The sequence below is a fragment of the Homarus americanus genome, unplaced genomic scaffold (genome assembly GCF_018991925.1).
Source record: "Homarus americanus isolate GMGI-L3 unplaced genomic scaffold, GMGI_Hamer_2.0 scaffold5823, whole genome shotgun sequence".
Lineage (NCBI taxonomy): Eukaryota > Metazoa > Arthropoda > Malacostraca > Decapoda > Nephropidae > Homarus > Homarus americanus.
In genome coordinates this window covers 49432-121520 of record NW_024740035.1, presented here as the reverse complement: position 1 = coordinate 121520, position 72089 = coordinate 49432, and the positions used below count along the sequence as shown (strand labels likewise).

The following is a 72089-nucleotide window of genomic DNA, read 5'->3' as shown; positions in this document are numbered from 1 at the left end:
GGCCAACTGTGATTTTTTCAAAGCTTGGATTTATTTCTAACTCAGTGGCAGAGTCCAGCATCTTGCCAAGAGGACCAGACCATCTGTTGTTTGAAAGAGTCTTGCCATCCAGCTCCTGGATCAGATGTCTGAGTGGCAACTCGTTGGTGTGGAGGTCACAAACAATCCAGACCAGCTTCCTCCCAATCTTCCGCTCTATCCACTGTATGACCCCCCTTGCCACCCTGTGTTCGTGTTGGTGCTGTCCCTTCCAATGGCCTGCAGGGTCTGGTCTACGTTCCTCTCTCTGAGCCAGTTCACAATGTTATCTGCCACTATCTCAGCTGGTTTCCTGATGCCATCTTTCTCTGGAGTGAAATGCCACAAATACTTCCCTCCTGGTTCACTACAGCAGGAGTAGTGTTCCTCCTTCACCATGGCAGGGAACAACTTGTCAGAATCTCCAACTTTCATGAACACTTTAGTGTCATCCCTTCTCCCATCAAAGAACAAACAATTGATTCCATTTTCTCTTATCCCCTTATCAAACTCCTCTTCTAGGTTACTGACAAGTTTCTCCTGAGCTCTCCTTACTTTGTTATGATCTATCACCAGGTGAGACATCATCAGGTGTTATCAAACCACCGTCAATCCAGGCAGCTGTTGCTATACTCTGCAGTTTCTCTGAGACCAGTGTGGTGTCGCATGCTGGCCAGAGCTATACTCAGGATATCTTTCTATTTCGAATCTTATGCCTGGAAGGTTTGGGATCATTATTTTCTGGGTTGGGGACAAAGTCACCATTCTCCTGGTCAGCACTCGGATCAGCCATGGGGAAGTCATTAAACTCTGAATCAGCTTGACTCCAATCATCGGCCTTTTTTACCTCACCCTGGGCCTTCTCAGTCTCTTTTCCTCGGCAACTCTTCTCCTCTTCTGTCTCTCTGTGGCAGCCTCCTGTCTCTTGGACTCCGGAATATCATGAGAGCCCCTATACTGCCAGTCTTCTCTCTCTGTGCTTTGACAAATGCCAGTTCGATCCTAGGAATCTTCAGTTCCGGCTTGCAAATACAGAATGTGGGCTTTACCGGTTGATCCGCGATCGCATCAAACTCAGGACAAGAGAACAATTGGGCACTTGCAAATATTATGTCAAATACTTCCAGGTCAGATTCTTGGCAAAGCTGTCATAACTGCAAGTTTTTCCTCTCCCAAGAGATATCTCTTACCTTTTAACTGGCTAGCAGTCTCTCACTAATCTTCTTCTGACTTGTTGTTATGACTGGAGGCTTGAACTGAGCGTTAGCCGGGGGTGTGCTATTAGCAAGACAGCTTTGGTCATATCACTGGCAATGTCTTTGTTTTGTGTAAGTTCTTTGGTTCTTTTCACTGATTTGCCTGATTAAAACACCGTATCTCCATTTATCTCAATGTAAACGCTCCGACTAGGAGCTCTCTCCCAGACCCAAAGATAGTAGCTGAGATGGCTGGATTTTGGTTCTCGTCTGGCATAAGCAGCCATCATAAATATTATCAACTTATAAATGCATCAGAATCTGAAACAGAAAAAAATATTGTTAGTTGGGTTGTTAAAAAATGAAGTCAGAAAGCAATGTTCACTATTTAATTGTAATGCACTAATGCAGCTGTACGTTAGATTTTCGATAAATTTCACGCTAAAATTTACCTAGCAAAAGGTTGCAAAATATTGAAACTGAAATTATTTTCTGTTTATATACACTAAAATCTACCAAAAAAGTGATGGGCCATGAGTTTTAGCTGATCTTCCCTCCTATGACACACCCTAGTGTACAGTGAAGTGTTTAAAATTGGAAAGTTCAGTGTTGAAAAATGTCTGAGAATCAGAGTTTAGCTACCTAACTATTTCTTGTTGCATTCTTTTGTGAATCTCAGAGAAGTCTTGTGGTATACTAAGGTACTATTTTTTTTTGGGTGCCTGTTACACTGGTAGTATAGAAAGTGTGTGATCACTCGAATTAACACTTTGATATTTACAGACAATGAGTAGTGGACATCTGCCGTGTTAAGAGTGTGGTGGACAGTGGTTGGGAGTGTCACCGGAAGGCCATAATTGTACTAAGGTTATGTAACGGGGTGTGAGTACAACAGAGTACATTGTGAAGTGATAAGTATTAAAATCATGGCAATTGAAAAGTCAGTCAATACTTGTTGAGTACCGAAGGGACAGTCTCGTAAAGTATTACCATATTACCACTGATTCTTTTTTGTGAGCGTGACTCAGTAATGGAACTGTCTATGTTTTTTTTTGGGGTTGTTGACTTCGTCAGTCGTACTGAAGTCACCCCAACATTATAAATCCCAGTTCTTACGAACTGAAGTCCGGAAATCCAGTTGCTGCCTATGTTGTCGAAAAGAAAAATCTCAGTTATGTGTGTCAGAATTTTTTTGGGGGTTGCTGACTTCGTCAGTCGTACTGAAGTCACCCCAACATTATAAATCCCAGTTCTTATGAACTGAAGTCCGGAAATCCAGTTGCTGCCTATGTTGTCGAAAGGAAAAATCTCAGTTATGTGTGTCAGAATTTTTTTTGGGTTGTTGTCTCACTCCGAGTGAGGGAGTCACCCCGACTTTCAAATACCAGTTCTTCTGAACTGTGAGATAGAAAATACGTGTTTGTGTTATGAGCCCCCAATGTGTATGTCTAGAACCAGGGTTTTGTGTTGAAAAGGTGAATTATTATTGAAATGAAGTAGTAATCTGAGGAAGTGTCTGATGTAACTAATTTCCCATTCATAGACAAGAATTTAAATTCCTGAGTATATGTAATTTCATGCAGAGTACTTTGTTGTATCTGTAATGTCAGAGTCACTGTTTATGTGCTGGTGCCAAAAGTATGTTGAGGTATTATGCTGATGAACTGTTAGGGGAATGTTCCCTATACTATATTGTACGGAAATAAGAATTGACAAGTTGTTGCAGGTATAGGTAGCGGAGACTCGAGTATGAAACGTTTAAGTCTCCTTAGGTTTTGTTTTATGTATTAAGGTACTGTAATCACGAACTGTTAAGATATGTCGAATGTATGTGCACTACCGCGTTAGTGCTTTTGCCTATTATTCCGCATAATATGAATCTTTGGAAGGGGAAGGCTATGTACTGCGCACCTCATTGTCATTCCTAAAAACCCGTTTTAATTCATATTACGCTACCTAATATTCAAATCCACCGCGCTTGTAGAATCTCAGGAGAGACGTGTATTCCCCATCTGTTTTACCCTCAGGATCACTCTCAGTAAGTCCCGCCTTCAAACACAGTTGTCACTACGTTTATTGCACTCTCTACTGGCAAACGCAACCTTGAATTAGTTTGTTTAAATCAACTTTAGTAATTCGCCAGACCTTTGTCAACTGAGGGTCATCTTTGAATGAGTAACAGTTAGTTTGTTTGTGATTATTGTCATTGCGTGAGTAGCGATCACTGGCAACTCAGGGGTATATAAACTCAAGATGGCCAGGGAGCGCGTCCCCTGACGCTGCCCCGTTTGTCTCCAGGTCGAGGGTGGGCTTAATTGAAACCCACCTGTCGCTCGGAGCCGGTGGATACCCAGCAGTGGTCAATATAGGAGTGATGGCGCTGATTCGGCATGATTAATCGGCTCTACTCTACTTCGTGGGCCGAGGACCCCAAACCCACCTCGGGTCGGAGTGTAACCGACCACAACAGCAGTTGTTAGAGGCGCCAGTGCTATACCCGGGGACAGGCCTTGGAATTATGGTCCACAGTGTGGTTGTATGTGTTTTTTACCAGTATGTTTTATAAGGAATAAATCAAGTAAGACATGTTATGGTTTCACCCTTCTTTACCCTTATCGATCTGGTCAATGGAAAACCTAACCCAATGCCTAGTCCACTCTGCACGCTACCTAACGAGCTACATGCTGTCCAGAGGGGGTCTGGTGGCAGCGACCCTTAGAAATTAAGATTAGAGTTAAGTTATCCCCTTAGACTTAGTGACCCCAGAATCTGGCAGTATACAATAAGTGATAATCCTACAGTGCTCCGATAGTGCACCCCAAGGAAAAGTCAGACAGTGGGCACTTTATCGGTCACCTTTAAAGTGCCAGTGACAAGGACCACCTCGGTGTTTACATATATCGTGAAAACTATGTCGGCGACCCCAAGCACCAGGGACAAAGACCCACGGTCTTTACGACTGACAAATATCAACAGATGTCTACCAGTGTCAGTGGCCCTCAAAGTGCCGTCAGTGACAAACACTTCCGTCCGCCCACAACAGATATCAACAGATGGCCACCAATCACTTACTCCCGACGCACTCTGTACCATCTAAAGCGTGGGAACGGTTATCCTGATGGCAGTGTTATCGCGCGACTCAAGTCACTGAACATATTCCACGCGCGTAGCCGTAGACAAGGCCGTCATACACATAAGCCCATTAGAACCGTAACCTCCACTAGGGCTGGAGAAACCCACCCCTGACAGACCATACCACCACACTGAAGTTCCACGTATATGGTATGATCTCCCGTCTCTACTGCTATCCAACGTCACTTCACTAGCTAACAAGTTTGACGAGCTGGCAACTACAGTCAGGTCAACCGCCGTGAGCATCGTTGCCATATGTGAGGCTTGGCAAATTGTGCCCGAAACGTGTCATATTGAGGGATATCAACTCTTTCATCACCTTCGTTCACATAGACGCGGAGGGGGCGTTGCCCTCTTCTGTCAAGATGACCTACGCCCGTCACGCCTGGATGTTCAAGTCCCAGCAGATGTGGAAGCATTATGGGTACGTGTTGTGCCACCAGCCCACCCGCGCCACACTGCTTCCATCATAATCTGTGTGGCATACCATCCGCCTCGCTCGCCCACCAGAGACACTCTTATCAATCATCTCATTACCACCTCAGACCACCTCAGAGTTAGGTACCCATGTGCCAAGTTAGTACTATGTGGGGATTTTAATGAAATTGACACCACTGACATCCAGGACCAGCTATCACTATCACAAGCTTTGAACTTCCCCACACACGGTCAAAATACCCTTGACCTTATCTTAACTGACTTAGCGGACCAGTACCAACCACCTCAACCAATGGCTCCTATCGGGTGTAGCACACACTTATCAGTGCTTTGGTCCCCAGCTGCCACTCCCACTCAAGTACAGAGACCCTACATCAAGACCTACAGGCCGATTACTGACTCTGCAGTGCGCCTCTTCAGGCAGTGGATAGTTCACCATCCCTGGACTGAAGTTCTTAGCGTGGATGACGTGGAAACCAAATGGATAAATTATACCAACACCACCACGGAAGCTCACCACCACTTCTTCCCCGAGAAGTCCGTCAGATCTCATCCAGCTGACTTGCCCTGGATCACACCTCGGATCAAAAGACTTATGCAACAGAGAGACAGAGCCTTTCATCTCAATGACCACATCTGCTACAGGTCCCTTCGCAACCGAGTCATCCGCGAAATACGCACTGCAAAGAAGTCCCACTACCCAACCAAATTACAACACCTGAAGCAGACCAACATCAGTCAATGGTATGGTAAGCTTAAAGAACTCTGTGGACTAAACAATAAGACACACCCCCTCCCCTTCCTTAGCCATCTCACTAATGTTGACGCAGCTGAGCAAACAAATAACCATTTCGCTACTATATGCCAGACGCTCCCCCGGCTTGACACAACCACTCTCCCTGCTTACCTACCAGCCCCCCTTCCCACTGACGTAGTAGAAGAATTTGAAGTAGCAAAACGCCTGGACAAACTAAAATTAAAACGCTCTACCACCCCCATTGACTTGCCAATGAAACTCTTCAAGGAGTTCTCCCCGGAGCTTGCTAAACCCCTATGCCCCATCATCAATGCTTCTCTCAGTCAAGCCAGATGCCCAGCTGACTGGAAGACCTCTTATGTATCACCAGTGCCCAAGTCAACCAGCCCACAATCCTTAAACCAGCTACGACCTATTGCAATCACCCCTTTACCCAGCCTAATCTGTGAAAGTTTTGTATTCGACTGGGCTTATGCTGATATTGCAGGAGTCGTAGACCCTCAGCAATTTGGCAACATGAAAACTTCCTCCACCACTCACCGTCTTGTCAGCTTTCTCGATTACATATTCCGCCATCTCGAGAAACGAAAAACGTCTGTAGCTGTCGCCTTCATTGATTTCACTAAAGCATTCGATCTAGTCGACCACAATATAATCATCAACAAAGCTATTGACCTCGGGCATCGGAGAAGTCTTATATCATGGCTTACAGACTTCCTCAGTGACCGACGCCAAGCCGTACGCTTCCGAGGGGCTGTCTCCACCTTTCAGTCACTCACCTATGGCGTCCCCCAAGGCACCAAGATGGGACCACTCTGCTTCCTTATGCTCATCAATGATGCCCTAAGAGAAACCTCTGCTCGCTGGAAATATGTCGACGACTTCACCATTGGGATCAGCGTCAACAATTCTGCTCCCAACTATACCGCCCTTCACGATTTATTGAACAGTCTCCAAAACTGGGCCACCAACAACCATGTCACCATCAACCATACCAAGACCATGGTTATGCACATCAACCTCTCCTCCGACATTATCCCACCTCCTTCCATTACTCTAGGTCCGAACACACTCCAGGTTGTAGATTCCACGAAGCTCCTCGGCGTCACCATAGACAACAAACTAAATTGGAAACCACACGTCAGTGAAGTTGTCAAATCCTCCAGTTTCCGTCTCCACCTCCTCCGCCGACTCAAGTCCCTCGGAGTTCCTGCACCCGAGCTCCTCAGTGTTTACACAACATTCATACTTCCCAAGCTCACCTATGCCTCCCATACCTGGTCTTCCTCCCTAAATGCCACACAACGTAAACACCTAGAAAAAGTGCAAAAGAGGGCATGCATGATTATTCTCTCCCCTTCCTACTCCACATATCAAGAAGCGCTCAACACACTGACCCTTTCGACTCTCAATGACCATCACCACGACCTCATCTGCAAATTTGGTAAGAAGCTTCTACACCATCCTCGACACCAGCTCCTACCACCTGAGATCCCTAGCCCGAGAATTGCTGTTCGACACCACAACCGCATCCAGCCCATACGTGCACGAACTGATCGCTATAAGAACAGCCCAGTCCCAACCATTGTAAAAATTATCAATAACTTGTAATAAACCAGTGTATTCACTCCCAGTAAACACTACTCCTTGCACTGTCACTATGTTGAAATGCACTGTAGTTTGAGCTTTTCCCCATCTAGTTATTATATGTCTTATTTGTGTCACTTATGTTACTTGTATATTATTTGTAATTCGAAACCCATTCCCCAAATATGTAACTGTATATTTTCAGCCTTCTGGCTGCCAAGCTCTTTCAATAAACCGTTAATTATTATTATTATTATTATTATTATTATTATTATTATTATTATTATTATTATTATTATCATTATTATTATTATTATTATTATTATTACACAGGTACAGACATAGGTACAGATACAGGTACAGGTACAGATACAGACACAGACACAGGTACATAAACAGATACAGGTACAGGCACAGGTACAGACACAGACACAGGTACAGACACAGGTACAGACACGGGTACAGACACAGGTACAGATACAGACACAGACACAGATACAGATACAGGTACAGGTACAGATACAGACACAGACACAGGTACATAAACAGACACAGGTACAGGTACAGATACAGACACAGACACAGATACAGATACAGGTACAGACACAGACACAGGTACAGACATAGGTACAGATACAGGTACAGACACAGGTACAGATACAGGTACAGGTACAGACACAGGTACAGATACAGGTACAGATACAGGTATAGGTACAGACACAGGTACAGATACAGGTACAGACATAGGTACAGACACAGGTACAGATACAGGTACAAATAATGGTACAGATACAATGACAGGTAGAAATGTAGTACAGCTACAAGTACAGGTAGAGAAATTACAGTCACTGATGGTCTGTCTGACAGACATCAACACAGTCAGTGCAATATTAGTTGGACGAGACCTTAGCGCGCGCGTGTGTGTGTGTGTGTGTGTGTTCATCATCATTATGACCATTATTATTAGCAGTAGTAGTAGTAGTAGTCGTACTCCTCCATACAAATGTTTGCCGAAGACGCCAAGTTATTTCGGGAAATCAAGAACCAAGCAGACTGTGAAACGCTGCAGAAGGATCTCTGTGAGCGCCAAGAATGGTCGAAGAAATGGCTGCTCAATGTCACGAAGTGTAAGAGGATGCACCTGGGGTTTTACCAACGGTAAGGAGTCGTATCATATTTCCCAACGGGATGAAGAAGCTGCACTATTTGAGACTGAATGTAAGAAGGACCTAGGTGTGTATGTTGACAATGAGCTGAAGTTCTCGGGCCTTTGCGAGAAAAAGGAAAATCAGGTAAATAAATTATTGGGTCTTATAAGAAGGTCGTTTAGATCTAGACGGTCCGTCCCTTTTAACGATCTTCAAGAGTGAGGTGCTTCCCCATCTTGAGTACTGTCACCCCGTCTGGTCCCCGAGATATGCTAGGGACTGCCAATTGATTGATAATGTCCAAAGGAGGACCACCAGACTGGTGCCTGCACTTCGGCACCTCAGCTACCCTGAGAGATTGGAGCGCCTGAACTTGTCTAGCTTATTCTACAGACGGGCAAGGGGTGACCTAATAGAGGTGTATAAGCATCTCAAGGGGCACTACTCAGTCGAGTGTCCTTACTTGGAGCTGGCAGACGCTCGCCTCACAAGGGGTCACAGGTCAAGATTGAAGAAGCTGCAGGTCCAGAAAACTGTGAGGGCAAACTTTTTCGGAGTGAGAGTTGTGAACTCTTGGAACAATCTACCAGAAAGTGTTGTGTCGGCACCGAGTGTGAACTGTTTCAAGACAAGACTTGACCAACACTGGAGCAGGTTCAGGTACATTCAGGAGCCGGTGCATGCCCAGTACTTGCCAACAGTGTGTAACAGAGACGTGACCGATCGCTTGGGCGGCTAGCGAGCCGATCTTTTGGTGAAGAGGATAAAAGTAAAAAAAGTCAAAGTACATGCCCACAGTTGCCAACAGTACGTAACAGAGATCCAGTACATGCCCACAGTTGCCAACAGTATGTAACAGAGAGCCAGTACATGCCCACAGTGCCAACAGTGCCTAACAGAGAGCCAGTACATGCCCACAGTGCCAACAGTATGTAACAGAGAGCCAGTACATGCCCACAGTGCCAACAGTACATAACAGAGAGCCAGTACATGCCCACAGTACGTAACAGAGAGCCAGTACATGCCCACAGTTGCCAACAGTGCCTAACAGAGAGCCAGCACATGCCCACAGTGCCAACAGTACATAACAGAGAGCCAGTACATGCCCACTGTGCCAACAATACGTAACAAAGAGTCAATACAGACGGGGGACCTAATACAGGTGTATAAGCATCTCAAGGGGCACTACTCAGTCGAGTGTCCTTACTTGGAGCTGGTGGACACTTGGGCCGAGTTGGAGTGCTACCCTTTTCTCTGTCAATTCAAATTGAAAACATTTATTGACAATTACATCAAAAGGAGCTAACTAGCCCTCCCAAAACAGCTCTTTAACATTCTACTAATCATAAATCATATATGTATACAACAAATAGATATGCATAATTCTCTGTTAATTTAGTGACTGGAAATATCTTGCTCTGAGGGAGATCTTATATAAAATTATTAAGTCATTATTATTAAACAACAGTGACAAAGTTTAAGATAGTTATTAATATTATAGAGTAATTATATTATTGTTAGATAGTTTAAATAATAAATATAAGTTAAAACTATTGCCTGGTGTAAACCCTGACAGGGAGCGTTGGTCCGCCATGATGTAAACAACAGCTGCTGTCAGGTGTGTGAGGGAAATTGTTTTGTTATATTGTGACGACATTTGTGGGAGATGTGTGCAGGGAGAGACAGAGGCCTTATAATTGTTGTTGGTGACTTGGGCCCAGTGAACTCGGCCCAGTGATTTCGGCCCAGCTACTGTCGTGATCTCGGCCTCACATTAGATGGGACGATGTCAGGCTTTTTGAGGATTTTTTATTGTAACTATTTTAAGCACATGGATTTAAAATCATATACATATACAGTTTAATTGGCCAGACAGTCTGGTTATTGCAGAGAGAAGTTGCATGTTGGAAAACCTAATTTAATCTGAGTTAATAGATCGCGTGCTTGTACCGAGGGAGCGAGTAATTACCCAAATGAACCCAAATGTAGCCACAATGAAGTCAAATAATGGTCCTACATGAATAAATCAGACTGCCAATGACTTCTCGACTGGTATTTGGTGTCACGAAGTCACAAAAAATTGGTAAACTTAATTTAATCTGAGTTAATAGATCGAGTGCATGTACATAACCTAACCTAACCTAACTTAACCTAACCTCAACTAGTATTTGGTGTCACGAAGTCACAAAAAATTGGTAAACTTAATTTGATCCGAGTTAATAGATAGAGTGCATGTACCTAACCTAACCTAACCTAACACAACTCAGATTAAATTAAGTTTACTGTACAAAAAGGTCTGTCAGCTTAAAGTTGGGTTTGAGATATTTCGTTTACTTCCACTAACATATGGAACGTTAACTAATGTGGTAGATAGTCGGTTTCCAGTTCTTGTATGGTGTAATATCGACTACCCAGTTTTACTGTTAGGTTGTAGGAAACCTATTTTTAGTTTGGAGACAGGTTTGATTCCTATTCAATGTATGCAGTACAAGTAAATACAGACAAATAGAAAACAGTATGAAAGCAAATCGTAATCTATTCCAGAGAGTAACTGGTCCTTGAAGTTGGTCGAGAATTATGTTGATAAGCTACCTGAGCAGGAACTCTTTCCCGTGCCTCTATCATTGCTGAATATTGGCGGGAATTTGCTTACATCAACAAACAAGGCAGATTTGACCTAAAACTTTGTTCAAGACCTGGCTCAAAGTAACACACGTGTCAACCCTCATTCTACATGCACCATAATCGATGGTATGACATAAGTTGTCTTCTGACCTCACTAGAGGAAAGGTCAAAGTGGCTTAGCTCCCAGGGATCAATTGTCAGTAATGGCTAGTACTACTTGCGAACAGGGCTGTGCCCTTTTGAGGGCCAAGTTAAAGAGGGCCAAGGAAGAAATCTTGAAATTAAAGGAAGAGATAGCGAGGATGAAGGAAGAAACGAGGCAAGGAAAGCCGGTGTCTGGCAAAAACTCAGGCGAATGGAAGGTTGTGAGGAGAGGGACGACCAAACTGGTGGTAAAAAAACCCACCAAGGATATGACAACAATGACAACAACAGCTAAGTGTACCAACTCTTTCAGTCCCTTGATAGATGAATTGGACATTAGTATAGTCAGGGACAAGGCTGACAAGGAAGGTACGAAAACCTTAATTGTTGGCGACTCCCAGGTACTGTACTTGGGCAGAGCTTTTTGTGGTAAAGATAAAAATAGGATGAGGGTGTGTTTGCCAGGGGCTGGGGTGGGGGATATAGTTGACAAGATGGACGATATCTTGTCTGGTAATGGGAACAAACCCATTATCTGCCTCAGTGCAGGAGGCAATGATATTGGCCGGTGTAGGAGTGAGGAGTTTCTTGATAAGTTCAAGACAGCTATAGAATGTATTAGGTCTAAGGGAGGGATCCCTATCATATGTGCTGGTCTTGCCTAAAAGGAGAGTTGGCAATGAATGGTTGTCAAGGGCAGTTGGTGTCAACGGCCATCTTGACAGATATTGCAAGTCAATATCAGTCCCATTCATTGACAACTAGGGCAACTTCTATGGCAGAAGGGACCTTTATGCTAGGGATGGGGTGCATCTGTCTAGGGATGGGGTGGCAACCCTGGCTGGGTCTCTCGAGAGGGCAGTTCAAAAGATGTCGAAGTCTTTAAACTGCTAGGGGAACATATAAGCACGTGGGGTGGAGGAGACTGCAGTGGGAGTGGGTAAAAAAAGTGAAAGGTTACAGGGTGCTAGGAATTATGACAAAACTAAATTAGGCAGGGAGTTAAAACCTAAACGCGACAAAGAAAGGACTCGGAACACGACTTACTTAAATGTCTATTACGCAAACAGTAGAATTATGAGAAATAAAATGGATGATATTAGGGCCTTGGTATATATTGAAAAAATCGATATAATATCATTCACCGAAACATGGATAAACCTAGACTCACGTGAGTTACCTGTTGAATACCAAATTTCAGGTTACAAATTATTCCATACCGATAGGAAGATTAGGAAAGGAGGCGGAGTAGCAATCTATGTCGGGGATAATCTGAAGTGTGAAATAAATGAAATCAAAACTGAGCTGATTACAGAAACAATTTGGATAGAGTTAATCGATGGTAGGGAAAAATTAATCACAGGATTAATATATAGACCTCCTAATCTTGATAGAGTTAATGAGCAACTTATTTGGGACAAAATGTGCAGGGCTTCCATACATAGCAAAGTCTGTATAATAGGCGACTTTAACTTTAGCCAAATAGATTGGATTGACCTTACAGGTAACTCAGGATTTTCTTGAAATGATCCAGGACTGTTTCCTAAGTCAACATATAACCGAACCCACCCAGGGTAATAATATACTCGATTTAGTTCTGTTGAACAGAGAAAACTTCATTAGTAATGTCGAGGTAGGGAATGAACTCGCAAACAGCGATCACAAAGAAATTAGATTCCAGTTAGAATTTCAGGACAGCTGTAAGGAAAATTCCACTAAAGTCCCAGATTTCAGAAGGGCAAACTTTGATAAATTGAAGAGGCAGCTGAGAGAGGGGGTGTCATGCTTGGGGGTGAACGACATGACTGCACATGAGGTGACCTTGTGGGGATTATGAGATATGGGTTCACACTCAGGATGGGATGGAGAAAGGAAACTCACAATGTGCTCTCTGTATACATGTTGTATTGGATGTACAATGCAGCTTGGTGCTGGGAAGGCAGCATGGTTACAAGCGTGATGTAGAGAGAGCTGGTTGGTGAGGATGCTCAGAGGAGGACAGCTTGTGGGTCGCCATGCTCGCCGGCGGGAGCGAGGGCCGCCAGGCAGCGGCGGAGGAGGAGGTGTTGCTTGCTGTGGCTGTAGCTAGAAGAAGAGAGAGGTCACCACGAGGTCAGGTCTTAAATAGCGGGGGTAGGCGTGGCTTAGTAGTTGACCTCCGTGATGTATGGCGGCGGGAGCGAGGGCTGGGAGGTGGTGTTGCTTGTTGGTTGGTGTAAGTAGAAAAGAGGGTGGTCGGTACGGTACGGAGTCTTTAGTCATGAGGTGAAAGAAGATTATTAGGGGCTCAACCAGAACGCTTCATCTTTCCTATTGGTGTTTTATCTTTGTTCTGCTCCCTTGGGTCGTCAGACCTTTGTATTAATATTGGTTTATTTATATAATGCTGCTTATTATTATTATTTTTTATTAATGCTTGGAGTTAGTGAGCCCGCCCAGGTCCTTGTGTAACTGGGAGGGTAGTCACATTTTTTTTCTAAGGTGTTAGTTAAGTGTTAGTTGTGTTAGTCTAAAGGTACACTGTATGGAGAGGCCTGCCAGGTTCTTAGTGGAGCTGGTAGGTCACTCTCATCTTTTATTTTCTCTATTAATGTTTTATGTGTATATGTGTATATTGGGGCAGGAGGTGGTTCAATTACTTCTTCCTGGCTGATGTAACTGGGAGGGTAATCACATTATTAGGGTGGTCACAACGAGGTCAGGTTTTTTATAGCGGAGGTAGGCGTGGGTAGATAGTTGACCCCAGCTCCGTGGGCAGCGCTGGTTGACCCAGACCACGAGGCATACACTGGGGAATTCGCGGGGTCGGCTACTCAGCGACAAACAGCGTTTGTCGGGGAGAAATCCACTACAACACCTTTGGAGAATGGTGTGGTAACTTTCAAAAAGCTGTGAATGGCCTACCACAAATTAAGAACATAAGAAAATAAGGAGTCTGCAATAGGCCGGTTGGCCTGTGCATGGCAGCTCCTGTCGAGAGTTTCTACCACTCTCTATCATCCATGAATCTATCTAGCCTCCTTTTGAAACTTTCCAGAGTTCCCGCACTAACTACAAAGTTGCTAAGCTTGTTCCACTCGTCCACCACCCTATTTGTGAAACAGTTTCTTCCTATCTCCCTCCTAAACCTAAACTTATCCAACTTGAATCCGTTGCTCGAGTCCTATCCTGCTCAGATATTATAAGAACTTTATCTATATCCCCTTTATTGATTCCTTTCACCCACTTAAATACTTCTATCATATCTCCCCTCACTCTTCGTCTTTCTAGGGAATGCAAGTTAAGTTTCTTTTAACCTATCCTGATATGGAAGGCTTCTAAGTCCCGGAATCATTTTTGTCATTCTTCGCTGCACCGACTCTAGTGAATTTATATCCATTCTATAATAGGGGCACCAGAACTGAACCGCATAATCGAGGTGCGGCCTAACTAGCGCAAGATATAGTTGCAATAAGACCTCTGCACTCTTGTTACTTACACTTCTAGATATAAAACCCAATACTCTGTTTGCCTTATTTCGAACATTAACGCATTGTTTTCTAGGCCGTAGGTCCGGGCTTACAAGTACCCCTAGGTCTCTTTCACAAGTCGACTTCTCTAGGTTGATGTTGTTAAGGCTGTATACATTATAAGTATTTGTTCTTCCAATATTAAGTACGCTGCACTTGCTGGTGTTGAATTTCATTTGCCATTTTTCAGACCACCCCTGCAGTTTATTTAGATCCTCCTGTAATGCATATGCATCCCGCCCTGAATTAATTTGCCGCCCTATTTTGTTGTCATCCGCAAACTTGCTTATGTCACTGCTGATCCCAGTATCTAAATCGTTTATGTAGATTATGAACAAGAGTGGGCCTAGTTCTGACCCCTGGGGAACCCCACTGGTTACACGGCCCCACTCAGATTTAATACCATCTACGCTGACCCTCTGCGTTCTATCGGTGAGCCATGATTTTATCCAATTTAAAACTTTCCCCTCGATACCATGAGCCTTAATTCCTGGATCCAACCCTGCCATGTAATGACTATTGCAGGAATCCCAAGATACTCAAGTAATTATGGGGTTCTGGCCAATGCAACAAATCCACCAACAGTTTTGTGAGACGTAGATAGAGTTCGGCCAACCGGGCGCCTTGTTGTTACTAGCTGAAATGAAGTTTGCACTCGTACTGTAGATTATGATATTGTTAATGAAGTAAAATATTCATACATGATTACATTTGAATAAGCATGTTTATAAACTGTGTGGGAGACAGGTAGAGAGCTAAGAAGACCGCACCGCTGTGTAACAAGATAGCGCTTGGTATTGCATTTCATCCAAAAAATATGCAAATTATTTTCCTCTCAATTCATTTAACGATTTAGAAAAAAAGTAAAATTATTTAATATAAATATTACTCTAAAATTAAACGGATGAGAATACTGTGTGTAATAATATTGTTATTTTGAAATTTTTGTTACAGATCGTGACCGAGGACTGGTGGCGACGGAGTTTGTTGTTAACGGCCGACGGTCGACACGTTGAGCTGATCAACAGAACAACAACGTCTACAGTGGTCTAGTACTGTGCCTTAACGTGATCACCTGCAGCATAACATAACAACAATGTCTACAGTGACTGACAGTGGTCTAGTACTGTGGCCTTAACGTGATCACCAGCAGAACAACTTTAATGGTTTGTGGGCCTCTGTGATCACCCTATTCAAGATGTCTGACAGTATTAAAGAGTTATTTGTGAGCATTTATGGCGGGCCAATATATTTCACAATGAAAGCTTGCACCGAGAAAAAAGAACTTCAACAGCTCATTAGTGTAAGTACAGGATTTACTTTATACTTGTTATTATTATTTTTATCGGTGAATTTATAGTATTACACCGGTCTCTTTCACTGTTATTAATATGCATTTCGTATTGTGGTAAATTTGCTTTGTCACACCGTTCTCTGCTAGAAAGTCAAAAATATATTTTTCTAGTGTATTTGTGTGTGTTTAGACCGAATGTGACCTTCATTACTGGGGGAAACTAGCGGTTTTTTTCGTTGGACGTTTTCCGAAAAAAATCATGGCAAAATACACCAAAAAACACTAGAAAAACAAAAACCAAACCTAACCTAACCTAACTGACTCACCATATGATGGAATCACCTATTTCTTACCTTATTGGCCTGGTTCTTGTTCGTCGTTAGATTCTGGGATTCTTACACAACGTCACATGTGTTGGTCTTTGCGATATTTACATTCAGTCTTGCTCTTAGTACACTTTACTGAGGAACACCAAGTGATCGAGAAAATGCTACAGTTTCTTCGCATTTTTCCCAAAAACTCGCAATCAGCTCCATATAATTGAAGTGACTCCAATCGCAGACTGCCATGGTCGGAACTGAAGTTACTGAACTTGAATTTCGAAATATGAGAGACCCAAATTAAAGCTCGAATTTGATTGGGCCAAATATACCGCGAATTAAACCCCAAATCATTTTAATTGGTTTCAAAAACAAAAACGCTTTTGATTGGTCGCGTGACGTGTACGGGAACGCATGCGCGTGATGATTTATGAAGGAGACGCAGGAGACACACAGTGTTGGAGGAGAGGCAGACGATAATGGCGGAAGGTTAATGGAAGAAAATAGAGAAAATTTTGGATAAGCTATCTCCGTTATTATACATTTCCCCGGGTCCGACTAATTACCCAAATGTAGCCGCAATGAAGTCAAATGATGGTCCTACATGAATAAATCGGACTGCCAGTCACTTCTCGACTAGTATTTGGTGTCACGAAGTTAAAAAAAATTGGTAAACTTAATTTAATCTGAGTTAATAGATTGAGTGTATGTACCTAACCTAACCTAACACAACTCAGACTAAATAAGGTTTACCAATTTTTTGTGACTTTATGACACCAAATAATAATCGAGAAGTGATTCACAGCCCGATTTATGCTTGTAGGACCATCATTTGACTTCATTGCGACTACATTTGGGTTCATTTGGGTAATTACTCGCTCCCTCGGTACAAGCACGCGATCTATTAACTCAGTTTAAATTAAGTTTTCCAATTTTTTGTGACTTTGTGACACCAAATACTAGTCGAGAAGTGGTTGGCAGTCCGATTAATTCATGTAGGACCATTATTTGACTTCATTGCGGCTACATTTGGGTAGGACCGCATTTCCCCCGGTAATGTAATAGATGAAAATTATCTTATAATTAGACGTCTTATTCGAATATGATAATAGATTAGTGGTAGGAATGAACGGCGTGTAAACGCAATAATACCTGTATTATTTTAGACAATTCTAAGACATTTTTCTTCTATGATGTTTCCATCGGAAATTAAGGATAACCGAAATATTATATTTTCAAAATTATTACATTCGCTGAGTCACAAGTTTTGCCATGTCTTGTTTACTTTTGGCGGAGTGGGCGGAACCCCCCCCCCCCCACGGTTAGGTTATGTCTGGTAAGGTTTGGTTTTGTTGGTTGGTTGGTATTTTATTTATGTGATTTATTCAAAGAAAAAATCTGGTAAAGGTGCAGAAGGACTTTATGAAACCACCAAATTTTCAGATGTTGTTTGGATAATACTGAGTAATAAAATCTACAGTATGTGACAACATTGTACGGGAGTATTTTTTCTCTTTAGCCTATCCTTTGATCATAAATTACTTGTTAGTGGGCAGGGCATGGGAGAAGAGGAAAATAATGGGGGAAAAACACTGTGAATACTGATCATATGGCAATAATTTCGTGTCTGCGTCCTTTGTAGGCGAGGAAGTAAAATATTTACCGTAATACCGTACTGTCAGATCTCCCGTCGTAACCACGTTTTGGTTCACATCGTCGGCTATACGGGAGCGCCCACGGTCTCTGTTTACGCGTCATGAAATAAGCAGCGATCTCATCGAGCGTGTTTATTACAGTTTATACGGGATTGAATACGTTAATTTTTTCTGGAGACGTTTTGATAATAGTAAGTAAGAAAATCAAAATGACAATGCGAGGTTAGGAAGTTAGGGGTTGATATTGACAACTGACCCACTGATGCATTAATTTTTATGTTTACTTTCTTACAAAATATTCATCATTGATTACTGATATGATAATAATTTCTTGTGCAAATGGTAGATATTTAGGCACCTAAGCCACTCACTACTATGTCTTCTCAGTGGTGACTTCTCATCCCCATATATAAACAGCCAATCATATTGACCAATTTAAAAACACATCGTGGAGCATCTTGCCGCTTTCCCGCACGCCATAGCTGCCGGTTTCATTTTCGGCGTGGCATGTGAAGGTTGTCGCCGGTCATATGTGGTTTGTGAATTCGGGGAGAAAGATGACCGGACCCTTCGGTTTTTCAAAGACCACGGCACCCTTCATTTAAACAGAGACTGCCCAGACTGCAGGAATCCCTGTTGTACAACAAAGGAGGAATTTGTTCCAGTGCAACAAGAAACATTAAAGAAAAACAAGTAGCTGGAGCGTTGTGGCTACAGTTCTTGTGTTTATTAAAGAACTTGGCTTGAAAATGCCAAGATTAAACCCAGTGTTGTACAGTGCTCTTATTTATGAAAGTTTTTCTAAGAAAGTTCTTTTCACAGCAATACTGTGAAATTGAACTGGCTTTGTCTGCTAAGTCTGTTGTTGACTGGAAACAATTCTGCAGTAAGTTCTTTATACACTGGATGGAAACTCAGGAACCTATTGGTGGCCAAATAAAGTATTAAGAGATTGATTAAAGTAAATTTGGCAGAGTAAATTCCAACACGGCCACTTAGTGAAGGGCGTCTGGGTGTGGCGGCATCAAGCGTGAATTGGGCCGCACGTTCATTGTGCCGTTTTGAAAAAAAATGAGACGCCGACACCCGAGTTCCTCCGTGCCAGAAATTTATCCAGCCAGGCACCACGATCTACATGATTGCTGGAAAGCCTAATCCAACTTGGGGCCCTTAGATTATAACCACGAGACCATTAACCACAGCCAAAACATTGTTGACCCTGTTACTGTAGAACACACCAAAACAGTAGAATGGCTGTGAAAGGATATACAGTATAGTCCTGGGTTCTGAGGGCTGGCAACAGGGATTACCACTACAAGCACTACTTCGCTCGCTACCTGTTCTGCCATTCACTAAGACCACAGCACCAGTGGTGAATCCTGACCTAAGATCTTGAGCCTGCTCTCTGTTTTTAAGAGCGGGGAGTGGGGGGGGGGTGGTGCTGTACCTAGGTGGTTAACATTAAATACTATTTTGAGATAATATGATAATAAAAGCTTTCAAGGAGGCCTCTGCATGCCATTGTATTATTAACTTAGCCTGCTACCTATTCTCTCTTTTAAATTTAAAATAGCTTAAAAAAGGAAAGGAAAAGTATTTGAAAAAGTGAAATAAATCAAAAACAATTTAATTGTATTTTAGTTTATAAAAGTGTACAAAAGTCTTACCTTTCTCCTTCTCCTTGGTTTCTTCTCCCCCTTTCTTTCCCTTTCAGGCTTTCACTTATAAACGAACTCCTTCCTCCTATTTTTTTCAATAAATTTTTCAGTCACTTCATCATAAAATGTATGCTTCATTTTCAAGTGCCCAAGCAGAGTTTTTCAATTGACATCAACGCTAAGGATGACAGTCTTTCCTGTCCTCGTGTGCTTCTGCAATAGGTCTTGATCCTTTTTAAAGCAGAAAATGTCCTTTCTGCAGTTGCACTTATAGCAGTTATAGTGACAATCAGCTTTGCAAGTTTATACACTTCTGGCATTCCCAGATAGAGCTTAGTTTCATGCATGATTTTCATCAAATATAAAACAGGCTTGCCTTTGAACTCTGGGGAAACGTAAAGAACACTTAACTCATTCTTCAGCCTTACAGTATCAAAGAAAGATCCATACTGCTTCTCCAAACTTTTCACTGCAGTGTCAGGAAACTGCTTACAATGTTTTTTAAAAAAGTTGCTGTTAAGCAAAGAGAAGAAAGAATTCAAGCTGTGTGACTGTCTGAAACTTATCTCTTAGTTGAACTAAAATGTTATCCTTTTTTTTTTTTTTTTTTAAAGGGGATTAGCCCACCTGGGCACAGGTCACTGACCCACATCGGGGCCTGGGGGGGCAAAAATATAATAATAGTAATTCATAGTAAATAAAATTTATAATAAAACGTAAAATAAAATAATAATAACAATAACAACACTGTAATAATGATAATAAAGAAAAAATAATAATAATCAATAGTGAGAAATGCTATATGTACAGTATGTTGTCATGTCAACAGTAAGAGAAACAATTGAGACCCTGCAATTGTGTGTAAATGAGGCAGAAAGACAGATCAGCAACCTGGGACTTGGTCACAATATTCGTGATGCCATGTGGCAGCAGGGTCTACCATTAGACAACACATTACCGGGTATGCCTCCAATATCTTCCCAGGCGGTAGTACCTCCCTGTTTGATAGCTGCCTACTACCTACTATCCAAGATTTCATGGAACAGATCTCTGCAGCCTGCTGCTTCTAACTGTTCACTTCTTCTGGGTCTTTTATTGGGGTTTTCATTATTTCTTCCTGAAACACTTTCCTGAAAAGAAAAATCCTGTCGAAGTCGTCTTCACGAATTTTCTTAATTTTTCCAATCAGCTCTTCAACCTTTTTGGAGCAGTAGGCAATGTCCATTCCCTTTGTTTGAAGAATGTCGAAAAGAACATCCGTGAAAGAAAACACTGAGGAAAAAACATTCAACAGGAAGCGAGTCTGGAATTTCTGGAGGAAAGACAAAAATCCATGGCCCTTTAAAACCAGGGTTGGAAAAAATCATGAATTAAAAAAAAAATAAAAAAATCGATTTATTTGATTTAAATCAGATTTTTTTTATTTTTTTACCAATTGCATTAAAATAGTATTTTTCAACCAAAGCTTATTGAGGATAATAAACAGAAAATTGGCATTAAGATATTTATGCAGTAGATGTACCAATGGAATTTAACACAATAATATTCTTTTTGTAAAATAAAAGAAAACTGGTAACATATCTTACATTTGAGTGCACAAATCCAAACGTAATAATGAAATTTAACATAAATGCTCTTATAGGATTACAGTGTTTCAAATATTAATAACTTAACTTCTTCAAGTCAACATAATAATATTCTCATTTTATAAAACAAATAATACCGGAATCAAGTTTATTTTCTTACATTTGTAGGATTATAGTGTATTAAGAATTACCGGTAATAATTTCAAGTCAACACAATATTCTCATTCTGTAAACAACAAAAATAGTTCAAAACATTTATATTAGCTTAGTTGAACATTGAAATGCTTATGTACTGTGACAAGCTTAGATGCCTTTTCCTGTCCTAGGCAATTTCTTACCTTTGAGTGTACAAATCCATATGTGGAAAAAATTCTCTCGACCCCTGCTGATGATGCAACAGCTGTAAATAATTGCCTAGGAACATCCATTACATTTTCTGTCATATCATTGGCAAAATACTGCCACCAAGCAAGGGGTGAGAGAGATTTTACAACATCTTTACCAAAATAGACCTCTTTAAATGGTGCACTTCTTCCATGGAAGGACATTAATGTTGAAAGGAAATGTGGAAGAGACTCGCACACATACTGTTCTGCAATGTCTCGCTGCTCAGGAGTCAGATGTCTGCCCTGATACCATGGATCTATCACATTAGCTAGAAAATGGGCAGGTGTCAATGCTACTTTGATTCTTTTTTCAAAATTATCCATATCCTTCTTATCTGTTAAATACTCCTTAATATCAGTTTTCAGTTTTACCCAGATTTCTACGGCATCACTTAATAGGGTATGTTCTCTCCGGACACAGTCCAATGCCACAGCAATAGGCTTAAGTCTCTCTAAATAGTCTTCTGCAGTTCTTTTTAATGCCTTATCATTAACTTTCCTTTCAATGTCTTCACTATTTTCTTTGCACACTTTGACAAGGGTCTCCCAGTTCTTTAAATAAGATTCAATAGAATCTGTCACTGTGTTCCATCGTGTGTGTGATGGCATTACTAGCATTGTTCCTCCTGCTCTTCTATACAAAGATCCTGGGATGTGATGATTTCTGAAGTACTTAATGATTTCAGTAATGTGCTCCTTAATGTTCTTGGTTTGCAGGTCTTGTGAAAGCAAATTTAACAGGTGTGCAGAGCACCCATATGTTATAATGGATTTATCTTGTCCGAATTCACTTCTCATTTTTGCCATATTAGCAGCATTATCTGTTGCACAGCTTCCTACTGTGCATCCAAATTTGTCTTCACACTTTTTTGTAGCACATTCAGCTAATTTCAACAGATATTCAGCTGTGTGTCTTGATTCTGTGTCTATAGAGTCAACAAGATAAATAAGGTTGTCCGCTGTTAAAGTTATACATACTATAGGCTCATTATGGACATTACTCCATCCATCCATGGCCATGCAAACTGTTTTCCCACTAAATTCTTCTGAATAATTCTTAATCACTGAATCGTAGGCTTGATCCAAAAGAGACCCTCCAATTTGATGTCTATTAGGTGGAACATATCGTGGTCTTGGCATTTTAATCATCTTGATAAACTCTTCGTGCTCCACTGTTCGGAAGGGGGAATTTGTTGTATATATATAATTAGCAACTTGCTGATCCAAAGTGACATTTTCAGACTTAGTAGTTTTTATCACAAAAACAGACTATAGTACAGTACAGGTTGACAACCCTTTATCCGAAATTTCGAAAACCGAAAGTTTTTTGTGGAGCATTTTTTATTTATTTATTTTTAACAGGGATTAGCCCACCCAGGCATAATAATAATTATAATAATAATAATTATTCATAGTAAATAAAAATTTTAATTAAAAAATACACCAAAATAAAATAATAATGATAACAATAATAATAATAATAAATAATAATAAAATTTATAATAATAATAATAACAATAATACTGTACAGTAGAAGTCAAAAAATCTGGACTGCTTGGGGATTGGGTCGGTCCGGATTTTCGGATTTTCCGGGTTCTCAGGCAGTACTTATAAAATTCAAATTTAAGGAGGAATAAAGAAGAGATGAACAGGTACATTTTGATAGTTTATTCATTTGCAAATATAGCATGCTTCATTTATCAAAACGAGCAGTTTTAAAGATAAAGCTGTGAATTCTAAAATTTTATTCTCTGCCTTTTTTATATCATAAATTGTAGACTTTCCAATTTCAACGTGTTCTTCTTTCTCTTCACACAACGAAGTTTATCTACTTTAGGAGCCATTATTATGGGCTTGTATAGTACTCTGTAAATGGAAAGAGTAGGACTCAAAATTACATACGTTGTCACAGTTTGATTGCTCGTTTTAAAGTGGCGACCCTGTGGTCGCTTGTTGTCGCTGTGCAGCTGTGGTGCTCATGCATGCACACATACACACAAAAGCCAGCAAAAAAAAAAAGTTAAGTTTGAGTTTTCGAAAAGTCCGGATTCTCGGGTGGTCCGGATTTCTGGCATCCGGATTTTTGGACTTTTGCTGTACAGTAAAAGTCCAAAAATCCGGATGCCAAAAATCCGGACCACCCGAGAATCCGGACTTTTGGAAAACTAATTATTTTTATTTTATTTTTATTTTTTTTTAGCGGGCTTTTGTGTGTATGTGCGCATGCGTGAGCGCCACAGCTGCACAGCGACAACAAGCGACCACGTGGTCTCCACTTTAAAACGAGCAATCAAACTGTGACAACATACCGTATATACTCATCTATAACCCCCCCTCGTTTATCTGTCGACCCTGATTTTTTGACCAAGAAATCGTTAATTTATGATATTCCTCGTTTATAGTTCGACCCACGTTTTTGAGGGTAAGCGAACAACAAAACCTTCAGTAAAAACGCTCTACGTCCTATAAACTGAAACACGAGTGCCGAAGGCAAATTGTTTACCATTTATTATTACAACACTTTACACTGAAACGCGGGTAGTTTCAACAAAAATATTGTATATTTCCATTAAGTATTTATTCAAGTCAATTAGGAGGGAATATTATTGTAATACAACAGTTTTTTAACTAAACCATTCGAAAAGCGATTACGGTAACATCTTTTGAACGAAAGAAAGCGAAAGTCATTGTTTTCGTCACGATTTTATCCCACTTTCCACTGTAATACGTACGTAATTTCAGCAAAAATATTACATTTCCGTGAATGTATTATATCAAGCACAGTATGAATAGGGTATCATTGTAATATAACAGAATTTTAACCGAAAACTATTAAAAAAACGAGTAACATCTCAAGAACATCGGAAGCTTAGGTAAAGTCTTTTGTTTTCGACATGTATTTTATCCTATTTTACATTGAAATACATCACGTTTCAGGAAAACTACTATTTATTTCCGAGAATATATTCATTCAGGCGCAGTTTAGGTAAAATATACGTGTGATGTGATAGTTTTTTAACTGAAAACGATTCGAAAAACACGTACCCTCTAGCCCTGTTCAAGGAGAGGAGTGGGAGAAGCTGTTTGGTGCTGCAGACGATGACAAAGAAAATGATTTTGATGGATTTTAATGAAAATATTCAGAAATATGGTATCGTAGTATTTATTCAAGTCAATTAGGATAGAATATTATTGTAATACAGTACAACAGTTTTTTAACTAAACCATTTGAAAAGTGATTACGGTAACATCTTTTGAACGAAAGCAAGCGAAAGTCATTGTTTTCGTCACGATTTGATCCCACTTTCCACTGTAATACGTACGTCATTTTAGCAAAAATATTACATTTCCGTGAATGCATTATATCAAGCACAGTATGAATAGAACAATATTTTGAGTCCTACTCTTTCCATTTACAGATTACTGTACAAGCCCATAATAATGGCTCCTAAAGTAGATAAACTTCGTTATGTGAAGTGAAAGAAGAACACGTTGAAATTGAGTGACAAACTTGAAATAATTAAGAAACTAGTACGTGGTGTGAGCAATACTGTTCTAATGGAAAATACAACATTGGAAAGTCTACAATCTATGATATCAAAAAGGCAGAGAATAAAATTCTAGAATTCACAGCTTTTTCATTAAAACTGCTCGTTTTGATAAATGAAGCATGCTATATTTGCTAATGAATAAACTATCAAAATGTACCTGTTCATCTCTTCTTTATTCCTCCTTAAATTGTAATTTTAAAAGTACTGCCTGAGAATCCGGAAAATCCGAAAATCTGGACCGACCCAATCCCCAAGCAGTCCGGATTTTTGGACTTCTACTGTATTAATAAAATAATAATAAAGAAATACAAGAATGAAAAAAGATAAAAAGTGAGAAACACGACCTAGACCTATGAATTATTATTATTATAATTATTATTATATTTTCGCCCCCAGGCCCCTAATTTGGATCAGTGGCTTGTGCCCGGGTGGACTAATAATAATAATAAAAAAAAATTAACCATTCTGAAAACCGAAAAATTCCGAAATCCGAAATGCCTCTGGCCCCAAGGATTTCGGATAAGGGATTGTCAACTTGTACATAATTATGTAAATCCAAATAATGTTATTAGCCTGCTGCATTGCGTATACTTTTCAATCATGTAGAATAAAAAGAGAAAACTGTTATTAGTAAAAATCATTTTGATTTAAATCATGATTTTTTTACTCTGATTTAAATCGATTTTTAAATCATTTGATTTAAATCATAACAACCCTGTTTAAGACACAGTCATCGTCCCACTCTGCAGATTGATCAAGTATGTGACGGAAAAATGAGGTCAATTGGTCATAATATTCTTTCATGGTGTTGACCAGTCTTGAAGAAAAATTCCATCTTGTAGGCGCTACTCTCGGTAGTTGTTTCTCAAGAAAAGCTTGAAGGGCAAATGTTCTCTTTGAAGACTTTGAGAAAAATGCTGCTAAACATGAAAGTGTCTGAAAATTTTTTCTACATTTTGTGATGTTTTTGGCTGATTGCTGAAACGTCAGATTTAGCAAATGGCTGTAACAGTGCACAAATATAGCACACGGGTGCAGTTCCTGTACCTTCTTATTTAAACCGTTTTGTTGACCAGCCATAACAGCAGCGCCGTCGTATGTCTGAGCAACAAGTTTTCCCCCACAGTTAAAGTCGCTCAGCAGGTGTTTAACATGCTCCAGTAAGCCTGCTGAGGAATGATCAACGCTGACGTCTGTAAAATGAAGAAATCTTTCTTGAACTTGACAGTTTTGGTCAACAAAACGAAAAACAGAAGAGCCGTGACTTATTGATTATATCAGACGTCTCATCCAAAATCAGTGACACAAAATCAGTTTCTCAACATCTTCTTTTATTTGCTTCGTGATTAAGTAGCTGATTACAGCAATCAAATCATTTTGAATGGCGGAAGATGTACCTCGGAAAATAGTTGATTCCTTCAAATGAATTTCTAACATCGGATTGTAATGGCTAATCAGTACCAGTAGCTCTAAGTAATTCCCTTTATTTATAGACGTAGCTGATTCGTTATGGCCTTGAAGAGGAAGTTCTTGTTTTGCTAGAAAGCATACAGCATTAATTGAGTCTTTCCAGGATTTCCCGATTTTTCTTAACTTTATCATTGTGCATTAGGTCACTGACGCATTGTTGTTCATCAAGCTGATGATCAATTCTCGTTCTTCCGAAACTATTAAGTTGCAGAAAACAGTTTATGTGATTAAAAGATTTATCATGCCTGGAAATAGCCAATGACAAAGTATTCAAATTATCAAAACCAGTTTTCGACCATACATTGTGATCAGTTGAAAAGAGCAAACACGGCCAGCAGAAGAGTTTGTTTAACTTATTTGAGCCAGTCAACCAATGCGTGCTTTTGTACTGCGTGATATTAAGATGCCTAACATATTCTTTGTTTTTTTCTGTATGCTTCTTTGTAAGTCCTTGAATTCGTGGACACGGTCTACGTTTTCCTACAATTTCAATTTTCTCTGAAATGTTTCTTCTCGAAAATGGCTTTTCCAGCAGTTCCTTAACTAAACAGGTGTCCTCTTCTACCACAGTTTCCATCGCAAGTAGAATATTTATAACACTATAAGTCTATAACACTCGGGTAGCAGAAGCACCGCAACACACACGAGCGGAAGAATGTAAACAACACGCACGACCCACACGGACTCGTGGGTGGAGCGACACTGATGCTCCACGCCAGGCCGCATCATATCTGCCATTTCACCGTGGTATGACTGTGACCGTTGTGACGTCAGCGAGCTGCGCGCGCAGGCTTTCATCGAGGTGAAACAGCACCTACCAATGCGCTTGGGAGAGGAGCTAGCCCCGGCCTCTCTCCCTTACACAGTGCTGTTACTAAGCGCTAGGCTGCATTTTAGAGTATCAATGTAAATTTATTATTTAAGATGAATAAACAAACAAGAGGCTCTGAGTATGCTTAGCATTCTCAGAGGATTCATCACTGCACAGCACAATCCTTTACCATTTCCTCAATACCATGACTCGCTACTTTCCCCCGTCTTGGCAACAGTAGTTCGCTGACAGCAGGTGTTAGGTTATGCTAGGTTTTATGTCAAAGTTAGGTTAAGTTAGGGTGGTTTGAGTTATATATAAAAAAAATTGCTCGGTTAAGGTTCGGTTAGGTTATATATATATATATATATATATATATATATATATATATATATATATATATATATATATATATATATATATATATATATATACAGTGACCCCTCCGTTAACGAACTCAATCCGTTCCAGAAGGTCGTTCGTTAACCGAAAAGTTCGTTAACCGAAACCATTGTTTCAATGGGTTTTTGGGTAATTGGTTCCAGCTCACCGAAAATTTCCTTAATTCAACAAAAATGGTAGAAAAGTTCACTTACTTTGAGATGTGTATGTAGAAGGCTCCTGGATGATGATGATGATGATGGGATTTAGAATGGGGATGGAGGAGAAGGAAGAAGAGAAGGCATTGGGGTGGAAGAGAAGTCACCCCATGGCGCCATTTCACCCATAAAATTTTAGCTCTCTGGTGTAATTCAAGATTATTTTCTTTAAATCAACACTGCACTGCATTATATATTGTCAATATATAAAATATATTTCAAAATGACCAATAATTTGCTTGGAAACACAGAAAAAAAGCATTTAGTTGAAGAGAGTCTCAAGCAAGATGTTACCTCCAGTGAAAACAGAGAGAGACTAACGCCTGTTTGCTGTGTTACGAGACTGGATGCCGCGCATTAAACTAGTCACTTTACCTTCAATTATGTTCAATAATTGTTACAATGACTAAAAAATTGAATATTAAACTTTTAAAATTATTGAATAGTATAAACTTCTTGATATTTACTAAAATAGTAAGGAATTTAAGCCCTAGAACCGATTAATGTATCGGCGGACTGACACTAAAGCTGGTTGCCCGGTCAGTGCAAGCGAAAACATGTTGAGATCGGATCGTAAGAACTTCGTTAACCGAATTTTTATTCGTTAACCGAATTGAAGATCCTTATGGAAGGCAGTTCGTTAATCGAAATTACGTTAACCGAGGTGTTCGTTAAACGAGGGGTCACTGTATATATATATACACATATATATATATATATATATATATATATATATATATATATATATATATATATATATATATATATATATATATATATATATATGTAATATTCAGAAATTTCAGAGTAATTTCAAATGCCCCGCCATGAGTGATACTGAGCGTTCAAGGTCATCTGAGGGGAGGGAGCGCTGCCTGCTCGTAGCGAGAGACTGCGGAACTAGGCCTATATGATATTGAATGTGATTTACCGAATTAATAATGATGCGATTCATGAAGTTAAGGGACTATTATTGAATTTGAAATTATTATAGATCGTTTAGCAGTCTGAATAATGTTACGGGTGTCCCAAGGAGTTATTAGTTAGGCGGTAAATATATCACGTAGGCCCAAGCTAGCGCCTGGGGGAGACGAGACGCTGGCTAGGGCAGTCCCGGAGAGCATTCACACAGACAAGACGTTCCGCGCGTCCATCAGAAATAGTCACGTGGCCTAGTCACCTGTGCTGCGCTATTGCAGTATAACAAGTAAGTCTCATTCGATCTCAGACAGGGTTAGATAGGGCAGTGATAAAGTAAACTAGAGCTAACAGTGAGTTCATTTCAGGGTTTCCGTCAGAACCCACTTGATTGGAGTTGACCGGAGTTGACTGCGAGAGATTGACTGCCGTTTGAGACTGCCGTTGATGATTGAGGGTGGCGATTGTCGCCATTGGACCGATCAGTGTAGGCCTGTCACTGTTTAGCGGGGTAGCAAAGGATCTCTTGAGTGAACGAGTGCTCCCGACAACTAAAACGACACGGGACCAGCATCGGCAGTGGGTGATCAGTTCTTACCACTCCGGTGCACAACCCCACATGTCCCGAGCAGCTAGTGAAACCCTCTTGCTAACGGGAAGCTAAAGTTTCTCTCAACTGCACAAGGTCTGATTGGCTCACTCTCTTCCTGCCCATGGACGCACTGGGAGTACACTGAGGCTATCTGAGTATATTAATGGTCACACACTGAGACCGTGAGTCTAGGACTCTAGGAGATACCTAGAGGAACATTTTATCTTCCTTATCACGGGTGTAGTTAACACCATTCCTCAGACTGATATTATCTTGACGTGTGTAGTTTAATATTTCTTAAATAATTTTGATAGTAGTGTTTTTTTGAATGTTTGTGCCATTAAGTGGAACCAGAGTGATACTGTGATTTGATTCTTTTAATGCCTCTAATTCTTCATAATTCTGATCTCAGGTATAACCTTGTTCCCCAGAGCAGTGGTTAGGTTAGGTTAGGAAGTGTACACCTGTTGGGGTGCTATAATTTTGTTGAGTGATATTATTTTGCTGAAAGCCCTTAAGGCCTATTCATTGTAGAGTATTTAATTTCTTATCTTTTATTACCATTCCTCAGTGACTGATATTATTTTGTTGAAGACCCTTAAGGCCTATTCATTGTAGAGTAGTTAATTTCTTATTTTTTAATACCATTTCCTAAGTGACTGATATTATTTTGTGAAAGCCCTTAAGAGGCCTGTTTCATGTGTGCAAGCAACATTTCTTACTACTTCAAATTTATTGTTGCCTGTGTTTCTAATAATTTCTATGTCATTTATAACTTTTATTCCCCAGAGTAGTGTTTTAAGTTTAAGTTAAGAGGTGCGCATATTGGTGTACCATTATTTGATTGTGTTTGTAGTGTTGGAGGGAATATAAGTGTCTAAATTTTACAGTGTGTCTCATTCATCCCAGTCACAGACGCTATCCTTCCACGGGTCACGGACAGTTCATTATGTGTAGTAGATTTAAGAGTTCTTGTGCTGGTTCGGGATTTTTCTCAAAGGGGCGCTTCCACTGCCTTTACCATCTATTAAATTTTAATAAACCCCAAGTCAAGTGAGAAATTAAAGTCCAGCAAATTCCGACCGGTTACAAATGGTAGCAGAGCGTAGTTTTTAATGTCGTGACTGATAGTACTGTGGTTGGGATAATGAACGCCATCATGTGTTGGTTAGCAATGGTAGGGATTGAACTCGCACTGATGCTCATCCTTGTGCCCGGACTGAGTTGGTTAGGCTTGACAATAGAGATGTGTATGAGGAGGAAGAGAGACGGCCGCGGGACCTTGGTACAGCTGAGAGAGGAGTTCGGAGACCTAAAGAGGGATTATCAAGCACAGGTAAACAGGTTCAAGTGGGAGTCTCAGGCACACATTCAACGGTTCAGGGAGGAAACAAGGGGTGAATGTCAGGCACACGTCCAGCAGTCAAGGAAGTGTGAGGTCCAAGTGGGAAATATAGGGGTACGTAAGTAGTTCAGAGAGGTTGATCGAGCCCTCCAGCTGAGAGACAAGACGAAGCCGACCGATTACAGTTTAGGGTGCATGGTAATGAGAAAAGGCAGGTTGTAGGGGGTGAGTTGGAGGAGTTGTGAGTAGGGCAGAGGGGATTGGAGAGATGGTTAGGTCAGAGATGTGCGTTGAGTAGTGGTTGCTGTCATGAGCGGGATTGAGTTGCTGTCATGAGCGGGATTGAGAGTACGGTTGTAATGTCCAGGGCCTCACTAAGATGGACTGGTACATTGTCAGAGGGTTGGTCTGCCGGCATGAGGTTCGGAGACGTGGACTGAGTATTGTTTTGACACTGGTTCCTCTTAGCTCAAGGGCCAGGCAAAAGGAGAGCATGTTGGAGATGGACTGAGTATTTTTTTTGACACTGGTTCCTCTTAGTTCAAGGGCCAGGCAAAAGGAGAGCATGCTTGTTTTGAACTGTGTATTTTTTTTTGACACTGGTTCCTCTTAGCTCAAGGGCCAGGCAAAAGGAGAGCATGTTGGAGATGGACTGAGTATTTTTTTTGACACTGGTTCCTCTTAGTTCAAGGGCCAGGCAAAAGGAGAGCATGCTTGTTTTGGACTGTGTATTTTTTTTTGACACTGGTTCCTCTTTGTTCAAGGGCCAGGCCAAAGGAGAGCATGTTTGTTTTGGGCTGGTATTAATTTTGACATTGGTTCTCTAGTTAAGGGCCAGGCAAAAGGGGAGCGTGATGTTCTGGTTGGATTGAGTTGGGCTAGGAAGAAATGGAGTTGCTAGCTGCGAGTGGAATAGTACAGAGTTGAAGGTGGGTTTTAAGTTGTTCTCTCAGCACATGAGGGCAGTGCTGTCTTTTTTTAGGGGGGTCGAGTGTTAGCGGGAGAGAAAAGGAGAGAAGAGAAGACGGGAATGCTGCATTTAGCAAAAGGGGTGAGGTGCAGTCCTTAGAACAAAATTTTAGGGGGGTCGTATGCATGTTTTCTCAGCACATGAGGACAGTGCTGTCTTTTTTTAGGGGGGTCGATTGTAATATTCAGAAATTTCAGAGTAATTTCAAATGCCCCGCCATGAGTGATACTGAGCGTTCAAGGTCATCTGAGGGGAGGGAGCGCTGCCTGCTCGTAGCGAGAGATTGCGGAACTAGGCCTATATGATATTAAATGTGATTTACCGAATTAATAATGATGCGATTCATGAAGTTTAGGGACTATTATTGAATTTGAAATTATTATAGATCGCTTAGCAGTCTGAATAATGTTACGGGTGTCCCAAGGAGTTATTAGTTAGGCGGTAAATATATCACGTAGGACCAAGCTAACGCCGTGGGGAGACGCGACGCTGGCTAGGCCCAGTCCCGGAGAGCATTCACACAGACAAGACGTTCCGCGCGTCCATCAGAAATAGTCACGTGGCCTAGTCACCTGTGCTGCGCTATTGCAGTATAACAAGTAAGTCTCATTCGATCTCAGACAGGGTTAGATAGGGCAGTGATAAAGTAAACTAGAGCTAACAGTGAGTTCATTTCAGGGTTTCCGTCAGAACCCACTTGATTGGAGTTGACCGGAGTTGATTGGAGTTGACCGGAGTTGATTGGAGTTGACCGGAGTTGACTGCGAGAGATTGACTGCCGTTGATGATTGAGGGTGGCGATTGTCGCCATTGGACCGATCAGTGTAGGCCTGTCACTGTTTAGCGGGGTAGCAAAGGATCTCTTGAGTGAACGAGTGCTCCCGACAACTAAAACGACACGGGACCAGCATCGGCAGTGGGTGATCAGTTCTTACCACTCCGGTGCACAACACCACGTGTCCTCGGTCAGCTAGTGAAACCCTCTTGCTAACGGGAAGCTAAAGTTTCTCTCAACTGCACAAGGTCTGATTGGCTCACTCTCGTCCTGCCCATGGACGCACTGGGAGTACACTGAGGCTATCTGAGTATATTAATGGTCACACACTGAGACCGTGAGTCTAGGACTCTAGGAGATACCTAGAGGAACATTTTATCTTCCTTATCACGGGTGTAGTTAACACCATTCCTCAGACTGATATTATCTTGACGTGTGTAGTTTAATATTTCTTAAATAATTTTGATAGTAGTGTTTTTTTGAATGTTTGTGCCATTAAGTGGAACCAGAGTGATACTGTGATTTGATTCTTTTAATGCCTCTAATTCTTCATAATTCTGATCTCAGGTATAACCTTGTTCCCCAGAGCAGTGGTTAGGTTAGGTTAGGAAGTGTACACCTGTTGGGGTGCTATAATTTTGTTGAGTGATATTATTTTGCTGAAAGCCCTTAGGGCCTATTCATTGTAGAGTATTTACTTTCTTATCTTTTATTACCATTCCTCAGTGACTGATATTATTTTGTTGAAGACCCTTAAGGCCTATTCATTGTGGAGTATTTAATTTCTTATTTTTTAGTACCATTTCCTAAGTGACTGATATTATTTTGTGAAAGCCCTTAAGGCCGGTTCATGTGTGCAAACAACATTTCTTAATACTTCAAATTTATTGTTGCCTGTGTTTCTAATAATTTCTATGTCATGTATAACTTTTATTCCCCAGAGTAGTGTTTAAAGTTTAAGTTAAGAGGTGCGCATATTGGTGTACCATTATTTGATTGTGTTTGTAGTGTTGGAAGGAATATAAGTGTCTAAATTGTACAGTGTGTCTCATTCATCCCAGTCACAGACGCTATCCTTCCACGGGTCACGGACAGTTCATTTTGTGTAGTAGATTTAAGTGTTCTTGTGCTGGTTCGGGATTTTTCTCAAAGGGGCGCTTCCACTGCCATTACCATCTATTAATTTTTAATAAACCCCAAGTCAGGTGAGAAATTAAAGTCCAGTAAATTCCGACCGGTTACATATATATATATATATATATATATATATATATATATATATATATATATATATATATATATATATATATATATATATATATATATATATATATGTGTGTGTGTGTGTGTAAATTGTAATTTACATATTATTCATATTATGCTAGAGCGCCCACAAAACATGAGAAACGTTTGAGTCCCCCAGTAGAGATGTCCGTTCTCTATCCACTCCAGGATGTCTTAGTCCTCCGTTTTCTTTTTGTGTACTCGCTCAGGGACTCAAGTATTTCTGTATATAACACCGGATGATAAGGGAATTTGAAATTATGAGTGAATGAATTTATTATACAGTGATCAATTAACATAGTTTTGATGTGTTTAAGTAGTAGTATTCACTCACTCTAAACCACGAATTCCATTCATACAGAGAGAGAGAGAGAGAGAGAGAGAGAGAGAGAGAGAGAGAGAGAGAGAGAGAGAGAGAGAGAGAGAGAGAGAGAGAGAGAGAGAGAGAGAGAGAGAGAGAGAGAGAGAGGAGAGAGAGAGAGAGAGAGAGAGAGAGAGAGAGAGAGAGAGAGAGAGAGAGAGAGAGAGAGAGAGAGAGAGAGAGAGAGAGAGAGAGAGAGAGAGAGAGAGAGAGAGAGAGAGAGAGAGAGGGGAGAGAGAGAGAGAGAGAGAGGGAGGGGAGAGAGAGAGAGAGAGAGAGAGAGAGAGAGAGAGAGAGAGAGAGAGAGAGAGGTGAGAGAGAGAGAGAGAGAGAGAGAGAGAGAGAGAGAGAGAGAGGAGAGAGAGAGAGAGAGAGAGAGAGAGAGAGAGAGAGAGAGAGAGAGAGAGAGAGAGAGAGAGAGAGAGAGAGAGAGAGAGAGAGAGAGAGAGAGAGAGAGAGAGAGAGAGAGAGAGAGAGAGAGAGAGAGAGAGAGAGAGAGAGAGAGAGAGAGAGAGAGAGAGAGAGAGAGAGAGAGAGAGAGAGAGAGAGAGAGAGAGAGAGAGAGAGAGAGAGAGAGAGAGAGAGAGAGAGAGAGAGAGAGAGAGAGAGAGAGAGAGAGAGAGAGAGAGAGAGAGAGAGAGAGAGAGAGAGAGAGAGAGAGAGAGAGAGAGAGAGAGAGAGAGAGAGAGAGAGAGAGAGAGAGAGAGAGAGAGAGAGAGAGAGAGAGAGAGAGAGAGAGAGAGAGAGAGAGAGAGAGAGAGAGAGAGAGAGAGAGAGAGAGAGAGAGAGAGAGAGAGAGAGAGAGAGAGAGAGAGAGAGAGAGAGAGAGAGAGAGAGTAGGGGGAGAGAGAGAGAGAGAGAGAGAGAGAGCATCTTCTTCAGCTTGGCACACACACACAAATATTACATAAATTATGTCTGCAATTCTTCACAAACAAAACACATAAATCAATTGAATATGTGATGTCGAACGTGAACTGTAAACACTGTGTGTGATGTAAAGAGAGCGCAGGTGTAAAACGCTATGTAATTTGATTTTCTCTTTTATTTAAAATTTTACAATTTACTTATAATATATAGGTATACTGTATACATAAATATTACATACTGTACATTATTTCTGCAATTGTTCACAAACAAAACACATAACTCAATTGAACATGTGATGTCGAACGTGAACTGAAGCCATAACAACCGTTCGAGTGGAATCGCGTTGGAGCAAACGAGTTCGCATTTTACAAATATCGTTCCTCAATTCATAAATCGCGTTAGAGCAAATTCGCGTTGTCAAAACACGCGTTATAGCAGAACTCACTGTACATGACAAAAACAAAAGATTTTACCTAACCTTCCGATGTTCAAGAGAAGTTACTCGTTTTTTTTAATAGTTTTTGGTTACAATACTGTTATATTACAATGGTATTCTATTCATACTGTGCTTGATATAATGCATTCACGGAAATGTAATATTTTTGCTGAAATGACGTACGTATTACAGTGGAAAGTGGGATAAAATTGTGACGAAAACAATGACTTTCGCTTTCTTTCGTTCAAAAGATGTTACCGTAATCACTTTTCTATTGGTTTTCAGTTAAAAATCTGTTGTAATACAATAATATTCTATCCTGATTGACTTGAATAAATACTACGATACCATATTTCTGAATATTTTCATTAAAATCCATATAAATCATTTTCCTTGTCATTGTCTGCAGCACCAAAAAGCTTCTCCCAGTCCTCTCCTTGAACAGGGCTAGAGGGTACGTGTTTTTCGAATCGTTTTCAGTTAAAAAACTAATACATCACACGTATATTTTACCTAAACTGCGCCTGAATGCATATATTCTCGGAAATAAATACTGTAGTAGTTTTGCTGAAACGTGATGTATTTCAATGTAAAATAGGATAAAATACATGACGAAAACAAAAGACTTTACCTAAGCTTCCGATGTTCTTGAGATGTTACTCGTTTTTTTTAATAGTTTTCGGTTAAAATTCTGTTATATTACAATAATATTCTATTCATACTGTGCTTGATATAATACATTCACGGAAATGTAATATTTTTGCTGAAATTACGTACGTATTACAGTGGAAAGTGGGATGAAATCGTGACGAAAACAATGACTTTGAAATTTAATGCAATATTAACCCCTAAATCGGTTAATTCGGACAATCGTCTAAAACGGACACCCTTCCCCCCCTATTAGTCCGAATTAACGAGTGTCGACTGTATTTGTTAGTGGCATTTATGTGAATGGCACATACTGGTACAGAGTAGCTACAGTATAGCAATGACCCCTGTACTGTACAGGAGGGGGGATGACCAGCACAAGGAAGGAAGGGTTACAATAAATCACTCAAAACAGAAATCAGGCGCCAAATTTAAAGATTATGGCGGTGAAAGTTCCTGATTATATAGATGGTCACCATCATTGTTGAACAATAGGCACTCATCTTCTATTTACAGTTGTCATTGTTTAAGGGTTAAATTGTTTTGTATTATTAGTCTGATGTTATATATATCTAGATATATTTTACAAATTAAAGTTGTTTTCTGCCTCCCAGCTAACTGCTGGGAGGCATTTTATGCTTTGGGTCTCCCTCAGAGTGGCTACCTCTCTTGTACAGTACATTATATTTAATCATGTGTGTTTTATTTCAGTGTTGGGGTGGTGAAATGACTGAAACTACGGGACCACACACAATACACTTGGTGTCCAAAGGAGAAGAGGCTCCCAAAACTGGGGACTCCTTTCATGTCCAGTATATATATGATTGTATTGACAAGGAGCGACTCTTATTAATTGATAAATACAGGTTAGTAGTGTTTGCCTTTATGTTCAGTAGTGTATAGGGAGAAGGAGCCAGGGGGTCGAGCAGATACAGCGCTTGGCTCCTGTTCCGGGGATCGGTGGTTCGATTCCCGGGCGCTCCCAGTTCATCCAGCTGTAAATGGGTACCTGAGTTTATAACTTGGGGAAGTGAATGCAGTCGAGTGCAGTACCGGCCATGCTGCCTCCTTGTGTACTGAAGGCTTAGTATACAGTGTGTTGTGTCCACTCTGTCTTTAACAGGCAGTCATGCCTATGGGACCCACTTTCACTTTTTTCACTGTACCGTACTCTAGTATAAAGTACATACTGTACTCTTTAATGGTGCTCAATATATACTGTAAGTTATCCTATATGGTCATTATATAAGATTGTATGTAAACTATGTATCTTATGTTACCAGTATAGTAAACATCCAGACTTAATGGACGTGTAGGTGTTTGGGAATGTACAATATATGTCCATTTATTAATGTGTTACTCGTGTTGACAATAAAATAACTTTATGAACACATCTCCACTATTGATAATAAATGGTGCTTTCTTTTCTTCTTCTCACCATTACCCATGAGGTAACTGCTTCTCTTTTTGATATTTTCACAATAAAATAACAGCTCAAAGGCACAAAATAAACACAAATGATAAAGTGAATATGTCTGGCTGTAAACAGTCGGGTGCATTCGGCTCAGGTCAGCTGGGTGACCAACGTACAGTATAAGTGTGTTTTGATTCTTGTTAATGTATCTATATTATGTGTAAGTATAAACATGGTGCTTATCTACCAAGATGGTGGTGGCACAGAGTGGCACTGCTTAAAGCATTCTGTTGTGTCTTGTGATACACATTTATGTCAAGTGGCAGGTCTTTTTGTCATTTTTGTTATACGGTGACACGACGGCTAACATCATGCCACATTCATGTAAATACAAGCAACGTAGCCGTGCAGCCAATCATATTGTAAAAGAAATTACTCTGCGACAGCCACCCAGCTCAGTAACACACCTTTTATAGCCTCCTGTTCAAAGTTACCAATAGACTCTAACTTTTCTACCAACAAATTTGACATCCTCTCAAACTTGTCTGGAGATATGAGTATTACTCTACTTACAAGGGAGTGAGAAACACAATCTATTAGATCACTGTTGGGCCATCAAGCTAATGACTCATCTTTTACCTCTACCAGAGTGACTACTAGACAGTACAATAAACCCTTGAAAGTCCGGACAATTTGGGGGAAACGGGGTCTGGACTTGCCGATTGTCTGGGGTCCTCAACCATGACCTTTAAATTTGTATTATAATGTGCAAAAAATGTCATGTGTGTTTCCTTTTACATTTTCTTTTTATTTTGAAGTCAAATTACAAATTACTGTATATATAATTTTGTTCTATTTATTACTGTATGTTACATTATTGATGATAAAACACATCATAAGAGGCTAATCATACAAGACTATAATAAACAAACGAGGCACGACCCCCCGTCCTCCTCCACGTTTACACAAGTGTCATCTACCTATTAGCTCTCATTAGGCCTATAACAATCTGATTAAACCAAAGTACAGTATCTCCATTGAAGACTAGTGTACATATAAATTTTGATAATAAACAAGTTAATTTATTGTATAAAATATTTTTTTTAATAAACTTCTACAGTATTGTATATTACTTTTGTCTTTATTCAAGACATTATACTTCAGGTCATGAGACCCACTAATTCCCCACCCTGACAATGGATGACCTGACAATACATCAGGTCAGTAATATGAGACCACTGTTCCCCCACCCCAGCATCACTCATAAGGAGAGAAGAGTTTATATACAATGGGTGACCTGCTATTGCATCAGGTCAGGTCAGTAACACGAGAGAATGAGGAGAAAATAACTTTTTCCCCAGACATAATGTTTCCTTCTTATCTCTGTTTTCTATTTATTCTTATTAATTAAACAATTATGGAGGGCAAAGGAAGCAAGAGAGGCAGGGTGTGTGATGGAGGGAGGGAGGGAGTACAGTAGGGGGCAGTGAAAATTTGCTCAAAGCTGCACTCTTCAGGCATTGTTCCTTATACATATCTAAGACTCCATGCCAAATTTGAAGCTGATATGTCGAGGTTTAGTCTGCCGCATTTTCTACAGAAATTTTTACATTTACCTACAGTACTAGCCAAACAGCCGCTGTGGCGGTGCAATGTTCTGTTCAGTGTTTATCAACTTTTTTTTCATATCTCTTATTTCATTCAAGTTGTCTTGTTGCAGATGAGTATGGTGCTATGTCTATATTGATTATCAGCCTTTTCTCATTTCATTTCTCAATGTTGTGTTACTGTACTGTAATGTAGGGGAGACCTGGGTAAGTTGGCGCACTTGAAATTATTCAAATAGTTAACGTTAAGCAGTTCACACCGCAGGATCACCACGTGCTTCCTCAGTCACCCATAAGCAGTCATTCTGAGACGCCGCACGTCTTGATCCAAGGGCTCTGACAGACACCAGTTCACAGAACCGGACAAGACTCCCTACACTGGCTGCCGCTTGTGACCGATACTTGATTAGTGATTATGCTGGAGCTGCCATTGCTACTGCCACCTTAACTGACTATGGCATTATCACAAAGGATGACAAGAGTCAGGTTATTGGACCACATAAGCTGCGGGATGCGAGACAAAAATACCGATTTAAGAGGCAAGAAATTGAGATGGATAGTTTAGATAATTTGACGTCACTCTATTTTGATGGTAAGAAGACCGCCACTCGTGTGATGATAAAGAATGAGAAGACCGAGAAATGGAGTTCGAGGATGATGGTGAAAGATCATTATGTCATCATGGTTGAGCCTGGCAATGAATATCTCACACATGTGACTCCCAAGACTGGACACGGAAAGCAGATTGCCAAAACTATTCACGAGTTTCTGGTGGAGAAAAATCTAACCCAGCAGCCCATTGTGTGTGTGTTGGTTGTGATGGAACCAATGTAAATGTAGGATCAGAAAATGGAGTCATTCATCATCTTGAAATGTTACTTGGTCACCCACTCCATTATTTCATATGTCAGCTTCACGGAAATGAGCTGCCTTTCCGCGCAGTTTTTTATCACTATGATGGTAAACCAAGTGGTCCTGAGCATTGGCGTGGTCCCATTGGAAAGCAGATCAAGGAGTCTTTGTCTGAGCTTCCAGTTGTCGCCTTCCAGCCAGTCAGTTTCCCTGATTTCCCTGTGTTTAATGATGAAGTGGAGAAAGATCTGTCCTGGGATCAGAAATACCTGTATAGGATTTGTAAAGGAGTTATCACAGGTGTTGTTGAAGATAACTTGGCTGCTATTGAGCCAGGTCCTCCCTGTGTGTCAAGGTGGAACACCTTATGGAGTAGAATCCTCAGGCTGTATGTAGCAACATCAAGACCCAGCCATGAGTTGAAAAGAATTGTCATTACAATAATAAAGTTCAGTGCTCCAATGTGGTTTTACATCAAGATACACCCTTACGTAACACACGGCTCAAGGAACGTATTCCAGTCCCTGCTATATATGAAACACCTGAATAGTGAGGAGGAGACGATAGTGAAGAAGGCTGTCAGAGAAATGCATACTTCGCCCACACAGATCAACTTCTTCTTGGTATGTGTGCAGATGAGGACATGACTGTTAGAGAAAAAGCTGTCTCAATGATAAGAAAAATTAGAGAGGAGAATCAGCAAAAGGAAGAATGCACTGGCAGATCTGAAGAGGGGGAGGAAGATTCTGATGCTGCTGTTGACGAGAATTTGTTAAACTATACTGATGAGGAGGGTAAAGATGGAGATGGGAATGAGGATGTGCCTCCTGTAGTCAACATGAGAAAGGTGGTGACTCCGAAACTAAAGTGGCAAGCAAAAACTATCATTCCATGATTAACTGGAGGAATGAACTCAAGACTGAGCCTCCTTACATTGCTTCTCTGTCAAATCTACAGGTTAATGACATTCTTGAGACACCATTAGTGGTGCCCAAGTGGCCAAACAGCACTCAGGCGGTCGAGAGGCATAAAAGTGATGACTGAAGCTTGCACTGAAGTGACGGGATACGAATCGAGAGATGGATATATTAGGCAAAGATTATTGTCTAGGAAAATGATGCCAAGGTTCCGCACAAAAAAGAATTTCAATATGAACTTGTAATGATTTTCTATACAGTGTACCTGTAAAATAACATGTGAATTAAATCGATGTCACCCATGTAAAATGTATCATTATCCTGGAAAACATTAAATGACACCTAATTTTTGGTATACACTAAAAGTTGACAAAAAGTCGTTCGCGATGCGGCAGGGTAAGTATGCATGAAATGGCATGAAATTTTGCACAGGTGTTTGTTACAGCCATACAAACGATGCCTGAAAAGTGCAGCCTGCAACTCAAATAAAAGTGTTTTTTCCCTGCCCCCTACTACACCTTCTCTAACCCATTAACTCACGATGCTGAGTTTACTGTTATTGTCAAACTAAAGGAATTAATATAGTTACAGTTTGTGATTCATAACTGAAATAGTTAACCAATAAAATTTAATATATTTTCCATTTTTTTTTACTTCAGTTTAATTTAAGCGAGAGGAGTTTTTGTAGATCAACTAAATGAAAATACTGAAATTGTTGGGTCAGTGGGCAGGCAGGCAGGTACAGGTAGGTAGGTAGGTAGGTAGAGAGGTTCCCCCAGTAGTGTGTGGGAGATACTAGGCAGGTGGGCGAGGAGGGGGAACTTACTCTGTTGTTCACGATGATAATAATAATAATAATAATAATAATAATAATAATAATAATAATAATAATAATAATAATAATAATAATAATAATAATAATAATAATAATAATAATAATAAACGGTTTATTAATAGAGTTGCAGTCGGTGGCTGAAAATATACAGACTTACATTTAATTTAGACATAATAATATAATATGCATTGAATACATTTACAGGGCTGTGCAGTACATAAATCAGGAGTTGTTTATTATTTTAACAATAGATGGGATGGTGCTGTTCTTATATCTATCGGTGCGGGCTCTTATGGGCTGAATTTTGTTGTAGTGGCGGACTGAGTGAGTTGGGTGGGGGGCAGGAGGTGGCGAGGGTGGTGCAGTAGTCCACGGCCAAACCTTTCCAGTGCTTGGTGGTGGAGGTCACTGAGGGATGGCATTTCCAGGGTGGAGAGAGCGTTGGTGTAGCCGGAGTATTCTGCGCCGAGCATGATTCTGCGGGCCCTTTTCTGTACCTTCTCTAGCTGACGTTGTTGGGTGGAGTTGAGAGAAGACGACCAGGCTGGTGATGCATACGTTAGTTTGGGGAGAATAAAGGCGTTGTAGATGGTCCTCAGCTCTGGCGTGGGTGTCCCAAGTGACCTAAGTCTTCGTAGCATGTAGAGACGGTACGAGGCTGCCTTGACTGTGTTATTTACATGGGCCTTCCAGTCAAGTTTGTTGTCTATAGTTACACCCAGGAGTTTGGCAGACTGCACCAGCTGGAGAGGATGGGCACCCACTGTGACTGCTGGGGCTTGCACTGGAGTGGTGGCGGTATTGATGTGCATTACTACGGTTTTGGTGTGGTTGATGGTGACCTTGTTCTCCGTAGTCCATGCCTGTAGCCTGTCCAGGGTGCCTTGGAGCGATGAGTAGTCTGGTGCGGTGTTGTCCACTGAAACCCCCACAGTGCAGTCATCCACGTACTTCCACCTGTGAGGAGTGTCCGATAGAGCGTCGTTGATCAGGATGAGGAAGCACAGTGGTCCCATCTTGGTCCCCTGGGGAACACCGCAGGTGAGGTGATGGAATGTAGAGACCAAGCCCTGATACATCACTGCTTGGCGACATCCACTCAAGAAATCAGTGAGCCATGAGACCAGGTTGGTGGGCAGCCCTAGTGCAATAGCCTTGTTGATAACAGTGCAGTGATCAACAAGGTCAAAGGCCTTCCTGAAGTCCACAAGGGCAACGGCCAGTGATGTCTTACGTTTCTGCAAGTTTTTGTGCAGAAAATCCAGAAAGTTCACCAAGCAGTGTGATGTAGAGGAGGTCCTCATATTGCCAAATGTGTGTGTGTGTGCGCGAGCACACGCAGCCATCACCCAGCTCATACTTCTCATCATCATCAAAACCCCTATACCCCCAAATGTCCTATGGCAACAGTCAAGTGGCGACGGGGACAGGCAGAGATGACTGCCGAGAGTCTCTAGTCACAACTCTGCACATGGGCGGCATAAATAAGATGGACGTTTATGTACTGGGATCTAGGCAGCAGTGTAATCCGGTTCTGTCTGTGTGACTGAGCAGCCCTCTCGAGGAGCCACTCTGCTCACCCCACATGGGGAGGGGGGTAGAAAAGGTGCCCTAAATATAGCCTGCCTAAAGAACCAATCTGACTGGGCAACTGCACTTTATGGTCGCTGCATGGAATGTCAGGACCCTTCTGGATACTGGCACAAATGAGCATCCTGAAAGAAGAACTGCCCTTATGGCAAAAGAGCTGGCTAGGTATAACATCGATATAGCAGCCATTAGTGAATCCTGGTTCCCATACAAGGGTCAACCCACAGAATGGGGGTCTGGCTGTGCCTTCTTCTGGTAGGGTAAGCCTACTGCGGAGAGAAACCGCATTCATGGAGTTGGCTTTGCCATCTGTCAGCGCATCCTACACAGGCTAACTGAAATGTCTATTGGGATCAACGAGCGTCTCATGACACTCCAAGTCCCACTGAATCACTCGGATCACGCCTTCTTCATCAGTGCATACTCCCCAACACTGGATGCAGAGGATGACATCAAGGAGGCCTTTTATGCTGACCTTGACAGAGTGCTAACCTCTATCCTAGGTGACTTCAATGCCAAAGTTGCTGACATTTTGCTGTGAATCATAGGAAGAAATGGACGAGGCAAGTGAAATCCCAACGGCTTACTCCTCAGCAAGTTTGCTGAACACAGCCTATCACCAATACCTTGTTTAGGCAGGCTGACAATTTGAAGGGTTCGTGGCAACATCCACGATTCAAACACTGGCATCTCATTGTCAGAGAAAGAGATCGCCGAGATGTCTGCATCACTCGAGCCATGCGTGGCTCAGACCTCTGCCACACTGATCGGCCCGTCAGAGCCAAGCTCTCACTTCATGTCACCCCAAAACGACGAAGGCAACAAGCCTCCAGAAGAGGTTTTGATACTCAGCATCTGGAGGATCCAGTGGTAGTACATGCTTTCAGAGAGCAGCTCGAACATGGGCTGATGAACAACCTGAGAATTTACAACCCAAATCCCAGTGCTGAATGGGGTATTCTCGACACTCATGACAAAAACCTACAGATCGAAGAATACGCCAGGACTGGTTTGATGAAAATGACCCGGCAATTAATGTACTCTTCGATGATAAATGTGCTGCTTTAACTGACTGGCAGAACAACCCTCAGTCTCGGGCCAAAGCTGATACCTTCCGCAAGAAGAATGCGGCGGTTAAGCGCAAACGTCGCAATCTAAAGAATGACTGGTTTAAAAGTAAATAATGTGAAATGTAAAATTATTGCAGATCAACACAAGATGGGCAAATTTTTTTATTACACTAAAACACTTTATGGACCAATCACTCCTGGCATCTTTTAGCACTGGAAAGAGCACTACCATTTGCTCCTCAACCAAAACACCGATGTGGATGTCCTGACTACCCAGCAGGTCCCTCAGCATCCAGAGTTGACTCGCCTCAGCTATCCTCTATCCCTGGATGAGGTAGCTATTGCCGTCAAACAGAATGAAGAATAACAAAGCCTCAGGGCCTGATGGAATCCCAGCCAAGGTGTATAAAGCAGGAGGACCTCTGCTTACCAGCTGTCTCCACTCTCTCCTGGAGAATGTATGGGAAAGGAGGAAATCCCCAAGCTCTTAAAGACGCCTCCATGGTCAATATTTATAAGAACAAGGGAGACCGGTCAGACTATGACAACTACCGCGGGATCTCGCTGCTGTCCGTGGCTGGCAAGATTATCTCCCGAGTCCTCCATAATAGACTTCTTCCTGAGGCGGAAAACTTCCTCCCAGAATCTCAATGTTGCTTTAGACCATCACGTGGCACCACTGACATGATCTTTGCTACCCGTCAGATACAGGAAAAGTGCAGAGAACAGCGTCGTGACCCGTACATGGCCTTCATCGACCTAACCAAGGCCTTTGACTCGATCAACAGGGAAGCCCTCTGGTAGACTCTCAGCCTTTTTGGCCGCCCACCAAAATTCATTGTCATTGTGACGCAACTCCATGATGGCATGAATGGCAGTGTCCTGCACAGTGGCACCCAGTCTGAGTTCTTCCCCATCTAAACAGGGGTAAAACAAGGATGTGTACTGGCACCAACTCTCTCTTCCATTTTCTTAGCTGCCTTCCTTACTCGTGGCAGGGCCAATTTAGCCGGCGGAGTGAACATCCAGTACTGGATGAAGAGTCTTTTCAACATAGGACGACTCCAGGCAGGAACAAAGATGTCGGTAGCTTCCATTACTGAACTTCAGTATGCAGACGACCTTACCCTTGTCGCTCACACTGAACGCGACCTACAGGAGATCCTGAACACCTACACAGATGCATATGCACACTTGGGCTTTAGGTGAATGTACGTAAGACTCGGATTCTTTTTCAGCCTGCCCTTGGTTCAGCCACACCTCCACCATCCATTCATCTTAACTGTACCACCCTCTCTAATGTTACCCACTTCCAGTATCTCGGCTCCCACCTGTCCACCACCGTGGACATAAATGAAGAGATTCAGCATCGGATCAGATGTGCATCTCAAGCCTTTGGCAGACTCCGTACCTGTGTCTTCAGCTGTAGGGACCTGCAATTATCTTCAAAGTTGCACATACATCGAAACAAGTGGTCCTTCCCACCCTGCTATATGGCAGCGAGGCATGGGTCACATGCAGGAGGCACTTCAAGGCATTTGAAAACTTTCACAAACGTAGTCTACGTTCCATCCTCCGAGTTCGCTGGGAAAACAATAGAATAAATGCCAGTATTCTTGCTGATACCAACTGCAGGAGCATCGAGGCTATCATTACCCATGAACAACTACATTGGACTGGCCATGTTACCCACATGAACGACAGTAGACTGCCAAAGCAGCTACTTTACGAATGGTAAACGTAACTCTGGCGGGCAACTGAAAAGGTATAAGGATAGTCTTAAGACAAACCTGAAAAAGTGCCAAATCGACCCCTTCACCTGGGAGACAATCACTCCACGCCGTAACGCTTGGAGGAGCACCACACGAGAAGGTGTCAATACTTTCGTGTTAGCCCGACTGCATACTGAGGCAGACAAGTCCCAATGCCAGAAAGACACTGCCACCGCCCCTCCCACACTAGATGTAGCCCTCCATATGTGCAACATCTGTGGACGACCATGCCGTCCCATATCGGCCTCTTTAGTCTCCTCAGTGCTCAGCACCAAAGGTGTCATCCCTAATGACTTATATAATTTTATCATAGCTGGATGATCGTGATACTCTATTCCGAGTGACAGCAAAGTAGTAGTAGTAGATTTTTTATCCCTTCCCAGGAGGATTACCATCACCATTGTTTGAATTTTGTTACCTAAATTCATACCATTTTTCTCTGGATTAATGTGTGTTGAACTTATAGCTAACCAATCACAGTGCAGCATTATGGACGAGTTTATTTTAAGATTGGGGGACTAAAACTGCTGATTCACAGGTCCGAGAGGAAGAAAGTGTGCAAGGGATTGATGGCTGCTGGCAATTTCAAATGGCCACTTGAGGAATTTCTGACAACAAACATTTTTGGGTTTGGACGAATGTTTCTTGCTCGGAAAAGGTCCGGACTTATGGGGTCCTGACCCTTGGGGATTTACTGCATTTCCAGTACAATACTAAACTGACAGCCTTACAATCTACCCCAACGAACATCACTTTTACTGTCTCGAAATTTCTTCGGTTCTCAGATCTTTTTGGCTTTGGGAATTTGGGGTAAACAATTTTTGTCTTCTATATTAGGATGTTATGTGGAGGTTATTCCTGAACCTCGTTTCTCCTCTTTTTTCCTCCTTGTTTTATAATGAAAGTGTTTGGGTAAATATGAATCAGTTTATGAGATTCAAGAAGATAACCTGGGATCTGCCTCCATGTATCATACTTTAGTTACATTCTCTGCTTTCAAAACTGTATATTGAAATAAACTTTACTATGTCTTTTATTTTTATTTTATTTTTTACTTACAGAGTGAACAAAAATTCCTGCTATGTTGGAAATATGACAGCAATGTGGGTGATGCTTGGAAAATCCTCATGGCCAGATTGTCAGCTCAAAAGGTGGGTTCTCTAATAATCACCCATGAATTCTTGCATCTTTTTTTTGTGCTTAAGAATATTAAGTTGCTATGCAGAGACTTTTTGATGAATTGGAAGGGTTGGTAGAATTACAAGTTGTCAATGGGTATACAGTATAGTCAGTGATGGGCAGCAATACACTAATTTGTCTAATGCTAGGATTCCATATACAGTATGCCTTTGTGTTAAATTGCCTTGGAAAATGGACACCCCTGTTTCCTGTTGCAGTTGCATAATCTGTCTATACAGCTGGAACAGGACAGGAAAAATGGCTCCCAGCCCATTGAAGTTATGGCGCTATTTATATGAACTGGATGATTTGCTATTAATTATCCTGGTTTTGCATAAGATCATTTATATTCCAAAAAACCCTTTTATCGAGACCATGAATTTTAATTTTAGAACAAATGCGTCAAAAATGTATGGATATAGTAAAATGATATATACTTATTTACCTGATTAAAGACCACTTACGAGGTTTCTAAATGCATTACACAAATAGGTATTTTTGTTTGGGATATATACTGAGTGAACTGATGAAACAGTTACTAATTTTCTAAGAACACAGCAGATAAAGGCTGTATAAAATTAAGTTGTTTAGTTGGTCTAATTTCCCATTACTTATTTGTGAACTGCATAGCTATAGCAAGACCTAGTGACGTCACAGTGTGGGAGCCCCTCGTCCGTTTCCGTGCAGTTGCGTTTTCAATCGCTACATGGACCGATTGAAATGTACTGGAAGCGCATAACGCTAACGCATTCATGCCATACCAATGGAAACAACTATGTACATTTCAGTATGATCTTTTTGGGCGCTATCGCAACCGCGTGAATGGAATCCTAGCTTAAGGGGAGCGTCCAGTTGAAAATAAGACAAAAATCGGAAAATTGCGAAAATATTCAGAAAAATTCCTGAGGAAAGCTGTTGCCTATGGATAAATGCTGACATATTTTTTTGTGTAATTCGTAATACTTATGTAGCTATGCGTGATTGCCCCCCCCCCCCTTCATTTAGGGGGCCTTCTGTTTACATAGGACAAGCTGTAGTAAAATATTTACAATAATATTTTGGTGTAAAGTAATACCAATCACTTGGTTAAAATCAGTATCTGGCACCTTTCTCAGCGAGCTAACCACAGAAGAACGTCGTCACGAGAGTCAGTGACCCATCAAACATGCGAGAGTGAGGTTTGCTCTCACGCCACCTTTATCGGCGTGTATCTCAGCATGAGTTTTTCTAATCTTCAAATCCCTAAGGCTCAGCCATTTAGGGGTCGATTCCAATAAAACAAAAACTAAGTACTGTAGTAGAATAACATACACAGTAAACCCTTGTTATTCGTGAGGGATAGGTGCCAAGGAATGGCGCAAACAGCATCTTATACTACCTTAGTGCACTACTGTACCAAACAACTGACCAGCCAGGGCAGCAGCACTCATCCTCTTCTTTAACTTATCTAATAATAAAACTTTCTTTGTCAGGGTCTTCACTGGCTTCTGCCTTTTACATTTCACTCCACTAGCATTGACACTAGGCAGTCTTTTAGGGGCCATTTCACACAGAAACACCTACGTTTTGAGAGTACAACACGAGATGCTGCGTGGGGTGACTCGTTGTGCTGCGGGAAAAAACTTGTAAGCTAGCCTTCATAGCCACCTTCTTCTTACTGTAAATCATCAAAATCGAGAACCGCAAACCCGCGGATGGGAAGGCCCTACTGTACTGTGCCTGGCCCATTATATAGATTTTCTTTACACGGTGGTCCCTCGGTTAACGAACGGTTCGATTAACGAAATTTCGGTTAACGAATTAGCTCCCATAAGGATTTTCAGTTCGATTAATGAAATCCTTACGACAAACGCGTTTTGTTGTGCGCATCGGCTGATCGGCTAGTCCGCCAATACAGTAATTGGTTCTATGTTTACATTCGCTTCCAGTGAAGTAAATATCAAGAAAGTTGGTCTCTTGAATATTTCTGCATTTTTTATATTAAAATTATTGGTCATTCTGAAATTTAGTTACGGTAACATATTGATAATATCCGGTGCAGAAATTATGAAACACGAAGAATGCATTAGAACCAATGCACTCTGTAAAGAATATGGCATATCATCATCGACTGCCTCTACTGTACAATCAGCTGTTTGATATGTAAACAAAGCTGCCGGTAATACGACATACACACCTCAAAGTAAGTTAAAATACAGTATTCTATTGTTTTTTATTTATTATTGTACTGTACATTGTACAGTACAGTACTGTATTTACCGGTAGTTTATATTTAATGTTTTGTTTATTCTATTACTGGTATATGGCTTTACTTTGTATGCACTTTTACTGTGAGTTGGAACCAATTACCCAATATCCCATTGAAATATAGATTCGGTTAACGAATGACTCCGTGGAACGAATTGTGTTCGTTAACCGAGGGACCACTGTAATTGGCTTGGTTTATTATTTGCTGATTTTCTTTTTAAATATTTGGAGGAAAAATTGGTAAGTTAGGAAAAAAATTCGTGCACCCAATACGAGAGCGATAATGAGAAATATCTATATGTTAAGTTGAAGAAGAGTAAATTACCTATATTCCACGTGAGTTTAAACATAATCTAGTGAGAAGTTATGGAGAAGTTGGATTTTGAAAATTGATAAGAATGCAAGGGTAAAATCAGATACAGTGAACCCTTGAAGATCCGGACTAAAAGGGGACCTGTCCGAAAAGGCCGATTGTCCGAATCTTCCAGTGATTGTACTAAATGTATAAAAACGATAAATACTGTATATCATGGCCTATAAGACGGAATTTGAACCTTAAAAGAATCAGCCCAAAATTAGGGGTCGTCTTAAATACCAGGTATAAAATTCTTACCTCTTACATATTGTGGTTTAGCGTGTCAAGAGTGGTGATGGAGAACATCGTAAACCACTCACACGGTCCTACCACTAATTATTTTATACTGAAACTTATGTTTGGGAAGCTGGATTAAAAATAAGATTACTGGTATATTAAAATAATAAAAATGTATTACAAACCTGTCTAACATACTGTAAAATAACAACATACCCCGGTAATAAATGCAGCTATCATCACGCACGGCCCTCATTTGCCAGTGACGAGACAAAAAAGGGAAAGTTTTTTTTTTACATCCAGCGCTCGCTGTCACTACTCACTTTTAAGGGTCATTTTCCCGCTTGCCTTTGTGTCCGAGTTGGCCAATAATGCATTTCTTTACTGATCATAATACGTATTTCCCATAAATAATTCATTTAGACTTTATTTTATTTGCATTAGTTTCAAGAATTATCGCAGCCATTTACTGAATATTCATTGTAAAAAAATAAATATTAAATGAATTATTTATAGGAGATAAGTATTATGATCAGTAAATATACCGGTGTGCATTACTGGCCACTTGAGACACAAAGACGGGCTAAAAATAGCCCTATCTCCCCCTCTTACAGTGGCCAATGGGAAGGGTCTTGGTAATTTAAATTTTGTTTGTTTATTTTCATTGTTTGTCTAATTTATCCTGTTGTATCAAAGTGATATTACTAAAAGTTGTGTAGGTAGTAGGCAGCTACCAAACACTGAGATACTACTGCCTGGGAAGATATTGAAAGCATAATGTATTCTCTAATGGTAGACCCTGCTTCCATATGGCATCACGAAAATTGTGACCAAGTCCCAGGTTGCTCATCTGACTTTCTGCCTCATTTACACTCAATTGCAGAGTTTCAATTGTTTCTCTTACTTTGACAACACAACATACATACAGTACAGGTGCTCCCCTACTTACGACTGTTTGGACTTACGTCCATCGGTACTTACTGTAGGTTATGTATATAAGCTACTGTGCCGAGTAGCAACCCTGTATATAAGCTACTGTGCCGAGTAGCATTTATATATATCATCACGTGGCAACACTGCACGTTATGTGGCAACATTGCCCCGAGGCTGCCATATGGCAAGGCAGCCTTAGTCTGACTGTGTGAGCCGTGCATGGCACACGCGAGTCACCACTTGTATTTCTCTCATCCATAATAAACGGACTCAGTGTTACTCAGTGTTTCCCTAGCCATCACTGCATTCTTCAGGGCACACTAGTAACTTTCATGGCGCAGTGAGTAGGATCTGTGGACTTACAAAGTGTGTGAACAATGCCGACAGTTACGTCTGCCGGTGATGCGCGTCGACTCATACTGTGTTGTGTTGCGCTGTGTTTCGCCGCGATGTGCAGTGTTGCGCCGTCACAGTGCGTTTTAGTGACGGTGCCAGTGTTAGTGTCAGTGTATTAGTGTGTGTCTAGAGCTGAGAGTTGAGCATTGGCCTGTTTTTTGTGGTACCCACGGAGCACGCAGGCGCACACCCTTCTCGTGCGACATCCGGGGGACACTGACGGTCTTGCCGGACCACTCTCCGCTCTCTCAGACACACACACGCACGCACGCACTCACTCACGGACAGAACAGTGGACCTGGACCATATGCGTGATTTCTGCGCTGTTTATGTCATATATATATGTGGTTCGAGCTGTTGAGGCGCCACTTTATATATTAAACAGTGCAGTCCACGCACACACAAAGATGGGAGGTAAGAAGGGACAACGTCAAGATGGGAGACACGACTCCCCACCACCTTCTCCTCCACCGGACGCAGACCCTCATCCTCCACCTCCAGTGACGGACATTGCCACAATTCTGAGGTGGATGGACGACCGGGACGAGCGACGTAGAGAAATGGAACTTCAGAGGGAGGAGACACGAAGAGAGGAGGAAAAGTTGTGTTTTGAGGCGCTATTGGCGACCCTGGCGCTAACCCACCCTCCCTCACTTGCAGGTAGCGCGCTTCAAGGCGCCAGCACACTCCCTCCTCCACCACACCAGCGTCCTCCAGGTACTCTTGCTACCCCAACAGCTCCCAAGGCATCTGTTCAACCCCCACCCGCCCTCTCACCAGACGTCACGTTTCAGCTTTTTCGTGAGTGGAGGCGGCGTTGGACAGATTACTCCATGATGGTGGACCTTGACAGCATGCCTCCAAACAAACAGCTCATCCAACTGCGGATGTGTTTGTCGCTGGAGACCCAGAGAGTTTTGGAGCACACGTTGCAAGTGCCTCCCGATTCTACCTCTTCAGTGACGGATGTGCTCGACCTTTTACAGGAGCATGTTAAGGGTCGGAACAACGAGGCTTTGCGTCGCCGTGCCTTCACCAGCTGCAAGCAGGCGGAGAACGAATCCTTTGACGACTTTTTTGTGCGTTTGAAGAGTTTGTCAGAGGATATCGACGTCTGCAAGGCGCACAGCTGGGAATGTGAGGAAGCCTGGATCAAGCACGGGATCTTGACAGGTGTCAGGCACGAAGAGTTGATGCAGCGACTCATCCCCCTGGACGCTTCCTCCACACTCCAGGTGGTAGTGACTGAATGTCGGTCATACGAGGCCACCAAGTCCGCCACCTCTGCCTTACGGGGCCCCTCCTGCTGTGAGAGCAATCTCACAATACAAGAAGGATAAGAAGGCAGCCAACAACGCGAAGGCTGCCACACGTTCTTCCACGCCTCCGCCTAGTGCTTCCTGTGGCAGCTGTGGAAAGCAGCACAGCCCCAAGACTTGCCCGGCCTCTTCAGCCACTGGAGATTGGTGCCCTTGCCCGCGTCCAAGACCCGACGACGACACGTTGGGACAAGGTGGGCATAGTGATGGGCGTCGGCCGGTCGCGGGACTACAAGGTCAGGATGCCGAGTGGCCGTGTCTGGTGGAGGAACCGCCGCTTCCTCCGGCCAGTCCCACCCCCTGCTGCTGGCCCCCTGACCGAGGACGAGTCACCTACACCTCACGAGGATCCACCCCACAGTGCACCTCGACGCTCGGAGCGACTTAGGACTAAGAAGTCCGCTCAAGACAAAGACTATGAGCGTGAGGGGGGGAGGGAGATGTAGGTTATGTATCTATGCTACTGTGCCGAGTAGCAACCCTGTACATAAGCTACTGTGCCAAGTAGCAACCCTGTACATAAGCTACTGTGCCGAGTAGCATTTATATATATTATCACGTGGCAACACTGCACGTGTTATGTGGCAACATTGCCCCGAGGCTGCCTTGCCATATGGCAGCCTCGGGGCAATGTTGCCACATAACGTGCAGTGTTGCCACGTGATGATATATATAAATGCTACTCGGCACAGTAGCTTATATACAGGGTTGCTACTCGGCACAGTAGCTTATATACATAACCTACACTTACGACCTGCTCTGACCTTACGACCGTCGGGACATACGACCGCGGCAGTCGTGACCAAAAATATTTTCAAATGACGTGCGCATTTTCTATACTGAAACGTTTCTGTCCTGGGTGAGAGCTTGGCTGACTCGGCCCGGGTCACCGTGTGGGTACAGCTTCCACTCAGTGGAGTGCTTAGTTGGTGTTTGGCTATCGTATCCTACTGATTGCGCTGTGAACTTTCGTTATTATCGTATATAATTGACTTTATAATGACTGGAAAGCGTACAAGTGAGAGTGCTGGTGGTGCTCCAAAGAAAAGGAGACAGGCAATTACTTTTTAGATGAAAATGAAGATGATAATTCAGCTCGAGAATGGAAAGACTGTAGCAACAATCTCACGTGACCTAGGTTTCTCACACTCGACCATATCCACTATTCTGAAGGACAAGGAACGTATTCGTGATGTAGTGAAAGGAACAACACCTATAAAGGGAACTATTATTTCAAAGAAAAGACAAGGTCCTATTCACGATATGGAACAATTATTGGTGATATGGATAGAAGACCAGATACAGAAGCGTGTACCCTTAAGCCTTCTAACCATACAGGCTAAAGCAAGAAGCCTGTTCCAAAGCCTGAAGGAGCAGGCAGGAGATGAATGTGATCAAACCTTTACAGGAAGTCAAGAGTGGTTTGATAGATTTAAAAAACGCTACAATCTATACAATGTTAAGGTGAGTGGAGAGGCAGCTAGTGCCGATGTTGGTGCTGCCGAAGCTTTTAAGGAGGAGTTAGATGAAGTGATTGTGGAAGGGAATTATTTGCCTGAGCAAATATTCAATGTGGATGAGACTGGATTAATAATAATAATAATAATAATAATAATAATTAACGGTTTATTGAAAAAACTCTGCAGCCCGAAGGCTGAAAATATACATTGGACATAAATGACTTATTACATACATTGGTGGTTTAACAAAGCCTTCATTAGAGAAAAGTAAAGGAACATACAGTGAACATACAGATTAACATGGGTGTTAAACAGCAAACTCGTAATGCAGTAACTCCCTCCCAGATGGTGTTAGGAGGAACTCACGTGGTGTAGTAGTTCCCTCAGAAGGTGTTATGAGGGACCTGGCGTGGTGTAGTAATTCCCTCGCAGATGGTGTTATGAGGGGCCTCACGTGGTGAAGTAATTCCCTCACAGATGGTGTTATGAGGTACCTCACGTGGTGTAGTAATTACCTCACAGATGGTGTGATGAGGGACCTCACGTGGTGTAGTAATTCCCTCACAGATGGTGTGATGAGGGACCTCACGTGGTGTAACAATTACCTCACAGATGGTGTTATGAGGGGCCTCACGTGGTGTAGTAATTCCCTCGCAGATGGTGTTATGAGGGGCCTCACGTGGTGAAGTAATTCCCTCACAGATGGTGTTATGAGGGCCTCACGTGGTGTAGTAACTCCCTCACAGATGGTGTTGTGAGGGGCATTACGTGGTGTAGTAATTCCCTCACAGATGGTGTTATGAGGGCCTCATGTGGTGTAGTAATTCCCTAACAGATGGTGTTATGAGGGACCTCACGTGGTGTAGTAATTCCCTCACAGATGGTGTGATGAGGGACTTGACGTGGTGTAGTAATTCCCTCACAGATGGTGTTATATGAGTGAGGTTTGGTCTTAGGCCTTCTTATCGTAGACAGATTAACACATCGGTGGTTGTTGTTGGGTCGGGCCGTTATCACTGGGTACCCGGGACCTCACTGTGTGAAGGTTATCTTGGGTACGACTGTTACTGTTGAGTTGTTCTCACTGACTTAAGCACTGTTCACCACTGTTCACCCGTTTAACACTGGTTCCGTTCCTTTCCTAAATGAAATTGTAACTTCTGGCGAGAACTTGTTGATATTCCGGTGGGGAAGAGGGTTCAGGGGAGGGAGTTGGTATGGGCCAACTTAACAGTTGACCTGGCTGCTCCGAGAGGAGCGCCAGGTACGTCTTGACCCTTCGGTGGAAGCGCATGCCTGAGCGGACATACATCCACAAAGAGGCGAAAACAATGCCAGGATTCAAGGCATTCAAGGACAGAATTACACTCCTGTTGGAGGGGAATGTTGCTGGTTTCAAGCTAAAGCCCTTCATGATCTATCATTCAGAGAACCCCAGGGCTTTTAAACATGTCAGCAAGCACACACTGCCAGTGTTTTATCGCAGTAATAAGAAAGCCTGGATGACCCTAGCACTGTTTGAGGATTGGTTCATGACTTGTTTCATTCCTCGAGCCAAGGAGTGTTGTCTGCAACAACGGATTCCATTCAAATTTTGCTGATTTTGGATAATGCTCTGGGACACCCACCACACCTGGACGACATGCACCCTGATGTTAAGGTAGTCTACATTCCACCTTTTTTGGGAATTAGCCCACCCGGGCACAGGTCAAACGACCCACAACGGAGCCTGAGGGGCGAAAAAAAAAAGAACGGAAGGAAATTTAAAATATAGAAAAAAAGGTTATACTGTATTAATCCACACCACGAAGATGCCGGAAAACCAGCTTTTTAAAGTGAGACAGATTGTAAGAGCATGGAAACACAGAAGAAGGCAGAGCATTCTGCAGTTTGGCTGTGTGAGGAAAGAAGGAGGTACTATAACTGGTTATTCTCGTGTGTCCAACATCCACAGAGAAATGATGGGCACCGCGGGCAAGACGTGTGTTGCGAACCCACGGCCTTGCCGGCGGTACACAGGATGCCAAATCCACTGAACATTGCCTGTTAAAGTACCTGTAAAAGAGAGAGTGAAGCAACATTGCGGCGAAGAGAAAGGGAAGAGATATTGTCGACTAAAGGAGGAGAGTTAATAAGACGAAATGCCTTTGATTCCACCCTATCTAATAGTTGGACAGAAGAAGAGCCACCCCAGATATGAGAGCAGTACTCCAAGTTAGGACGAATGAATCCCTTACATACTTGGAGCAACTGCTCAGGAGTGAAGTAGCTGCGGCATCTGTACAGCATTCCCAACTTTCGGGAGGCAGCTTTAGTTATACTAACGATGTGTGATTTCCAGGACATATTGGAGGAAATGGTGAGGCCTAACATATTTATTTCAGAATTTGGGAGGATGATAGCGTCCTGAAATGTAATTGGTGGGAGATCGTCTAATTTACAAAGTGTAATTGGTAAATATTGAGTTTTGTTACTATTGAACTTAACCAAGTTTGTACCTCCCCATTCAGAGATGCTGCACAGATCCGCGTTGATAGAAGTAATGATATCAGTTCTAGAAACAGATCTAGTTTGAGAGTTAGGAGGAAGGGGAAAATGTGAGGAAGAGTGAAGAGTAGAATCATCAGCGTAAGAATGGATAGAATTAGTTGTAGTGTGAAGTAAATCATTGATAAAAAGAAGAAAGAGAGTTGGTGAAAGAACAGAACCTTGTGGGACGCCACTATCGGTAGAGAAAGAGCGAGAAATCGATCCCTCGACAACAACTGCCATGGATCGATTCTCAAGGAAGCTAGAGATGAGAGAACAAAGTGGGGGAGAGAAACCAAAAGACGGAAGTTTAGATAGCAAAGACTTGTGCCATACCCTGTCAAATGCTTTGGAGATGTTAAGGGCCACGACAAAAGTTTCCCCATAATCCCTAAGAGAGGATGACCAAAGATGGGTGCAATAGGAGAGCAGATCACCAGTAGATCTCGCCTGGCGAAAGCCATACTGGTGATCCGACAAAAGAGAAAGGCGTTCATGGTGACTACCTCTATCATCCAACCCATGGATCAAGGTGCTATTGCTGCCTTTAAAGAAGATTATTTACGCACGACCTTCGCTCAGGCTGTTGCTGCTACTGAAGGTGAGAAAACACTCAGAGACTTTTGGAAGGAGTACAACGTTTTGTCATGTATAAAGAACATTAGTGCAGCATGGGATCAGGTTACAAAACATTGCCTGAATGGATTATGGAAGAAAATCCTGAAAAGATATGTGAACAGTTTCAAAGGATTTAATGAAAATGAAGTTATTTCGGATATTAGTAACAATATAGTGGAGTTAGGTAAACAGCTGGAGTTAAAAATTGGTAATGAAGATGTTGGACAGTTGGTTGAAAGTGTAGCAGAAGAGCTCAGTAACGAGGATCTTATTGAACAAGATGCACAGAAAATTGCAGAGGAAGAAGAGAGACAAAATGTAGAAGAGGACCTGTTCCCCCCAAAAAGTTTTCAGTGAAGCAAATGGCAGAGGCATTTGCTACAATTAATAAAGGAATGCAATTGTTTGTGGCATGGATCAAAATTATGAGCGATATGCCAAAGTTGACAGAATGATCCAAGATGCACTTGCTTGCTACAGAGAAATTTATAATGAAAAGAAAAAGCAAACTGTGCAGTCTAAATTGGACATCTATTTCAAGAAGTCCCCCAGTGCTGTCTCCTCACGTCCCACCAGTGCTGCCTCTTCACTTCCTCAAGATGATCCAATACCTTCAACCAGCAAGTTACCACAGTACATAAACCTGTCTGAAGAAAGCGACATTGATGACCCACCCAGCCCTGTCTCCTCTTCTGCTTCATCCAGTTAATATTGTCTCCATGTATCCTCTAAATAGAAAATTATGGGGGCCCCGTGTGTATTCAGCTGACTACATTAAAGGTAAGTGCTCAGTCACACTGTAACCTTTCGTCATTATTTATTACTTACTGTACTGTATTTCATTGTAGACTTTTTAATTTTTTTTTTTTTTTTTTTTTTTTTATTTTATCTATGTCGGACTTACGACCAGTCGGACTTACGACCTGGATTTGGGTCCCTAACCCCGTCGTAAGTCGGGGAGCACCTGTGTATTGTTTCTCACTTCGGATCTTTTTTTCATTTGTGGTATTATTATTCCGATAATTATTTGTAAAACCTACGTGATCTCCCAAGGTAAAGCCTGACGACAGTCTGCGTGGATGTGTCGCTGAGAACTTCTTATGAAGAGTAATGCAAATAAAGTAAAGTCAAATTGAATTACTTATGGGAAATACGTATTATGATCAGTAAAGAATTGCATTATTGGCCAACCCCTAAAAGTGCGTAGTGACAGTGAGTGCTGGATGTAAAAAAAAAAAAAAATACTTTCCCTTTTTTGTCTCGTCACTGGCAAATGGCAGGCGGTGCGTGATGATAGCTGCATTTATTACCGTGGTATGTTGTTATTTTATGGTATGTTAGACACGTTTACAATACATTTTTATTATTTTAATATACAGTAAAAGTCCAAAAATCCGGATGCCAGAATTCCGGACCACCCGAGAATCCGGACTTTTCGAAAACTATTTTTTTTTTTTTTATTGGGCTTTTGTGTGTATGCACGCATGCGTGAGCGCCGCAGTTGCACAGCGACAACAAGCGACCACGTGGTCACCACTTTAAAATGAGCAATCAAACTGTGACAACATACCGTATATACTCGTCTATAACCCCCTCCCCCCCCCTCGTTTATCGGTAGTCCCTGATTTTTTTACCGAGAAATCGTTAATTTATGATATTCCTCGTTTATAGTCCGACCCACGTTTTTGAGGGTAATGGAACAACAAAACCTTCAGTAAAAACGCTCTACGTCCTATAAACTGAGGCTCGCCGAGCCGGAAACACGAGTGCCGGAGGCAAATTGTTTACCATTTATTATTACGACACTTTACACTGAAACGCGGGTAGTTTCAACAAAAATACTGTATATTTCCGTTCAAGTATTTATTCAAGTCAATTAGGAGGGAATATAATTGTAATACAACAGTTTTTTAACTAAACCATTCGAAAAGCGATTACGGTAACATCTTTTGAACGAAAGAAAGCAAAAGTCATTGTTTTCATCACGATTTTATCCCACTTTCCACTGTAATACGTACGTAATTTCAGCAAAAATATTACATTTCCGTGAATGTATTATATCAAGCACAGTATGAATAGAATACCATTGTAATATAACAGAATTTTAACCGAAAACTATTAAAAAAACGAGTAACATCTCAAGAACATCGGAAGCTTAGGTAAAGTTTTTTGTTTTCGTCATGTATTTTATCCTATTTTACATTGAAATACATCACGTTTCAGCAAAACTACTATTTATTTCTGAGAATATATTCATTCAGGCGCAGTTTAGGTAAAATATACGTGTGATGTAACAGTTTTTTAACTGAAAACGATTCGAAAAACACGTACCCTCTAGCCCTGTTCAAGGAGAGGACTGGGAGAAGCTGTTTGGTGCTGCAGACGATGACAAGGAAAATGATTTTGATGCGTTTATTAGAAAATATTCAGAAATATGGTATCGTAGTATTTATTCAAGTCAATTAGGATAGAATATTATTGTAATACAACAGTTTTTTAACTGAAAAAAAATTTGAAAAGCGGTTACGGTAACATCTTTTGAACGAAAGAAAGCGAAAGTCATTGTGTTCGTCACGATTTTATCCCTCTTTCCACTGTAATACGTACGTCATTTCAGCAAAAATATTACATTTCCGTGAATGCATTATATCAAGCACAGTATGAATAGAATACCATTGTAATATAACAATATTTTGAGTCCTACTCTTTCCATTTATAGAGTACAGTTGTACCCCACTTAACGCGGTCAATAGAACCCAGAGGGTCCCGTGTTAAGTGAAATCCGCTTTAAGTGAACAACAGAACATATGGGATTAATTCCAATAGAAACCGGCCCGACCCCCAAACTCCACTTTTTGAAGACACATAACTATGTTGTAGTAAAAATAACCTCTTAATTTTATGATGGTACATGCACACAATTAATACTTAAGAGAAATAGAGAAATACAGTCGCCAAGTTAATGTCCATTCAAATAATGGACTCGACTCCCTCCCCCTCTCACACTACACTGCCGGCTCTTCCCTCTCTGAGAAATGTTTGGGGGAAAACCACTAAATTTTAATAAATAATACCTCAAACTAAAGTTAGGATAATACAATTGACATTGCTGGATTCCTTGCAAGACCAGGAATATTTTGAATATAAATGTCATATATTTTGCACAAAAGATAACATAGTTACTCAGAAAATTTTTTTATCTAAAATTTGTATGTCTAATGCAAAATATATGATGTTTATATTCAAAATGATCACCAAATTATAAGAATTCCAGCAATGTAAATTATATTCTGGCCGGGTAATTTGTATGAATTTTATGAGCTAAAACAAATATCTTCAGTTAATAAAAAAAAAAATAATCTTCAGGACACTATCTGTCAATCAAAGTACCCCACCTTGCCTTCCCCCCTCTTCCAACCGCGCGGTCAGTCCCAACCCTCCCCCCCACCCCCCACCAATCATCCCTTCAAGAGAAGAGTGGGTGAAAAATTTAGATTTTAACATTTTGTATTAAATAATACCTCAGATTAAAGTTAGGATAATATAATTGACATTGCTGGATTCCTTGTAAGACCAGGAATATTTTGAATATAAACGTCATATATTTTGCACAAAAGATAACATTCTTACTCAGATTAAACATTTTATCTAAAAATTTTATGTCTAATGCAAAATATATGATGTTTATATTCAAAATGATCATCAAATTATAAGAATTCCAGCAATGTAAATTATATTCTGACCGGGTAATTTGTATGAATTTTATGAGCTAAAACAAATATCTTCAGTTAATAAAAAAAAAAATATTCTTCACGGGGTAACAGATGGTCGGTCGGTCCCTCCCTCCCCCCCCCCCCCCACCAACCGTCCCAAGGAGATGTGTGGGAAAACCAGAATACTTAACTTTTTGTAATAAATAATACCTCAAACTAAAGTTAGATAATATAATTGACATTGCTGGATTCCTTGTAAGACCAGGAATATTTTGAATATAAATGTCATATATATTTTGCACAAAAGATAACATAGTTACCCAGAGAAAATATTATCTAAAATTTGTATGTCTAATGCAAAATATATGATGTTTATATTCAAAATGATCACCAAATTATAAGAATTCCAGCAATGTAAATTATATTCTGGCCGGGTAATTTGTATGAATTTTATGAGCTAAAACAGGCAGTCAGGCAGGGTGGCGGGTGGGTGGGGCAAATCTAAAAATAGCGTCTCGAGCCGGACACTCACCGCGTATATGTGGAAAAAATCCGTGTTAAGTGAAAGTTCAGCTCTGGCGAGGCACCGCGTATATGATAAAACGCGTTAAGTGAAACCGCATTAGGCGGGGTAATACTGTACTGTACAAGCCCATAATAATGGCTCCTAAAGTAGATAAACTTCGTTGTGTGAAGAGAAAGGACAACACGTTGAAATTGGGTGACAAACTTGAAGTAATTAAGAATCTAAAACGTGGTGTGACCAATACTGTCCTAATGGAAACATACGACATTGGAAAGTCTACAATTTATGATATAAAAAAGGCAAAGAATAAAATTCTAGAATTCACAGCTTTTTCATTAAAACTGCTCGTTTTGATAAATGAAGCATGCTATATTTGCTAATGAATAAACTATCAAAATGTACCTGTTCATCTCTTCTTTATTCCTCCTTAAATTTGAATTTTAAAAGTACTGCCTGAGAATCTGGAAAATCCGAAAATCCGGACCGACCCAATCCCCAAGCAGTCCGGATTTTTGGACTTCTACTGTACCGGTAATGTTATTTTTAATCTATTCCACTGTTTTCCATTTTTCTTGTATGTTCTGTACAGCAAGCCCTGACAATTCACTGGTTTTTAATTCACGGTCCTCTATTATTCACTGATGACACCCTGGAAGTACCCAAGAATGTCTAAGGGTAGTTTTGAAGTTGCTGGCATTTTCACGGCCAGGACAGGGAGCCATTCATTCTAGAGACAGTAATTTCTTTTATCTGTATTGTGTGTGTGTGTGTACACACACAAACACATATTGAAAACAATAATGAGAACAAATAACTGCATGGTTAAGTTATAAATGTGCCACTTGAGTAGACTTGAGGTAGACTCACATTATTAAAGCATTTTTTTGTCTTGTTTCATTATTGTGATAAGATTTTGCTATTATTTTGTATTTAGAGTTTAGGTGTACACACTGCATACTACTGTACATACACACACTACACATACTAATATTCCCCAAATATGTAACTGTATATTTTCAGCCTCTACGACAAGCTCTTTCAATAAACCGTTAATTATTATTATTATTATTATTATTACACACACACACACACACACACACACACACACACACACACACACACACACACACACACACACACACATTTATACAGTATAATACAGGTAAAAAAGTATGCCTGAGAACAAACACATAAAGGGAATATACATTTCTTAGTACACAAGTGTGTACACACTTCTCCCCGGCCAGAATGCTATTTGCATTTGGTGATTCGTGACCATTTTGAAACTACCCCACGAATTTTAGGGCATGGTACTGTGCTCTTGTAGATATGTGTCACAGTACTGTATACTTTACCTAATAATGTTTATATATCCAGGAATGATATATGGTGAATGAAGTCATCAACCCAGATATTTATGAAACAAGAGACCTGATCCTTCAGTAAGGAACAACTCGGCCCTTCAAGGAAACAACCCGGCCCTTCAGTAAGGAACGACGGCCCTTCAGTAAGGAACAACCGGGCCTTCAGTAAGAACAACCGGCCCTTCAGTAAAGAACAACCGGGCCTTCAGTAAGGAACTACCGGCCCTTCAGTGAGAACAACCCGGGCCCTTCAGGAGGGAACGACCACGGCCTTCGTGGAACAACCCGGGCCCTTCAGAACTACCGGGCCCTCAGTAAGGAACAACCAGGGCCCAGTAAGGAACAACCGGGCCTTCAGTAAGGAACAACGGGCCTTCAGTAAGACGACCAGGGCCCTTCAGGAGAACGACGGCCTTCAATATGAACAACCAGGCCCTTCAGTAAGAAATGACCAGGGCCTTTCAGGAGGAACGACCGGGCCCAGAGGTTCACAGGGGCCTCTTCAGGGAACGACCAGGGCCCTTCAGTGAGAACAACCGGCCCTTCAGTAAGAACAACCAGGGCCTTCAGTAAGGAAACCGGGCCTCTTCAGTAAGGAACAACCCGGCCCTTCAGTGAGGAACAACCGAGCCTTCAGTAGGGAGGCCGGGCCCTTCAGGAGGGCGACCCGGCCCTTCAGGAGGGACTGGCCCTTCAGGAGAGAGCGACCAGGAGCCTTCTTCAGAACAACTCTTCAACCAGGGAAAAAGAATATGTTGCTAAATTTGCTTTTTGATAAATAAATGTATACAAAGGTTTATTTTCTACTGAATTATTTATCGTGTATTCTGTACTGTAGTGGTCAGCTAATGGATCTTGAGGTTACCTACCAAAAGCAGTAGACTTTATATTTGCTGTTAAAATTATGCATCCATGCGGGTCAATTGAATATGGGGTAGGAGAAAATATGTGGGTGGATGCCTGAACTTGGACCTTAAAAGGTAATTTTGAAGGTCAAGTAAGCAAAACCTAGTCCAAAATGGGTATTTTTGTCACTTTCTGGAGAATTATACACAAGTTTTCATGAAAATCAGTTGTGGTGTAATTGGATGTCTATTACTATATTATACAAGCAGTTACACTTTATACACCAAGATGTATAGAAAATAGAGATCAAACAAAACAGTACTCTTATATTTAGAGTACAGCATAAGAGAACAATTCCTCTGGGAATGAGACATTTTGGTTGAAATGCTGGCATGCATTTTATAATAGTTCAAACAGGTTACAGTGTTTAAATGTTCATGCCTTGATCAGTGGTGTCACAGCACAGGCAGAGTCGCTTGGGCCCCACCTACAGCAGTCAGTGGTGTCACAGCCACAGGCAGGGTCTTCAGGCCCACCTACAGCAGTCAATGGTGTCACAGCCACAGGCAGGTACATGGGCCCACGCATGATGTGAGCTCAGGCAGGGGTGCCTTACAGCAGTCAGGTGTCAGCCACGGAGCAGGGGTGCACTTCAGGTCCCTACACAGCAGTCAGTGGTGTCACAGCCACAGGCAGAATTTACTTCCAGGCCCACCTACAGCAGTCAGTGGTGTCGGTGCTTCAGGCCCACCTCAGTCGGTGGTTTGAGCCACAGGCGGGGTGCGCACGGGCAGGGTGCACTTCAGGCCCCACCTACAGCAGTCAGTGGTGTCACGGTCACGGCAGGGGTGCCAGGCCCCACCTGCGGTGGTGGTGCAGCCACGGGCAGGGTGCACTTCAGGCCCCACCTACAGCAGTCAGTGGTGTCACTCGCCACAGGCAGGGTACACTTCAGGCCCACCTACAGCAGTCAGTGGTGTCACAGCCACAGGCAGGGTGCTTGGGCCCACCTACAGCAGTAAGTGGTGTCACAGCCACAGGCAGGGGTGCACTTCGGGTCCCACCTGCAGCATCCGTGGTGTGCCAGCCACAGGCAGGGGTGCCTTGGGCCCACCACAGCAGTCAGTGGTGTCACAGTCACAGGCAGGGGTGCACTTCAGGTCCCTGCATCAGTGAGTGTCACAGCCACAGGCAGGGGGTACCCAGGCCCCACCTACAGCAGTCAGTGGTGTCACAGTCACAGGGGGGTGCACTTCAGGCCCCACCTACAGCAATCAGTGGTGTCACAGCCACAGGTAGGGGTGCACTTGAGGCCCCACCTACAGCAATCAGTGGTGTCACAGCCACAGGTAGGGTACGCCCAGGCCCCCACCTACAGCAGTCAGTGGTGTCACAGTCACAGGCAGGGATGCGCTTCAGGTCCCACTGCAGCAATCAGTGGTGTCACAGCCACAGGCAGTGCACTTCCAGGCCCCACCTACAGCAGTCAGTGGTGTCTGCACAGGCAGGTGCACTTCCAGGTCCCTGCAGCAGTCAGTGGTGTCACAGCCACAGGCAGGTGCCTTCAGCCCCAACAGCAGTCAGTGGTGTCACAGCCACAGGTAGGGGTACATGGGCCCCCACCTACAGCAATCAGTGGTGTCACAGCCACAGGCAGGGGTGCATGAGTCCCACCTGCAGCAGTCAGTGGTGTCACAGCGCCACAGGCAGGGGTGCACAGGCCCCACCTACAGTCAGTGGTGTCACAGCCACAGGTACACTTGAGCCCCACCTACAGCATCAGTGGTGTCAAATCAGGTACACCAGGTCCCACCTACAGCAGTCAGTGGTGTCACGTTGAGGGTGTGTCATAGGAGGAAGATCAGCTAAAACTATGGCCCATCACTTTTGGTAGATTTGATATGTTTAAACGAAAATAATTTCGATTTCAATATTTTGCAACCTTTGCTAGGTTAAATTTTAGCGTGAAATTTATCGAAAATCATGTAAGCTGCATTAGTGCATTACAAATAAATAGTGAACATTGCTTTCTGACTTCATTCTTTAACAACCCTTCTTCAATATTTTTTATTGCAGATTCTGATGCATTTATAAGTTGATAATATTTGCGATGGCTTGCTTGTCAGGACGGGCAAAAATCATTCATCTCAGTCACTATCTTGGGTGCGGGAGAGCTCCTGAAGTCGGAGTTGCCTACATTGAGAGATGCTTTGAGATCTGGTGTTTAATCAGGCAAATCAGTGAAAAAACAAAGAACTACACGACAGACATTGCCAAGTGATATGATAAGCTGTCTTGGCACGATACACTCTGGCTAGCGCTCAGTTCAAGCCTCCAGTCATACTAGTCAGAAGAAGATTAGTTGAGACTGCTAGCCAGTTGGGAGAAAAGCCAAGAGATATCTCTCTTGGGAGAGAAACTTACAGTTAAGGACAGCTTTGCCAAGCAACTGGACCAGTTATTTGACATAATTACTTGTAAGTGCCCAATTGTTCTGCCGTTTTGAGTTTGGATGCGATCATGACTGTAAATCGAGGCCCACTCCTGTATTTAGCGTAAATTCCTGTGTCCAGCATTTGTCAAAAGCACAGAAGACTGCATTATTAGGAATCTCATGATTTCTAGCCAAGATATTCGAGGTCCAAGACAGGCTGCCACAGAGAGACAGAAAGAAGGGTTGCGGAAAAGAACAGAATGGGGTGAGGTAAAAAGGCCGATGATTGGAGTCAAGCTGATTCAGAGTTAGCTTCCCATGGCTGATCAGTGCTGACCAGGAGGCTGAGCTTTGTCCTAGCGAAAACAACGTTAAACCTTCCAGGCATAAGATTGAAATAGGAAAGATATCGAGCATGGCTCTGGCCAGCATCGACACCACACTGGTCTCAGAGAAACTGCAGAATAGCAACACTGCCTGGGTTGGCGGTGGTTTGATAACTGATGATGTTCACCTGGTGATAGATCATAACAAAGTGAGGAGAGCTCAGGAGAAACTTGTGTCAATGTATAGAGTTTGATAAGGGATAAGAAAATGGAATCAATTGTTTGTTTCTTTGATGGGAGAGGATGACACTAAGTGTTCATGGTTGAGTTGTTGAGTTGCCTGTTCATGGTGAAGAGACACCTGCCTGCTGCAGTGAACCAGGAGGGAAATGTTTGTGGCATTTCACTCCAGAGAAGATGACATCAGGAAGCAGCTGAGATAGTGGCAGATAACATTGTGGAGTGGCTCCAGAGAGAGAGGCGTGGAGCCAGACCCTGCAGGCATTGGAGGGACAGCGCCAACACGGACACTGGGTGGCGAAGTCATACAGTGGATAAGCGGGAAGATTGGGGAAGTGGTCTGGATTGTTTGTGTCCACCAGGTTGCTGCTCAAACATCTGATCCAGGCTGGATGGTGGACTCTCAAACAACAGATGGTCTGGTCTCTTGGCTTGGATGCTGGACTCTGCCTGGTTAGAAATAAATCTGACTTTGGAAATATCAAAGTTGGCTCCACTGGGTTGAGCTTTTTCATGCTGTCGTTGCGACCTGAGTATTGACAGAGTACTATGGTTACATGATTTGTAGTGCCATCAAAATGGGGTCATGCCTGGTGATTTGCCTGCAGGTGGGTCCAGTCTCTCATTCTGGTTGTGTCTGCGCTCTCTCAAGGTTCTGCAAATTTGGGTGGCTCATCACTTATTGAGAACAAGCACAACCTGGGGCATTGTCAATTCATATTAGTGTCTACTTGCCAAATTGGTTCCGATTTCAGGTCAAGTCATCGTTCTCGAAGGTCGAGGGCATGTTCTCTTCAAGCCGAGCTGAGAGTCAGCAAGAGGTTGTTCGGGTTTGGAGCAGACTGTGAGAATCTTCCTGGTATGCTCATCGGGCGTTCTGCAGATAATGCTCTGCAGTGGGGATGAGGAGAGAGTGGCAGTCAAAAGATCTTGGATATGAGACTTAGAGAGGATCTGGGCATGGCAGAATCGGTTGGTGGATTCCTTCAGGGTCAGAAGACTCTGAGGTAATCACAGGTGCAGACATCACTAGATCTCATGGTCTGGATAACATCAGCTGGCAGCAGTGAGTACCAGCCTCACCAATGTTCAAGTCAGGCACCTGGACAACCCCTTGCATGCCCTAAGCCAAGATATTCCAGGTCAAGAGACAGGAAGCTACCAGAGACAGAAGGAGAGGGTTACTTAGAAAAGACTTGAGGTGGGGTGTTGAGGAGTAAGGAGGCCCAGGGTGAGGTAAAAAAGGCCGATAATTGGAGTCAAGCTGATTCAGAGTTTAATGACTTCCCCATTGCCGATCCGAGTGCTGACCAGGAGAATGGTGACTTTGTCCCTAACCCAGAAAATAATGATCCCAAACCTTCCAGGCATAAGATTCGAAATAGGAAAGATATCCCGAGCATAGCTCTGGCCAGCATGCGACACCACACTGGTCTCAGAGAAACTGCAGAGATAGCAACAGCTGCCTGGATTGACGGTGGTTTGATAACACCTGATGATGTTCACCTGGTGATAGATCATAACCAAAGTAAGGAGAGCTCAGGAGAAACTTGTCAGTAACCCAGAAGAGAAGTTTGATAAGGGATAAGAGAAAATGGAATCAATTGTTTGTTCTTTGATGGGAGAAGGGATGACACTAAAGTGTTCATGAAAGTTGGAGATTCTGACAAGTTGTTCCCTGCCATGGTGAAGGAGGAACACTACTCCTGCTGCAGTGAACCAGGAGGGAAGTATTTGTGGCATTTCACTCCAGAGAAAGATGACATCAGGAAACCAGCTGAGATAGTGGCAGATAACATTGTGAACTGGCTCAGAGAGAGGAACGTAGACCAGACCCTGCAGGCCATTGGAGGGGACAGCACCAACACGAACACAGGGTGGCAAGGGGGGGTCATACAGTGGATAGAGCGGAAGATTGGGAGGAAGCTGGTCTGGATTGTTTGTGACCTCCACACCAACGAGTTGCCACTCAGACATCTGATCCAGGAGCTGGATGGCAAGACTCTTTCAAACAACAGATGGTCTGGTCCTCTTGGCAAGATGCTGGACTCTGCCACTGAGTTAGAAATAAATCCGAGCTTTGAAAAAATCACAGTTGGCCCTCCACTCGTTGAGCTTGCACATACTGTCATTGACGACCTGAGTACTGACCAGTACTATGGTTACATGATTTGCAGTGCCATCAAAACTGGGGTCATGCCTGATAGACTTGCTTACCTGCAGATAGGTCCAGTCTCACATTCTAGGTGGCTCACAACGGCTCTCAGGTTCTGCAGAATTTGGGTCGCTCATCATAAACTGAAAGGGAACCAGCTTCACAACCTGAGACTTATTGTCCAATTCATCGTGAGTGTTTACTTGCCAAATTGGTTCAACACCAAGGTCAAGTCATCGTTCTCCGAAGGTCCGAGGCATGTTCTCTTCCGGCTTGAGCTCCTGAGGAGTCAGCCAAGGAAGGTTGTTCAGATTGTGGAGCAGACTGTGAGGAGATCTTCCTGGTATGCTCATCCCGAGGCAGTTCTGCAGACAATGCTCTGCAGTAAGGATGAGGAGGAGAGAAGAGTGGCAGTCAAAAAAATCTTGGATATGAGACTTATGAGAGGATCTGGGCATGACGAATCAGTTGGTGACGATTCCTTCAGGGTCAGGAAGACTCCTGAAGTCAATCTAGGTGCCAAGACCCTCACTGATCTCATAGATCTGGATAACATCCAGGCTGGCAGTGAGCCCCCTCTTACCTGCAGCCTCACCAATGTTCAAGTCAGAGCTTTCCTGGACAACCTCATGCATGTCCCTGCCTGGCCCTCGCACACCCAGAGTATAGAGCGTTGTGTACAGCAAGTGAGCGAGGCCAGCAGTCACGTGTACAGCCAGGAGAGGAGGGAAGGCTACATCCGAGCTCAGGTGGTCAGCAGGGAGGTGATGAGTAGAAACAGAAGCAAGAAAGACATATTCTCTATGGTGTGCAGCAACACCGGGTCGTAGTAGTAAAACCGGTTTTTGTATTTGATGATTTTGTTTTCTAAAGGAATATTAAATTTAATAAATGTGTCAAGATCATTCGTTTCACTATTCTGGATCATTTTCATCCTAATAAATTAACCTGATACATTTACTTTACTTTAAATAAGCTATTTAGTGGTGTTGGTAAAAGGGTGGGAATACTGAATTTTCATAAGATTTCAAGTTAAAATTTACCTAGCAAAAAACAAAAACTTTTCAAATCTGAAGATATCACATGATTCTGCACATAAAACTACATCATTACTTCCATGGGCCGATTTTTCAAACTCAAAAAAAAAAAATTCGCCTCTGTATGACGCACCCTATTATGGTAGTATCCACAAGAATAACGACCAGACCCTTAGGTCAGTCGTAGTTGTAGCGGTCGAGTGAATATAGTGCAGTACAGCACTTACCTATGCTGTCAAAAAAGGTTACTTGTTCGCATCCGGGACATCCTCAGTTTACTCACCTTTTAATTTTACAGTTGGTGAAGTGACGGCGGTCGAGTGCACTGCCAGCGACACTACTTCCTTACCCACCGAAAGCTTAGTATACAGAGCATTATATACATAGTTACATACTGACCCTAATGGTCCGTCAGGCTTATGGAATATAGCTACAGGGGTCGTCAGACTAGCACCTTGAGGAAAATTTAGTTACCGATCGTCATTGTGAGTTGTATGTCCATGCAAGTGATTTTTGTTATTCAAGAACCTTAAATAATTCCCATACACTAAAAACTATATCAGTTAGGACTTTAATATTTTGCGTAAATGTAGCTTTAAATGTAGTTTAATGTTACAGAGAGACGTGACATGATTCATGCAATTGAACAGGACAACTAGCTTTCTCTCGGAGCTTCGAAGAAATAATATGTGTTCAAGTTCGACTTGTTTCCGGACGGCTCAATGAAACACAGTCTTCACCGATGCAGTTTACTGGGAGAGGTCTGTACAGTGGTGCAGCAGAAAACAATCTGTCTCACAAGGTAATACATGTGATCACGAAACCTCTTGCCGTGTCTTATAACTACTCAGATATCCAACTTCATTCACTCCGCTTGGTGGTAGCACTCATGCACACGTCAATCACTCAACTAGAAGACAGCACTCGTGCACACGCTCATTCACGCCACAAAGTGGTTCACTCGCTCGGCTCGTTCACATTACATAAACACCACACACCTCCTCCAAGACACTGGGGTCGACTTGAGGATCCACGATGTCTGGATTCACCTTTTTATCTCATCTCAGTAAGTCTGAGAATCCCATCGCATCTCCAGTCGCTGTGGTGTTCGTCGCTGGCGGTCACTACGGCGTGGCGGGAGCTGCAGGCTTGGATGCTCCTCTGAACCTACTCATGGCGGTGGGCGTGGTGCAGGACTCTGGATGCTGTCTGGTTCCGGTGGAGCCCTCGCCTCGGGTGTAGATTCCAAGACGCTCTCTGGCACCAACGGACGATGAGGACGGAGGAACTTCCTGTTCCTCCACAGGATGCGGCCACTAATCATTTTGACAAGGTAGTCAGGACGAGATCCTACACCCACGGCAACACCTACACGTTCCCAGCTACTGCTCACAGGGTCCTGCACGTCGACGTTGGCGCCAAGATGCAGCCGGGAGAGCTGTCTCGCGGAGGAGTCGTGTCGTGATTTCGCCTTTCTTCTGAGGTGTTCAGCCCTGGAGTCACATTCTGGAGCAAACGAGTGATGGTGTGCAAGTACTGCCGATCTCATGGGGGTGACCAAACAGTACTTGCGCTAGTGATCTCCTCTCAACACGAGGCGTGTTCCTCAGTTCCACTTGTCCACGGGCAAATTCGTCCTCGTCCAGGTGACCCTTCCGTTTTGTCGACATTATCAGCTTCTTTGCCGTCTTGACTGCAGTTTCTGCGTGTCCGTTGGACCGAGGATTGAACGGCGAAGTCAGCCGGTGCTCCACCCCCACCGAGTCAGGGAGCGGAATAACGCAGACGACGTGAACTGAGGACCTCCATCAGTCCTCAGGGAGACGGGCACGCTCGTGCCTGCGAAGACAGACCGCAGGACACTGACAAGATGAGCCGCTGTCCATGGACACGATGAAACATATGGCCACCCATATTCAAGAACAGTCATGGGGTATACGACGCCATTTACGATGACCTTCTTGCCCTGATCTTGTTTCAGGAATACCACCTTTTCGAAGCTCTGGAGAGATCTCGAAGTTTCGATATTTTGAGT

At 42.3% G+C, this 72089-nt stretch overlaps 1 protein-coding gene across 1 annotated transcript; it reads left to right on the top strand.

Moving 5' to 3' along the window:
- Positions 1-15513: 15513 nt before the first annotated feature.
- Positions 15514-47319, top strand: LOC121875044. The gene is made up of 3 exons (XM_042379393.1): positions 15514-15857; positions 36795-36949; positions 47202-47319. The coding sequence occupies exons 1-3, from the start codon at positions 15753-15755 to the stop codon at positions 47302-47304; spliced, it is 363 nt and encodes a 120-aa protein (XP_042235327.1). The 5' UTR covers positions 15514-15752; the 3' UTR covers positions 47305-47319.
- The last annotated feature ends 24770 nt before the right edge of the window (positions 47320-72089 follow it).

Excerpts from the sequence above, each read along its gene's own strand:
- LOC121875044 (XM_042379393.1), top strand. The coding sequence starts at position 15,753 with ATGTCTGACAGTATTAAAGAGTTATTTGTGAGCATTTATGGCGGGCCA. Across the intron at positions 15,858-36,794 it reads AACTTCAACAGCTCATTAGT|TGTTGGGGTGGTGAAATGAC; the intron begins GTAAGTACAGGA and ends GTTTTATTTCAG. Across the intron at positions 36,950-47,201 it reads TTATTAATTGATAAATACAG|AGTGAACAAAAATTCCTGCT; the intron begins GTTAGTAGTGTT and ends TTTTACTTACAG.